Genomic DNA, 72,089 nt, shown 5'->3' on the forward strand with positions numbered 1-72,089 from the left:
ATTTTCTAGAATTTCCTGGATTATCTTTAATCCAGAAAATTATTAACTGCGTCAGCATTGTGCAAGCATGACATCAGCGAGTCAACTAAGGCTGACCAGGTCAAACCTGACCAGTGGGTCCCAATGGTCAGTGACTCAATGGCTAATCTAAATTAAAATTAAGCTAAACTAATTAGTAAGGGGGTTGGCCCCACAGGTCAGTGTCTCAACTGCTTAATAGGGTAATTAGCACTAATATTTTGCCTAACCTAAAATTAAACTGGGGCGGGGCCCACGTGCAATTGGCATAGAGGAGGTCAAACCCGGTGGGTTTGGGTTAAACCCACCGGCGGTTAGCCGCCGGTGACCAAAGGCCAGGGCGGAGGGCTTCGGGAACCGCCGTCCTGCGACGGTTTGGCGCCCGGGAGGCACCGGGGAGGAGCTCATGCTCTCGCGCATCTTACGGACAGGGCAGGACATCTCGAGGTGGCCGGAATCCATGCCGGCGACGAGCTTTAGCGGCGGTCGTGGTTCGACTAGTGCGAGCGCGGGGTTGCAGTGGTCCTCGAAGCTAACTAAGGGTCTCGTAGACCTCCTAGGAGTTCCAGGAGCTCGTCTGCTTGCGCGGTTCGGTCAGGCGGAGGCTGCAGCAACGACGGCTATGCGGTGGGGCCGGCGAGCGCTCGGACATGGTGGCAACGCTGGCTAGGGGGCGCGCTAGAGTGAGGGGCAGGGGATAGACAGAGGAGCTCACGTCGGGGCTGTCAGAGGCGACGGCGAGGCCGGGGAGTCCCTCACAGCGACGAAATCAACGGCGGCATCTGGCGGCTGAAGGTGGGAGATGATGGCGAACCCGGCATTGCAGCGCTTCCCTGTTCATGTCCGCTGATGAGGCGACTCGGAGGAGCTTGGTGGAGTCGTGGGACATGGTAGTTGGGCGAGTGGACGATGGGGAGCACGCTGGCAGCGAACGGCGGCGAGGCGGGGCTCTCAGTTCTCTGGGGGACGGGCACTAGGGAGAGGGAGGCGTCTAGAGGAGAGAGGGGAGAGGGAGAGAGAGCTCTGGGCATCTCCCTAGCGAGGGGAGAGGGATGGGGGCGCACGGGACAGCGTGAAGCAGGAGGTGGCGTCGACGCGCGCGCGTCCAGCACACAACTGCTTCGGTCGGCGAGGGTTGAAGATGACTGCAAGCTACTAGTGGGCTGGGCCAGCCAGCTGGGCCGGCCAGGTAAGTGGTTGGGCTTCTCTCTATCTGTCCTTTTCTATTTTTCTTTCTGTTTTGTTTTTTCTGTCTTTTGCCACTGTTTTCAAATTCAAAACAAAATCCAAACAGTGCCAATAAACCTTTGAATATTTTTATGTTTCTAACTCGATTGTTCCCGATGCACATAAAATATTTCAAAGTTATTTGAATATATATTCTATATATTAAGAATATAGATCCAAATTCAAATACAATATGATTTAAATTCAATGTCCCAAAATATTCCATAAAATTGTTCCAGAATTTTGGATTGATGTATAGCTCTTTCCAAAATTACCAAAACTATTTTTAGGGCATTTTGACTTCACTGAATGCATTTTCAGGTTTCTTGCCCTTTATTTAAAATTTTGAGGCTTCCACTTTCCTCAATTCAAGTTTCATATGAATTTAAACATGATGACATGAAGATCAAGCAAAGACTACAGGGGCTGAGCTAGGGCTATGACACCTGTCAACAGCAGGCAAGCATCGATGGATCTGCTCTTGCTGTGTGGCGCGCCACGCCTCTCGCTCTGCTACGCTCCAACGGTCTCGCTGTGTGGTGAGCCGCAGCCTATCAGTGCGGACACACCTAGCTTGCTCTGCGGTGCGCCATCGATCATGTTGTGCAACGAGCTGCGGCCTCTCGATGCTGACATGCCTATCTCGATCCGCGACGCTAAAGCTTCGTGCACTAAGGGTATGCTCAACCCTGGAGATGACGCGCAGCACAACACCGTCCATCCCATTGTCGGGGAGCGCCTCAGCCTCGACAGGCCATGGCGCCTTCTTGTCTTTCTCGTCGAGGAGGTTGATGGCAGAGGCGGCGCTTCGATGGGTTGGCATGCTTGGAAAAGGTGGATGTGCTATAGGCTGCGCTTGTTGCCTCGGTGCATCACACGCCGCCTATAGGTTTATGTGCAATATCATTGGGTGGCGGCGGGAAACCGATGAGGAAATGGCGGGAAATGGTGGCGTGCTCATGAAACGCCATCAATTAATGGAAACTTAGCATAGAAGGAACAACGAGCTATAGCACGACGCGTGCGAGGACATTCCTCGCCCAAGGCTATGTAATTGGATGTTTAATTTGGTTGTGCAATCATGTCCTTAGTAGTATATATGTTGTTGTTGTGTATGCAATCACATCGCACACGGAACATAATAGGGAAACCGTCGGTGATGAATTCATCAGTCGCTAACAATTATATACCAGGACGCGTTTGCCCACAACAAACACGTATTATTAGCAGCAATCGTTTGTGTTATTATCGGTCTTCGCACACATTTTTGATTACACACATGTTTGCCGTGTACCAGACACATCTTGTTAAGTTGAACCGTTTCTGTTCTCTTGGCTCAATGCAAACAGTTCATCTGAGTGAACTATATGTCGTACATCGCACACATCTTTGATCTGGGTGACCATTTTTGTTGTGTTATCTAATCACAAACAGTTCCTCCGAGTGAATTGTATGTCGTATATCGCACACACCTTCATCTGGTTGACCGTTTCTATTGTTATGCTCATCGCAAACAGTTCATGTGAGTGAACTGTGTGCCACGTATCGCACACGCAGCTATAATCTGAAACGTGTTTGATTTCTCTACCATCGCAAATGTTTTGTATCATTTTTTATGGTTTTCTTACACCACCGTTTGCGGTTAATGCATCGCACACAGTTTGGTCAAAGGGTCTCTGATTGTACCGTCGCATTTGGACCATCCTGCAGTAGTGATGCATCTAGTGTATTAAGTTAACAAAAACAGAGTAATGCCTTAAGCAAGATGACATGATGTAGAGGGATATATCCAATCAATATGAACAAACCCCATCTTTTTATCCTTAATGTCAACAATACAAATACGTGTCATGTCCCCTTCTGTCATTGGAATTGAGCAACGCAAGATTGAATCCATTACAAAGCACCTCTCCCATTGCAAGAAAAATCAATCTAGTTGGCCAAACCAAATCAATAGATCAGAGAGAAATACGAAGCTATATAAACCATGCATAAAAGAGTTCAGAGAAGACTCAAATAATATTCATAGATAATCTGATCATAAACCCACAATTCATCGGATCTCAACAAGCACACCGCAAAAGAAGATTACATCGAATAGATCTCAAAGAACATCGACGAGAACATTGTATTGAAGATCAAAGAGAGAGAAGAAGCCATCTAGCTACTAGATATGGACCCGTAGGTCTGCTGTAAACTACTCACATCATAGGAAGGGTGGCAAGGTTGATGTAGAAGCCCTCCGTGATCGAATCCCCCTTTGGTAGAGTACCGAAAAAGGTCCCCAGATAGAATCTCACGAAGACACAAACTTGCGGCGACGGAAAAGTATTTTTGGTGTGCCCTCTGGTCTAAGGGGAATATTTAGATATTTACAGAAGAAATATTAGGGTTGGAGGTGCCATGGGGGCCACAATCTTGGCGAGCACCCCCCCCCCCTCGGGCGCCCCCTGAGCTTGTGGCCACCTCATGGCTCTTTTGGCCTCCTCCCAAAGCTTCCAGGGTGTCTTGTGGTCCAAGAAAAATCATCAAAAAGTTTTGTTCTAATTGGTCTCTGTTTGGTATTGATTTTTGATACGTCTCCAATGTATCTATAATGTTTGATTGTTCCATGTTATTGCATTATCATTCTTGGATGTTTTACCATCATTTTATAGCAACTTTATATCATTTTTTAGGACTAACCTATTGACATAGTGCCTAGTGCCAGTTGCTATTTTTTTGCTTGTTTTTTACTTTAGTACTTGTTGTCACCACACGTGAATTTCACTTGTGTCTTAGGCTCGCATCTCTAATAAGGTCTAGCCTAGGATCATCACTCGACCACTTTGAGCGAATTTTCAGCTTGCATTAATTAACATGGTTGTAGCATTTTTCTCCACATATATAAAGCCAACCCAGCTCCACATATTTCTACATCGTGCATACATACGTTCACGGTTCACCTGGCAATCTCTTTACCCAATCTTTGGAGTTATTTGACACCGTCGGTTGCCGATCACCACCTGTTGCATGGTAAGAACTTGCAAGACTTTGATTTTTGCTCTATTGTGAGCGTTTTACCACCACATCCCAGTAGTTCATAAGAACATTATTCTTGGATTTTGTTTCTTCTTTCTACTAATCATGTCAGGCTCCAGAGTCTTTGGGCTTCACTGATTGTGGGAGACGTACCATCACCTCAGAAAATACAACCACCATCACAAGAGGGACAAAGACATCATAATGCGCACAAGCAGGTTCTTGTTTCCATGCCACCTTTTAATGGTCGGTTTAAGCCTGATTTATATATTGAATGGGAGTTCGAAATAAATGCTATATTTGCTTCCCATAATTTTTCTGAACATCAAAAAGTTAAGGCCGCGGTTGGTACATTCACTGGTTTTGCTACTGTTTGGTGGAGTGAACATTGTTGGCTATACCCTGATTATGTACCTACTACTTGGGATGATTTAAAACTTGTCATGAGAGATAGATTCGTCAATGTTTATTATACTCGTGGCATGATTAAAAAGCTACAACATTTAAAAGAAAGTAGTGACACTGTAACAAAATATTATGATGATTTACAAACTACCTTGTTGCACTCCTTTTTAGAGGAAACTAAAAATGATTTTATGGATAGATTTTGGGGAGGATTAAACTGTGTATTCAGGCGATACTAATTCATGAAGAGTGTTATCCTATGGATCGTTTGTTTCGTCTTGCTTGCAAAGTAAAACAGGAAATAATATGACATGTTGTCCACAAGGAGAATAAGCGCAAGGTACACATTCCAAGAGATGATGCAGTTGTTCCTTCAACTACTAGGCGTACTATGACAACCACATCCGTTGTTGTGAGGACAACATCACCTCCACCATGTGACACATCACCTCCAAGAGTGCCTACATCATCTGAGTTGATCATAAGAGCTAATGACAAAGGTATTGATCTTCCACCTCCAAGTATGATGAATGCCTTGTCAATTTAAATGCACCGCACGATGAGCTACCTACTACTTTGATCACACCAACTATTTTATAGGACTATGTTGATAATTTGACTTTGTCATGTGATCAAACAATTTTGAGTGAACCCATTGAATTAACTATTGATGTGAAAGAACCATGTGAATCAGGGAATAAATCAAATTTGGATCAAATACATTTAAAAATATTTGTGCCAATGTTTAATCATTTTGATATGACTCTAATATTGGTGATGGTTCCTCAAGGTTGGGATGGTTTAATGATGAGCATTGCCAATCTTTTGTTATGATTAAGAGCTTCACTTATATGTGGAAACGGAGTTGCAATATTGTCATGCCTTTGACTTCCTGGGATAGAAATTTGGCTTTATATTTCACGACATTTAAAGAGTACTCTTGTATAAATGCGTCACATGTGCCACAACTGAGATCAATAAAAATGGATGACATATACATATACAATGTGTACACCTTGTTTCTTTTCTTAACCACATTTCAGTTTATGCAACGCCGAGGATGACTTTGTTTTCAAGAAGGGGAGGATGATGAGGTCATGGCTACCATAGTTACACCAGCCCCTGTTGTTATACCTATTGGGTCAACTACTAGACCTCGCGCACGCCAGTTGAATTATCAGGTACTTTCGTTCCTTGGTCATGTTTCTAATGTCCATAAGAATGTGATCCTGCCTAACTTAGATGCATTTGTGTTGCTTACAATTGAAGCGTCGAGCATGGATAAGAAGAATGAACACTAGAGCATGATCAAGCTTTGTGATGAAGGTGCGCGTGAAGGGAACAAGAACTATGTTTCCGGAGGATATTTCCGTACTTTGAAGCCACCATGATGACATACAAGAAGATAGATGAAATATACAAGATGGTATTTCATAAATTTCGTCCATAGTTTATTATAGGTGTTGCGCCACCTTATTTGTGGGCCAGGCCCATGTAATTTCGAAATACTACTTCATAGGCTATTTTTAGAGTTTGTATTATAGGGGAAATGACTCGGGAGGTGTTTTAGTCCCACCTTGCCAAGGGTGGACAGAATCCCCTCTCTTTTCCCCTATAAATACAGCCCTTAAGGCATCTTTTACACTTGGGTTTTAATTAGTTAAAAGTTAGCCATTGCTATAAATTCGTTTGTGTCCAACGACCAGACCAAAACCGCTTTTAGAACCCCATTTTTATCAACACTTCATATATATTCGCAATATTCAGATTGCTTTATCATATTCTTGCTTGTTCTTCGATTGCTTGCAGGAATAGACCTTTGTGGTCAGGTTTGCTCCGACGTGGTCAATAACCTCTCGAAGTTGGTTTAGCGATTGCTAAGGCGCAACATCGTGCACGTTTGTAGTTAGATCGTCAAAGTCGTCTCCACCAAATTGATAGTTATCATCTCATCGAAAGATCGAGACACCCTCGCCCCTATCACGAGGTTAACATGCAATGGCAAGGGAGTAGACTAATATGTTATCAAATTTACCGTCCTTGCTTATGGCCAGGGTGTCAATGGTGAAGTGGTAGTTGTCGATGTCGAGCCTATGGTGAAGTTGAGTGGCCGTGATGTCAATGTTGAACCATTTCTAATTAGCCAAAACACCTTAGGAAACGAGAAACTACGAACTCAAATTCTCAAATGGCAATTAGGGCGAAACAGGTTGTAACGTGGACTGGGAGGTTGGTGGTATTGCGGAATTTTGGTGGTGTTGTGGAAGTTTGGTGGTGGCATTGCAAAAGTAATGTGTGCAAAGGGGGTCAAAATGGTGAAAAATTGGGCGAAGTGGAGGTTGTGGCTATGTCGAGCCGAATGTTTGGGCGGTGGGCGGGATGTCCGGCGGCTGGATTCCGTGGAAGATTAGATCTCATGGTTTTGAAGATGGAGAAGAAAATTTTGGTGAAAATTGGGTGGATTTCGTGGATGGAAATGGTGGGGAAGGTGTGAGGAGGCTAGATCCACATGCAAAACTTCAAATCCATGGATCAAATTCAACAAAACATCATCAAAACCAACAAATCAGAAGAAGAAAAATTGGTATGGCTATTTTTGTGGGGATTTTTGAAATTGGATAAAACAAACAAAATTAGGCTAGAAAGTGGGGGTGAGGCTCCAAGATGTGAATCAACCTATGCTCTGATCCAAGATGTTGTAGGATGAAACCCTAGGTGGTGATCTTGTTCACACTTGGAGGGGAAAGGGAAAGAACAACAAGAACTCAAGAGGGGAAACACTCAAACAAACCCAAATCACACATCCACTAGAATAGCAGACATGAGATTCACAAGTATAACATGAACAATCAAGGGGAAATAGCACAAAGGTAAAGGTTCTTCTCAAATCCAAAGGAGATAAGGTCTTGATGATCTAGAGAGATCCTTCTCCCTTAGGAGGTCTTGATGATCCAACGATGAGGACCCTTCTTCCTTAGGAGGTCTTAGTCCTCAAGATGGAGGTACAAGGAGCAAAGCTCTCTCAAAATGATCTCATATACTTTGCTAGCCCTAGCTAGAGGTAGGAGATGGTCTATTTATAGTCTTGGACTAAATAAGATAGGTGGAGGGGGTTACATGGGCCTTGGCCCGGTTCTGCACGCTCAGGCGCTGGATGTCGGCCATTCAGGAGGCGCCGGATATCTCGGCCTTGGCCGATTGTCTGGACCTTGGTAGGATGTCTGGCCTAGAGGAGGCCAGGATTTGACACGTATGGGTGCCCTCGAGCCGGATTTCCAGGGAGGGACCAAAGTCCGGCTGGTGCCGGATGTCCGGGCCATGGTCGGATGTTCGGCCACTATAGCCTCGTCCTTCGTTGTTCTGCGGCTATCATCTCCATCTTGAGGGCGTCGGATATTCGGGCAGGGGTCGGATGTTCTTTCGTTGTACCATTTTGGCGACTCCTCTCGTCGTGTTCCTTCGTTCGTATCCATCATGACTTGGTCTTCTTCTCGAGTGTCTCCGAGGCTGCTTTCTTGATACCTAAGCACACATAGCATTCCCGGTTGAGGTATTAGCCATGTCTCACGTGGTTCCAATGGAAGTTCAGTAAGGAGAATGTCACCTCAGTCTCGATAGCACTCGTGTGTTCTCTTGCCATCGGTCCACTTGGTGCTTGGAGTGATGATGGTAGGTCCATGGGGATGACCATGGGATGCTCAATATCATGTTCTATTCCTAAACCCGGATAGTTGTTACTACCTCTTGTTTTTCTCCCCTAACCCTAAGTGGTTAAGGCAAACTCACCCCTCGAGACTTCACGGGCGAGCCCATTGATTCGCATCCCCTTCGCCTGTCGCTATGGCGGCCGCTGGTGGGAAGGAGAATCCCAAGGCCTTCGCTCCTCTTAGTAGTTTAGTATAGAGTTTTTTAGTCCTTTCAGGTGCGACGCTCGGGTGGATGGCAGCACTTCTTCGAGTTTGTCTTCCGGGCTCCGATCCTCCTCAAATTCGTTTGTCTAGACGTAGTTGATGGAGCTCTGGCTTAGATTCCTACAGCCACCCCCCAGGGCAGTGAGGTTGTGGCTTCTCGTCATGTGGCGAGATTTCAATCCGGTCTAGGCCGTCCCGACCGTGCCGGTGAAGATGCGCAAGGTGGGGGTGAAACGCAAGAAGGCGGCCAAAAAAGGTACTGCGAGCACCGCGCCACCACCTCCTTCGATCGCAACCGCAAGAGCTTCCCGAGGACGCCCGCCAACGACGCTGCTGCTGCTGCGGCCGGCGGCGGCTGGCGCCCCCCCCCCCCCGCGCGCGCTCCGTGCTGTTGCTGCTGCTTCTTGCCGCAGCGCCCCCCACGGCGACGATCAGGGGCAGGGGGCAGGGGGCGGCGGCTGGTAGACGGGTGCCGGGGGCGCCTGGAAGTACGACACCGGCGTCGGCGGCGGCTGCGGCGCCGTGGGAGGAGCGGAGCGGGAAGTGCCCGCCACGAGAGCCGTGTGCGAGGCCCGGGACTTCACCATCTTCATCCTCCTCTCCTCCAACCGAAGATAGGCCATGAGCCGAGGAAAGGTCGGGTCTGGGAGGAACATGAGGTTGGAGGCCGCGTTGTCGAACTCCTCGTTCAGACCGGCGGTGAGCGTGCTGAGGAGGAGGTCGTCAGAGACCCGCTCCCCGAGGTCGCGAAGTTCGTCAGCAAGTTTCTTAAGGCGCATGCAATAATCATCGATGGACGAGTCAAGCTGATGGCAGCCAAAAAATTCCTACTGAAGGAACATGCGGCGCTGGAGGGCGTTGTCGAGGAAGAGCCCGTTCAGCTTTGCCCACACCGTCTGCGCGTCATCGGTGTCGCAAACAATGGTGTGGAAGATGTCCTTGAGATGGTTTGGTACAGCCAGCGAGTGATGGTGGCGTCAATGGTCAGCGAGTCATCGTCCGCGAACATGAGGCCGGAGTCGACAGAGCCATCGACGTGATCGATGAGGTGGTACTCGCGGAAGACGAGGGAGAAGTAGGTTTTCCAGGCATAGTAGGTGGAGGAGGCGTAGTTAAGAACGACAGGCACGCGGGCGAAGATATCGAGATCGCGGACGACCTCCACCTGGAGGGGCCGGACCTTCGAAGGGATTGGAGGCGAGGGAGGCAGCGGAGTGGGGAGAAGCCATGGGTGCAGCGGCGACCGAGGGGAGGAGTGGCGGCGCGGCTGGCGTGGAGAGGGCGATTGGGTGGGTGGGGATGCGGCGGCGGTGGGGTGAGGAGGTGGCGGCGGCGCAGAGGGAGGCGGCTTGGGAGAGGGAGAGGGATGGGGTGATGCGCGCATGGCACCGGGGTGAGGATGTGGCGGCGGTGCAAGTAGATGGCGGCGGCGGCAGCGAGGAGCTGCGGCGGCAGCGGCTAGGAGCGGAAGCTAGGGTTGGATCGGAAGGAAAACTGATACCATATTAGAGGCAATGCAACTCTTGATGTATTGATCGGGTGCACGGTGCACGTATATGTAGGTACAAGGGCAGCCCTCAGCCTCATCTATACAAGGAAACTAGAGGCGGGGCCGGTAGGAGATTAACCTAACAGATACATGCACAAATATATTCAACAAGCCGCCTGGTGTGTAGTTCCACCATGGACGGTGGGGAAGCCGAGTCACTGTTCCTCTCTTTCGGCTCGAGTTGTAGTAGCGATGAGCTCCAGCTGTTGGTTTTAAAGCATCTCTAGCAGACCCCTTATATCGCGTCAAACTGAAAAATAACCGTCAGTTTACAGTTTTACGCAAAAAAAGTGGCCCGTATAGATACCGTATGGGACCACGGCCTTTAGAAAATTTTGCAGGGTGTGGCAAATTCTCCCCCTCGACCTTTAGAAACACGGGGCGGGAAGCCGACCCGAGGGTGACCCCTATGGCTAGCAAGATTTGGCGGGAGGGACATTTCCGTGTGGCAGTTCCCGCTCTCCCTTCCCTCCGCCGCCATTGATATTCCTCCGCCCGCTTCGGATCACCTTCCCCGGCTTTGTAGCACCGCCATGGATGCCTCTCAGCCGTCACCGTCGAAGTCATGGATGCGCCAACCCCTCAAGCACATCTCGTCGCCAGCCGTGTCGCTCCCGTAACCACCGCCTGGAAGGCACGCGCGCTTGCCGCCGCCGCCTCTGTGAATCTGGTCTAGGCCATCCCCACCCTGCCGGTGAAGATGTGCAAGGTGGGGGTGAAACGCAAGAAGGCGGCCAAAAAAGGTATTACGAGCACCGCGCCACCACCTCCTTCGATCGCCACCGCAAGAGCTTCCCTGAGCACGCCCGCCGACGACGCTGCTACCGCCACCCCCGAGGTGTTCGATGGAATGGGCGTAAGGTATGGAACTTTGATTTTCTTCTAGTTGTTTTTGCTTTTTGCCATTGCGATTGTTCGTGACTTGTGAAGCAAAATTGTAGCTCCAGTTTGCGTGATGCGGCTGCCGAGTTTGTGCACATGTTGGACGACAATTCCATCGACATTGATCAAGTCCCAGTCGGTGATTACGGCTACAATGAAATGGATGATGGTGTGGACCGTCACGATGTGGAAGAAGATGAGGTAGAGGAGATTGGGGAGGGGGTGTTCGACCATGCGCAAGCAAAAGTGTGCGCGAGATCAAAAAACTACACGCGATTGGAAGATCAAGTCTTGATCAAGACTTGCGAATCTATGTTCAATTTCCGCACAAACTATGTTTGATTGTTCAAATTTGTAGGCATTTATCAGAATTGCGGTCAAATTGTTTAATTTGTTTTTTTTTTAATTTTGAGGGCTGCCGCGCGCTGCGGCCTAACAGACCCTGTAAGGCCGAACGATAAAACAGAATATTCTGTGCACCTTATACTCACTTTAAAGGTTCGTGGTCCGTGCGATAAGAGGGTCTGCCAGAGATGCTCTTAGAACCCTAGTTTGATCTTCACGAGAGCTAACTCACGAGCGAGTGCAAGCTAGCACACAGGCAGGTGGATCTATTGCTCGTAGTAGCTCACGCACGTATAGGAAACTAATCAGCCGCCGGCTGGGTCGATCGATCTGGGGTGGCCCTCTCGGCAAAACAGCACACGCAAACACAGGCAAAATCGATAGCTACAGACCCTGCTGGTCCTTTGGATTATTTCTTGCTTTGGTCTCACGTCACGGTGTTGTTTACAAGGGCGCGGGTGAGCTCGGGAGAAGAGGCAGAGTAGGTGGAGCTCGGGCGTGCGCAAGGGCAGGGAAGGGCCGGAGATCTCTGTGCTGACGCGTGGACCGCACCTTAATTAAACACGGGCAAATAACTTTCAAAATTTTGACCTAGTCCAAACTGTTGTGGCGATGTCTAGTCAGTGGTCAACATAGTCAAAACCGAGCCAGGGTTGATTTGTGAACCAAATGGCAAGTTAAGAGGGTAGGATAACCGTTTTTGGAGTTGAGGGTTGAAACCTAAAGAGGTAATTGTACTGGTGGTGCCTGAACTTGCCGTTGATGTTCACTTTAACGTCTAAACTTGAAAAATATATCAAACTAATTTCAATACTTGACATTCTTGTTCAAATACGATTCAAATCACATTCGGATACATCTGTATGGCTTACTTGGCAGGCCAACGTGCCTGACTTGCAAATATATGTCACCATGCCCATCGGGTCCCACCTGTCAGGGCGCAACACAAAATTTTACATACTACACGAACATTATATTAACACATGAGATTTTGAAAATTGTATGCATATTTTTAATAAAAATATTTTACAAATTTTTATTTTTATGATAAACACTTTTATAATTGAACAAACATTTTAGAATGCATAAATATTAATATAATTACGTGAATATTTATTTTATTTATAATTATTATAATTTACATATTTTTTATTTCTTTTTAAAGGGGATTATTTTGTTATTTCAAAAAATGGACAAAAAACTGACACGTGGAAAATGGGTCGCACTGACTGCAGCCTATTTAACCCCACAAGTGTGATGTATAAGCAACTCAAAAAGAAAGAGTGATGTATAAGATATATGAGATATCTATCTGTGCGCACAACAATAAGGTATATCTATCCTCATCTGATCAGAAGCACGTTGGGTGGGCTGGTTAGCCCGTGTCGAGGTTACACGGAGGTCATCTGTTCTAACCCCAGCCACGACTTAAACTATGGTTTTTTTTTATTTGCGTTGCGTGCTGACAGGTGGGGCCCAATGATCATATGGACATATATTGGCCTCGCGATACATTGGCATGCCTAGTCAGCCATATGGACGTATCTAAACATGATTTGAACCGTATCTAAACAAGAGTGCCAAGTATTGGAACCAGTATTTTTCAAGTTCATGCATCAAGAACAAGAGTGCCAAGTATTGGAACCAATTCAGTGTATTTTTCAAATTCATGCACCAAAATGAACATCGATGGCAAGTTAAGGCACCGCTGGTGCAATTACCTCCAACCTAAACCGAGTGGCAAGTTGAGGGTTGTAACGTGAACCGTTCTTATTTTATTATGTTTGATGCTGTACTTCCAGTGAAATAGATATGATCCTCTTCGTGGAAGAAAAGTATTTCCGAGTATATTTCCGAACGGATAACGTAGTTTTGTAGTAACAGACCAGGAAACTTTATAGGTGACCCGATTTTGACCTGACATCAATTTCACTTCACTCGTCGTAAATTTACATGCATAGTTAACCCAATCCCTTTCTTTTTTACGTAGGTGCCATAATTGGCACGGTTATGACTACATAACTATATTCTCAGCTCAAACATAGAGCACACAGCAATCAAGCAAAGAAACGAACAAAAACAAAACAACTGCATCCACAAGAATCCAGTGCCGCGAGCAAGTAGCGGAGAATGTAAGAGAACCAGGCTGAAGAATGCTTCTAATGTCATGCCCTGGTGGATCTGGGATATAAGATCACCCCCTTCGAGCTGACAACAATCATGACTATGTGACTGAATACAAGTTAAGCATTGTCCACTGTCGGTGCCTGTCAAGGAAGGGCAAAATTTAAGGACTACAATAGTAAACTTCATCATGCTTTAGCCGGTTAGGAATTAAGTACACAAAAAAGGAAAACACTGGCCCCATTCTTGTCATATGCAAGTAGCCCCGTTCTTGTCATATGTTACACCCAATGCATGCAAACAAGCACTACCTCTGTCCCATAATATAATAAGTTTAGGAGTACGTAGTAATTTCAGACCTTTTTAGGCATCTACAATGCTGGCTCTTAGCCCAGGCACTAGGATGTTATTCCTGGCCATTTTGGCTCCATCCTGTTCGATCCTGGGATTTAGGCAGGCGTCCCTGCCAAGCCAATCGTCCGACTCTTGGTCCCCTATTTTTTGCCATAAGACTTTTTAACAAACGCTGCATCTTCGCCAAGCGACTTCAAGGTATCTTTGCCTACGGACATACAACATTTTCGCTAACAAGCACCCTAAGACTACGCTCAAAAGAAACTCCTCAAGCTCAAGTCCGCAACTTCCACGAGCTACTACGACCTCGACATCGACCATATGATTCCTTTCTATGGAACTCTAGAACCGAGGAGTATCTCAAGTGGGAGCGCTTGATGGACGACTACCTCAAGCTACATCAAGTTCCTCCCGAAGATCAAGTGAAATGCGTCACAAGAAACTTCCACGACTACGCATCAACATGGTGGCTTCACACACCTATGGAGAGTTACGACATGAGTTGGTCCAAGACAAAGAGAGCTATGCGGCGAGAGTTCGTGCCTCCAACCTACACGGAATAACTTCTACGCCAATTGGAGAACACCGCTCAAGGATCCAAGTCCATCGACACATACTTCAAGGAGATGAAGAATGTCTTGCAACGAGCCGGCGTGGACGACCCCATTTCAATGAAGTTCCACTTCATGATGGGATTGCGCAACGACATCTCCAAGACTATCTTCCTCGAGAACTACAAGTCCCTCGACGACTACTATATTGGTGCTCTCAAGGCGGAACAAGAACTCATGAAGGCCAAGACTTCTCCACCCAAGCACACTTCTCGAAGACCAAGCTCCAAGACGGCGAGCATGAGGATAGTACCACCACGATGTCCAAACCCGACAAGCTCCAAGACGACGCTCCCAAGTTTGACTTCACCGCCATCCCACTTTGTGGCATTGATGATGCCGAGTCTACTTCGACTCTTTCAAGATGGTGCGGCGACGACTACGACTACGGAGCCATTTAAGGACCAAGCTTTGGAGGCGAACGACATGGTGACGAGCAAGGATGATACTTTCATCTTTGGAGGCGAGTGATGATGTGCCATCTTCGGCCTTTATCCATGGCGACGGCGACGAGATGGTGGAGCATGGGATTTTCCCTTCGACCACGGCGACGTATGATGACTTGAGTGACTTTTGCCATCATATTGAGAGTGAGAGTGACTTCACCACTAGCCTCATATATGATGTGTTGCCCCAATTCCCATGTGAGAGCCATAACCCCCACCACTTGAGTAAGATGAGTGACTCCTCCATACGTGAGATTGAGTGCACCTATTTTGAGGAAGTGAGTGAACCACCACATAGAGAGTGAGATAGTTGATAGGGCATGTGAGGCCATTTCGATTTCTAATGACTTAACCTCTACCACTATTGTGTCTTTCATTTGGTGCTAGGTCCCATATATGATGACGCGCCGATTCGCGATGACTGCGACATGGTTCCATAAAGATGATGACATTGACCACCATTTGATCGTTCCCACCTCACCTACACCACTTGAGTGGAATGAGTAAGGTAACATAGGTGAAGGTGATGCTCTGGTCTCACTAGTGGACATTCTTGACATTGATTGCTTGCATGATGTTGATCCACCTATTACCATGCTTCATGCTAGTATGACTTCCCCATGCGATGATTTACCCATTTATGATGAATTTGATGATTGCCATGTGGAGTCTATTAGTTGCGATGTCACGTTGCATAGGATTTCTTGGCATAATTCTTTAGGTCGCATCGTGTTTGACAATCCACTTGACCTGTCATATGCTATGCATGAGATCAACCATATGTCATATTTGCAATTTCGTCATAGTGACTATGCATATGCCATTAAAAATAACTCAATTTGCACTTATAGCATACATGACAAGGCTATGGTTATTGCCATTTGTTTTTCTTCTAATGATATTGATATGCTCCCTTTGCATCATTTATCTCATATGCCATGCCATGACCACCTAGCTTCGGATATGTATTGTTTTGAATGTTGTCCATTTTCTTCATATGATGTTTTCGATATTGCTTATGAGGAGACCCCCATAGTTTCCTCATACATGTTAGGAGATTTTGATCACTCCCATCCATTGTATGATCCCAATACTTGTGTGCACAATATGCTCCATATGAATGATGTGCCATATATTTGCATTCTCAATTTGTGTCCCCATCGTGTCATACATAATAACTATTTTTTCATGATGCATGACATGTTCTTATACCATGCATCAAATTTCTTTAAGCGATGCTTATCTTATGCTAACTCACACATGCACATACACATCATGATGGATGATGTGTACATTTATCACGCACACAATTTCTTTGGTTTGTGTCTCTTTTGTGTAGGTACCCATGAATACTTGTCAATCTCGCAATCCAAGGAGTTGACAAAACAAGCTTTAGAAAACAATGATGACTTGAGATCCCATTGATTGTCTTTCCCACCACTCTCTTCGCGCAAAGACTTCGCGCATTTCTTCTATATGGTCCTATACCTTTGCCATACATTTGTGACCCATGCTTTACATTACACATGATGATTGATTCTAGTACTTGTATGTGTATTTGCAAGCTTGGAGGAGATATCACTTGTTATTGCCATGTTTGCTTTGTACCCATGCCTATGATGATACTATGATCTTACTTTGTGTTCGTGCTTGCGATATGTCATGTGCATTGCCTATGCCTATTATTTGCTCACCTAACATGATTGTCATGATTTCCTCTAGTATGTTGCATCGTCGCACTATTAGCTTGCACGACTTGATTATTATGATTGATTGCTTGTTGCATCACCAATGATTCATACTTGCTCCTTTCATGCGGTTGATGACAACCATTACCATGCTTTGCACATGATTCATATTGCTTCTTGTCATATATCTCCATATGTTGCCTCTCTCATGCTAGATGATTTGCCATGTATTGAGTGCAACTATGTCTTTAGTCTTGATGTTGAGTTTGTCCCCATAGCATTCTCACATATATTTGGAGATTTTGACATATTTCTTGTGAAGCATACTTGCCTTCCCTCTTTGCACCATATTCCTAGTGCCATGAATATAGCCATTGTTGCATCATATTATTCATGCACTTGTGCTTCTAATGGTTGCGTGCAAAAGATGAGAACCATCATGATGGATGATGTGTTTATCTACCATGTGCATACGTTCTTTGCTTTGTTTTGTGCATGTGTAGGATACTTGGACTTCGTGTCGACTTCCACTTCACATGAGTTAACCATTCAAGCTCTTGAGAGTGAACCACCTTCTACCACGAAGATTATACATCGCACTTGCTTGTGTTTTGGCATTGTGAAGGACGCACAAGGACATGCTTTCCAGGTGATAGCATTCTCTTTTGAGAACCCCCAAACCATGAGCTTGGATATTATGGATCATACTACTTGTGTTGCTTGCTTCATTAGACTTTTTGGTCATTGTGGACCACTTGATTGCGCACATGTTAGAGATCTTGCTTGGATTTGTCGTTTCCACATTGACATGCCTCATGACATATATATCTTGTGTGTTGCATCCAATTCTTCGACTACTTACTTCTATCATATGCTTGGTTGCAACAATGTCATTTTTTCACATATGACATGTCCCATTGCTTGCCACATGATTAACTTGATTGCCTCACACATGTTGAACAATTGTTTTTTCCATTGTGTTGAGTGCCACACTATATTCGCTGCACCCTATGCACGTTATGCTTGGCTTGGCTTGCATTTGACTCATGTGTTTAGACATATCATCTTATTTGGTGTTGTGAATGATTCTTATGCCTACCATAGACCTTTCATTGAGCAATTTGTCAATGCTTGCTTTGAGCTTCAGGTAGATGCTTATACTCTTGTCACGCATATTTGCATCACTACCTCACATTTACATGCTTGTCCCAATGATACCTTTGCTTGTGCTCGATTGATATACTTACATGCCATGTCACAATCCTTTGTCAAACCATATGCTATGCTCGATGACGACACTTGTTTGGTGAATAACCTCTTGAATGCTGGGTTTTGCACTAACGCTAACCACATTTGTTTTTTCAAGTGTTTGTTGTCCTTACTCCTTTTGAAGGAATCACAAGATGGTGCGACATTGGAGAGTGCCCATTGCGAGCTTCAAGAAGACGAGTACTTGGTGAACATCCACTTCTACACAGCGACGCCATCTTCTTCCCATGGTGATTTGGTTTTCGATCCGAGGTCAGATCTTTCCCAAGGGGAAGGGGATGATGCAGAGCATCCTACGGACATCACCATGTCAAGAGTCCGTTTGGCAAGTGACACGTGCGACATCTACTTCACATATACAAAGGTGAATCATCTCCTTTACGCGTGTTCACTTAACCCCTTCAAGGATGGTATACCACTTGACACTCCACTCATGTGCATACATAGGTACTGTCGAAACACCGCGGATGACGAGGAGTGCGAGCGCAAGCGTACAACTACACCATCCACCAGGGAAGCATGGAAGAGAAGGAAGAAGAAGATCTGCCCAGTCCGGAACGGGCGGTACTACCACCCACCCCAAGCGGTACTACCGCTAAGCCCATCCAAGCGGTACTACCGCCCAACATCCGCCCTACTTCCGCTTAACCCGACAAGCTCCTGTGATCGAGCGGTACAAGTCCGGTACTACCGCTAAGCCGCTCAAGCGGTACTACCGCCCTGTGTGCGCACAATGTATCGGGCCTCCGGCCCATTGTATCCTCTCCCACTTACCCCTTCGTGGCTAAGACTATATATAGACCCCCTCTCCCTCCTAGTTAGGGTTAGCAAATATGATAGCTCATTTGTATGTGAGCTTTGCTCCTACCTATCTCTACTCTTGAGAGAGGGAGAGAGCACCACTCCCATGGAGTTCAAGACCTCCATGTGAGAAGATCCTGCAGGATATATTGTCAAGACCCCTCACGGGAAGATCCGTCTAGGATATCACCAAGACCTCCTCATGGAGATGAACTTTACCTTGTATCTTTCCTTTTGTTGTTCATGTACCTTGTGGATCTTGTGTGTTTGATTGTCTAGTGGATGTGCGATTGGAATTGTTCTTGAGTGTTTCCCCTTGTGATTTCTCTCCGTTCTTTCCCGTGTTCTTCATGTTCTTCAAGGGAATCCACTCAAATCGTGAAAGATCGGCCTACACCGGGTTAGCCCCGTATCACCACCCCAACTTGTTTGGGACTAAAGGCTTTGTTGTTGTTGTTGTTGTTCGTTGTTGTTATGGTTTAATGGTTGCTTTTGTTCTTCAACGGTCAGAGTGCTGTTGGGTCTGTGGTAGGTTCGGTTTATGTGTGTGTTTTTATTGTCATGCACTCCTTTTACAGAAAAAAAGATTTGTCTGTGGTTTATTTAGGTTGTTGTTTCTGTGTTTAGGTAGATTATTCAGCAAATGCTTGGGGGTGGGTCCTGTGATGTTGCTGTGAAGTGTCTGTTTTATGGTGGTGGTGTTTTTAGAGGGCTTTTATTACGTCTGGTTGAAGATTCTATGGCATTATCATTTTGTCTTGCTGCAACTGCAGTCCACGTTGTAGCTATGCTAGCTCTTAGGTAAAAATCATGGTTCGTGTTGCTTGGTAGGAGGTTCAAATGGTTATTTGAAGTCGTTTTGGTTGATGTCTTGCTGAAGCATGCATATGTTTGGTATATCCAATTATGTATATGTATAGTTGTTTTATGTCTGGCTCTGAGCGAGCCTTGCTGTTAGCTTCGGTGCTGCCAGCATTGCTAAACATGTACTTTACTTGTGCTGTCTCATTGGTTATCTTCGATCAAGAAGAAAAGATTGTATGGCCTGGTAGTGAAATTGATGGGTCTAAGTTAACATAGATTTATAGATTTGTTTTTCTTATGCATTACTGTCATTTGTAGCCAAACTGCTATATGTCATTTTCATGCGACTCTTTTCCTAATTAGTCCAGTTTTATTGGTATGTGTATTGAGATTCATTTATTTTATCCCCTTTGTGTTTTGTTTCTCTGTGCTTTAACATGGTCATCCAGGAAGGGCAATTGTTCAGTTATGCCGCCGGAGATCATGGCTCTGATGGGAAGGAAATATGTCGTCGAAGTGACCGTGCCACGATATTCATTTAGGAGAGATAAGGATGCCTTGACTTTCTAGGTTCGCAAGTTCTTCCCACTGGGTGGATCTATGTATCACGATTTCGTTGCAGGCAGCAGTTCTTCCTGTACCGGTGCTGCAGCGGAATTGCCTGCTCATCTTGGTAGGTAGCTCTAGGCGATTCCTTTTGAATTTGGTCCATTTTGTGGTTCTAAAATTGTTTGTTTTATGATGATTGTGTGTAGATGGAGTGGCTGCTGAAGCTTCTGGCGCTGCTAGCCAGCGCCATGAGCTCCCTGAAGGTGTATTTACGCCAGCAAAGGATGTGTTGGTGACTTTCCCTTCATTACCTTTTGAACTGTGTCCATGCCAGATTTCCAGTTCGTCTGAAGCTCATCTGCTCTTATACATATGTTGTTATTACAGGAAACCTAGACGCAGAATGAACATGTTGATGAAGGAGGATGATCCACCAAAGAATAATAAAAGGTCTAGCTTAGATAATTTAGCATTTCTTAATCTGTGAGTGGCCTTATTATAATGCTCTGGAGATGTACTGCGCTATATCCAGGGCCGGTGTAGCTCCTGTAAAATCCACAGTTGAAAAGAAGTTGGCTGGAGAGTGTGAGACTGAGGCTGGGAGTGAGAGCTCCCAATAATTGAGACGGTCTTAGAGGATGGCTTCCCCGAGCTCGGGCGACTCGCTGGGCGATCCGCCGCTGGCTCTGCCCCCCTCCCCGCCCTCGGCCCCCGTCCGCCCGCCGACGCCCTCCCCGGTCGCTCCGCCGCCACCCCCCCGGCCACCTCGCCGCGCCTGGTCTGGGCCGATCTCGCCGAGGCCGACGGCATCGCCGCGGGGCGTCCGGTTGTCTGCCGCGACCGTGTTCCCCCCAAGGCTCCGGCTCGGGCTGTTCCTGCCGGTGGCTCGACTCCCAGGGGTGGGAGTTCGGCTGCCCGCGGGGACGGCCGGCGCCGACGCCGGCCGGAGGGCTCGGCTCGGGCGGCCTTGGCGAAAGGCGCGACCTTGGGCTCAGGGGCGCGCCCTCGGGGTCGTCGACATGGTGGGTGGGGCGTCGCCGGTCGGGCTGACCGCGGCGTCGCGCGCACGTCCTGGAGATCATCCGGTCCCTCGCCGCCCTCCGCTGCTCTCTCCCCTGCTCCGGCCGAAGCCCCGGCGACGTCATCGATGGCGCTCTCGTCGGTGGTCTACAGGCGGTCTCCATTCCGCCCATTCATCGCGGCCTTCGGCGCTCCCGTTCTCCCTCATCCCGGCATCCTGCCCTCTCCGGCCTGGCCCCGCCGCCCCCGCCATGCCCGGCCGGCGCCCTCCTCCGCGGCGGCGCTGGGGGAAACCCTCGTCCCTCGATTGGTTTCCCCTGGCTGGTCCTACCGGGCCGCGCTTGTGGTGGGCCGCCCCGTGGGCCGCTTGCCCAGCGCTCCTGGGCCGCCGCCGGCTCCGCAGATTGCAGGCCGCGCTCTGGCGGGCCCTCTGGGCCTCCCCCCCTCGCGGCCCAGCCCCGCCCCCGGGTGGGCCTCGGCCCAACGAGGCGGTCCATTTGGCCGCCTCTAGGGTTCCCCCGCCAGCCAATCCAGCCCGCATCGCCCTCCTCTCCCCTCGTCGCTGTGCCGCCCGCCGCCACCACCAGCCCCGTCGCCCTTGCTGGTTCCCGCTCGCCCCCTCCTCCTACCTCGCCGGCCATGACCCGCGAGTGGGATGACGGGGCCGGCCGCCCCAAGCGCCGGGCTGATGATCGCCGGGCCCCTCCGCGCCCGTCGCCGGACGCACTTCGACGGGAGGAGGACCTCCGGCAGGAGCTTGACTCCCGCCCCGCCCGCCGCTCTCCGGCTCGAGCCACCCGCCGCTCCCCGCCCCGTTCTGGCCGCCGGTCCCCTGCTCGCGACGATCGCCGCTCCCGGTCCCCGGCGCGCCGCTCGCCACACCGGGCTGATTCGCTAGAACGTGGCCGTTCCCCGGCCGGGGGGTCCCGTCAATCCTCCCGGCGGCGGTCTCCCTCCCCGTCTCGCCGTTGGGACCGGTCCCCTTCGCCCCGGCCGCAGCCCCTGTCCTCCGTCACCGCCAACCCGACCTCCAACCGCTTCCAGCCCCCCCCGCTCCCAAGCTTCGTTCCCGCCGACCAATGGGGGAAACGGGAACCGGGGACACCAGGGCGCAAAGAAGAAGAAGAAGAAGGGACCTCCTCGCCCCCCGGTTGCCACTCCCGCTGCCGGCGCGGCCGCCCCCCATCCGGGCTCCGCTTCCGCCTCGGACGGTCCGCCGTGTTTCAACTGCGGACTGACCGGGCACTTCCAGGTGGCTTGCCCCAACCCTCCGACGTGCTACCTCTGCAAGGACGCCGGCCACCCCGCGATTCTCTGCCCGGACCGCCCGGTGACGGAGGAGCTTATGATGTACGGCCACGGCATTGAGGACATGGGCTTCTTCCACATCGAGGTCCCGAAGCTGCCCCCTCCCTCCCCCTCGCTCCTGGCTCTCGTGACTATCGTTGGCGAGGCCATCGCCACCCACGAGCTCATTGAGGCCGAGCTCAACCACTTGTGCAGATGCAAGTGGGATTGGCAGGTGACCTCCACTGCGGCCAACTCCTTCACGGTGATCTTCCCCGACGCTCTGAGCATGGGCTTCTGTACCCGCAGCGACAACATCACTTTGGCCCTCAACGGGATTGTGGTGAACATCTCTGAGCCGAGGTGGGATCCCAAGGCCGTGGTGGTCCTCGATATGGCCTGGATCCTCATCGCCGGCCTGCCGGATGTGGCCCGGTCTGAGCGCGTCATTCGCGGCATGTCCAAGCTCCTAGGCAAGGTGGTGGTGGTCAACGAGCTCTCTCTCCGCAAGGAGGAGGTCCGGGTCAAGGTGAAATGCCTGGACTCCTCCAAGCTCCAAGCCACGATTCGGGTCTTCTTCAACGACGACGGCTACGACCTCAAGATCTGCCCCGAGCCTCCGAACCACATCGGTCGCCCCCGCTTCTCCGACGACAGCCACTTGAGGGGCGGCCCAGCTGACGACGACGGCTCCCGCCGCCGCCGGTCCCGCCACTCACGCCTCGAGGATCCTGAGGATGACGAGGACTTGTCTGGGCACTCCCGCTCCCCATCCCCCGAGCCCGCCAACCCACCTCCAGGCCGTGGCGGCTCCGAGGCGGGACGCACCCGGGTGTCGGCCTCTGACCTCGCGGTGGCACTGCGCCTGGCCTCTACGCCGGTCGCGCCCCCTTCGCCTCCGTCTGAGTTGACCAGTGACATCTCCAGTGTGGGCCTGCTCGTCATGCCGCCTTCGTCGCCGCGCTCCCATTCCGCCGTCTCCGCCCTGCACTCCTCGCCGTCGGCCCCGGACCCCCCGGCCACCCCTGGCTCGACCTCCCCGGTCCCCATGGGTGGCGATGGGGGCCTCCCCGTCGGCGCGCCAGCTCCGGCCCCCCCACCCGCGGGCGTGGCGGTTGGCGACACCCTGGAGCCCGTCGCCCCGCTCCCCTCGCCGGTGGCCCCCGACGCCCACCTCGCTCCGCCCACCTCCCCGGCTGCGACGGTGGCTATGATCGTGACCACTCCGACCGCCGCTCACCCTCCTCCGACGATGGCGTACGTCAGGCGGCCCCGCTCCACTTCGACACCGGTGACGCCGTCCGCCGTAGCGCCCGCCTCGATGCGACCCGTCCGGCGGACTCCCCGGCGTCGTCCGTCGCTGAGCGTGCGGAGCTTCGGGTCGCGGTCCGGAACCTCGAGTCAGGTGTGGATACCGTCCCCCCCAGTTCTTCCAGTTGTTCCTTTTCCGCGCTTGAGGCCGTCCCTCTTGGCCACCTCGCCAAGGTGGCTACTGACTCGGCCATAGTTTTTAGGGGGGAGGTTGGTCCCCCCTTAGAGCAGATCGCGGCCATTAGGGCTCGCGAGGTCTTAGATGGCAAGCTGGCTAAGACTCGGGCGCGCTTGCTCTGGCCCACCGTGGATTCGACCGCAACCCCCGCGGGTCTGGGCCCTACGGTGGCCGACGGTGTGATCCGTGGCCGCACCCGCTCTCGCACTGCCGCTCTCCGTGCACAAAGCGCCTCCCGTGTCTTGGGGTCAAGCAGCCCCCCCATGGGGGTTTAGACGCGGGCCCTTTTTTGGAACATTCGCGGCTTCGGCCATGAGGGCCGCCGTCGCCAACTCATCGAGTACATACGAGACGAACACATCGACATCATTGCCATCCAGGAAACCATGCGCACTGAGTTCTCCCTCCAGGAGCTCGAGTGTCTTAGCTCTCACCTCTTCGCTTGGCGTTGGCTCCCTTCTAGTGGGACCATTGGCCACTCTGGCGGCATCCTGTTAGGGGTGAAGGATGCCACCTTTGAGGTTGGGGGCATGGATCGGGGGGGATTCTTCGTGAGTATGGAGATCTTCGAGCGGGCCCTCAACTTCAAATGGCAGGTCGTGATTGTCTATGGTCCGGCGGACCATCGCCGCTCCCCGACCTTCTTGGAGGAGCTTCATCTGAAGATCTCCAACTCTCTCCTCCCAGTAGTTGTGGGCGGAGACTTTAACCTCATCTGATCCCCGGATGAGAAGAATAATGACCGGATTAACCTCCCCCGGATGCAGTTATTCAATGACTGGATCGCGGAGCTGGGTCTCCGTGAGCTGGACCGGACGAGTGCCCGTTTCACTTGGACTAACCGTCAGGCTGACCCGACGCGATCCGTCTTGGATCACGTCCTAGTTTCTCCGGAATGGGAATTATGCTGCCCCCTGGCCTCGCTTCGTGCGATTACCCGGATCGGGTCTAACCATGTCCCCCTCCTCTCCACGGCCGACGAGCGCCCCCCCTCCCCGCCGCGTTTCCGGTTTGAGCTCTTCTGGCTCAACCAGGCCGACTTCCGGGAGGCGGTTGCCGCTCGCTGGATCTCTGCCCGCTCTTCCCCTCATCGCGCCATGTCTGCTGTTGACTCGTGGCACTTCTGTGCCAAGCTTGCCCGCCAATTCATGAAAGGGTGGGGTGCAAACCTTGGCCGGGATCTCAGAGAATGAAAAAAGGCCCTCCTGCTGGCTATTCAAGCTCTGGATGCCCGTGCTGACACGTCTGGAATCTCCCCAGATGAGTGGATGGTGCGATATGACCTTGAAGACCAGCTCTCAACCATCTACACGGATGAAGAGGCCTACTGGCGTATGCGTGGTACCCAGCGGTGGGTACTTCGGGGAGATGCCAACACCGCCTATTTCCAGGCGGTGGCGAACGGCCGCCGGCGCCGAAACTCCATCCATTGCCTCTGGGATGGACATACCCCTCTCGTTCGCCCCTCGGCCATTCGTACCCATGTAGATGGCTTTTACAAGGCCCTATTTACCCCCACCCCTCGGGGTGGGGCTAGTCTCGCCCCCGACATTTGGTCGGGTGCCCACTTGGTTTCTGATGCGGCCAATGCTGCTTTGGTGGCCCCCTTCGCCGAGGATGAGGTTCTCGCGGCTATCAAAGGGATGAACCCCTCCTCGGCCCCGGGTCCGGATGGCCTACCAGTTACATTTTTTAAGACGTTCTGGCCGACCATCAAGCCGGAGGTCATGGCCCTGTTCGAAGAATTCTTCTCTGGCACCATGGATCTTGGGCGCCTCAACTATGGCATCGTGACCCTTATCCCCAAGGTCCCGGGCGCCTTCGACATCCGCCAATTTCGGCCAATCACCGTGATCAATGTGATATTCCGGATCCTGGCCAAAGGGTACGCCAATAGGGTGACCCTGCTCGCGGATGCGATTACCCACCCGAACCAATCCGCCTTCATTAAAGGCCGATTTATTCTGGATGGGGTTCTGGTACTCCACGAAGTCCTCCATGAGGTCCGGTTGAGACACCATCGGGCGGTGTTTCTGAAGCTCGACTTCCACAAGGCCTATGACATGGTCCACTGGCCCTTCTTGCGAGAAGTCTTGCTTCGCAAGGGCTTCGACGCCCGGTGGGTGACTAGGGTTATGCAACTTGTCTCCTGTGGACGGACCGCTGTGAACATCAACGGAGACATTGGGCCCTACTTCCCCACCCTCTGTGGGGTTCGTCAGGGCGACCCTTTCTCGCCGTTTCTGTTCAACATGGTGGTTGATGCCCTGGCATCCATCCTTGATAAGGCCAAGGATGCTAGCCATATTCGCGGCGTCGTCCCTCACCTAGTCGGAGGGGGAGGGGTCTCCCTCCTCCAATATGCGAACGATACCATAATTATGGTGGAGGGCACCGTCCAGGACATCGCTAACCTAAAGTTCCTCCTCCTGTGCTTCCAACAGATGTCGGGCCTAACCATTAACTTCGATAAGAGCGAAGTGATGGTGCTCGGGTTCCCCCCCCCCCCGAGGAAGCACAGTCCATAGCGGACCGACTTAATTGTCGGTTGGGTTCTTTCCCCACGACTTACTTGGGGATCCCCATTAGTGACTCGCGCCTCACCATGGCGGACCTCCGCCCCACGGTGACCCGTATGCAACATCGGGTTGAACCCTGGAAAGGGCGTTGGTTGTCGAAGGCTGCTCGGGTGATCCTTATTAACTCCTCGCTTGCTAGCCTCCTGTGGTTCCTCATGAGCTTCTATAGCCTCCATGAGACCCTCCATCAGGAGATCGCCAAGTACCAATCTAGATTCTTCTGGGCAGGGGAGGGGGATAAGCAGAAGTACCATATGGTTAGCTGGCCCGATATCTGCAAACCCAAGGACCAGGGAGGTCTTGGGATCCTGTCCTCCCGCCGCATGAACATAGCCCTCCTGACTCGTTGGCTCTGGCGCATTGCCAATGGTGACGGAGGTCTATGGCTCACCATCATCCAGAACAAGTATCTCTGTGGACAGCCCCTTGCTTTCTGTCAGCGCTCGGGCGGCTCCCAGTTCTGGCAGGCCTTCGTCCAGCTGCTCCCGGTTCTCCGTATTGGCACTTCCATAGCGGTTGGTACCGGATCATCGACCCTGTTCTGGTTTGATCGATGGCTTGGTGACTCCCCCTTGGCCGCGCGATTTCCTGCGCTCTTCACTATTGCAGTTGACCCCCGTATATCTGTTGAGGCGGCCCTTATTGACTTAGGGCGCCTCGCCTTCCGCCGCCCCTTCGGCCCTCCAGAGGTTGCTGCCTAGGACGCCCTTATGCTGGACATCGCCCTCCTCCCTATGGACGGCGTTGGCTCCCCGGATGTCACATCTTGGCGGCTTGAGCCCTCCGGCTGCTTCTCCACCAAATCCCTCTACGCGGCCATTGCACCCTCGACGGCCCCCGAACCCTTTAGTTTGATTTGGGATATTCGCCTGCCCCTGAAGATCAGGATCTTCATGTGGCAATGGATTCGCGGTCGCCTCCCGACTGGCGTGGAGGTCCGTAAGCGGAATGGACCTGGGAACGGGATGTGCCCCTTGTGCGACACGATGGAGGATGCTAACCACATCTTCTTCTCGTGCTCTACGGCTCAGTTCCTTTGGTCCTGCTTCCGCGAGACGGTTGGGGGCCAGTGGTGTAACACCAACTTCCCTGACCTGCTTGCGGAAATCCATGCCTCCCCCCCTCGCTACCGCCATATCAGATGGCTCTGCATTGGGGTCCTCGCCTGGACGCTCTGGACCGTTCGCAATAAGCTTGTCATTCAGAAGGTCCCACTTCGACGTGCTACTGTCGCCATCTTTAAAATGTGTGGATACTTGCAGCTCTGGCGGCCGCTTAGCCGCCCCCAGGATCGGGCCATCATCAACAACCTCATCGCCGACCTTCGCTCGATGGCCTTCAGCTTGGCGCCCCCGCTCCCCCCGCCACCACCGGAGCCAGACTTGATGCCGTGCCGCCCCCTCAGTGTGCGCGCCTTTTTTCATTTTTCAGGGCTTGTTGAGCTGTGCCCTCAGCATTAACCTATTTGACTACTTGCGGTGTTAGACCTTTGTGTGTGTGTGTTTGTTGGTGAACCTTGTTGGTGTTGGGCTTTATCTATAAAGCGGGGCGAAAGCCTTTTTCGGTAAAAGTTGGCTGTAAGTGGGTCGGAGAAGGGTGGTCGTGTGTACGTGTGGAATTCATCGGAATTTGTTGTTCTTATTTGTAATAGGAAGAAAGGATTTACAATGTTCATGCTTAACTGTTTTGTAGAGCGAATAATAACTGAAGAAACCCACGAAGAACCAACCAGCCATAGGAGCCTGGAAAAAAATTCACGCCCAAAAGAAAACTCGCGCGGCAGGGCGCGTGTATCTCTCTAGTTTATACTAACTAGTAAATGCGTACGTGCAATGCCCGTTAATATTAGGACGAAAATTAATTGCACATTTATATTAGGTAGGATATCAAATGTGCGTTAATTATGTGATTAGCACAAACATGTATGATATTAATTGCACGCTAAACATGTTGAGCACTCACCATTGGAGCAATCTAGGTCGTTGGATTGACATGGTTCATTAATTGGATCTTTTTATATTTGTAGATAGGGGTAGATAAAGGTATAGATAGATATAGATAAAATGTCTTTTTTATGAATTGTAGTTCAAACAAGAATAACTCACTGATGATCTATCTGTCACTTGTCCAATATATTGGGTCATGAAAGGGAAACCAACTGAAGCCTGATTATTTACCTTGTTTGAAATTGGTTTTCTTGAATGTGGTGCTCCTGTTTCTTTTGGCTTCAAGATCTGGAAAGAACACATTAAGCTTTCATCTATGCTTAACAAAGCACCCGCATTATCAAATTCTCCACAGTAGTTTGGAGCTGAAAAGATGGTGACTAATCTCCTTTCTGCAAAGAACTCATAGCCATCCTCTACCACCTGAGGACATTCATGCTTCAGTTATATAAATGCCATGATGGATAAGATAAAAGTAAGGTAGAGCAATTTCCGCCTACCTGGTGAGCTCGGCAAATGAGGTCAAGATCATTCTTCTCCAAAAATTCTACAAGCTTATCCGCACCGAAAGTACAAGCAACACCTCTGTCACTCTCCCCCCACCCTTGTGTGTCAGAACTAGGATCAGACCAAAGCAAATCACATAGAAGACCATAGTCAGGAATTTCAACAGGCCTCTCAATATCCTTAATTTGATCTAAGCTATTCAATTCAGGTGAGAGGCCACCATGCATACAGAATATCTTATCATCAATAAGCGCTGCCATAGGCAAGCAGTTGAAGCAATCACAGAATATCTTCCACAGACGAACATTGAATCTCCTCTTGCATTCATCATAGAAACCATAAACTCTGTTAATTTTTGCATCTTCATGGTTTCCTCTCAACAGGAAAACCTTATCAGGGTACTTCACTTTATACGCCAGAAGCAGACATATGGTTTCCAAGCTTTGTTTGCCTCTATCCACGTAGTCTCCAAGGAAAAGATAAGTCGAAGTTGGAGGATAGCCACCCAAATCGAACAGCCTCAGAAGATCAACAAACTGACCATGGATATCACCTACAAGGCAAAAGGGGAGAATGTTCTATAATGACAGATTCCGAAACGTAACAAAAGGATGAGATATGATCCCAGGTGACAAGTCCAAATATGGAGAGATGGCCAAGGACAACAAAAATATGTATAAGAGATTTCATAACGAATTCAACCAAATGTGTGAGTCTACTTGTACTTCCTAAAGATGGAAAAGGGGTTTTGTACAACAAGTGGTGCACAGTTTTACGACGGTCCTTATTCTGAGAATATTAAATAACCGACCTGATTTTCATAAAGGTATTAAAAGAATAGGCTTCTGTTGGGCATCACTGCCTTTCAGAATGAAAACAACAGAATAAAGATATGAATAACCTATTATTATGGTATTAAAAAACCATTTTGATACCAAGTAAGCACTTGAGTCTTACAGAAAAAACTTACAAAGAAAAATTATTACTAACTACATTGAAACAAAATGATCATCGTATCAGTAACTTTAAGAATGCAAATTCTTGAAATAGTTGTGTTACACATAACAAACACAGTCGTCAAACAGCAAAGTCATAATTGTCATGACATAGGGTAGCACACGCAGATGAAGTGTCAAGAGGTTTATGCATTTGCCACGTAGCTGAGGGACGCCCATTTGTACTATTCTACCCTTCTATCAATGAAAAGATACGCAACCTGTGTATTCACGAAAAAACTTTGTTAGGAAAGAGTCCAATCAGTTTAGCAGTTGGATTAGACTTGTGATAGACTTACCGGCCTCTCGGTCAAGTCTTGTGTACTATGTAAAGGGGCTGACCCTCTCAATAAAGGGTAGAAGAATATTGTTGTCTACCTTTACCTACCTTTTAGTAATTATTAGGGTTATGTCAGTAGTAGATCCTTCCAATTGGACATTTCAAATTTAAACCACTTATCATCCTAAAATGTATAAAAGGATAACACAAGTGTACCCATAGAGCAAAGACTACCAACTCTGGCCATTGACCACGCTGCAAGAACACCGGCCAAGATTCTTAAATTGGACATTTCAGATTCCTAAATTTCAGACATCATACCTATGTCAATATTTCAACAGAGTATACTTGTTCTTACAGAAAACGTTACCGGGTCCTCAACAGTCAATACCCCGAATCAACCTTATGCGCCAGACATCGGGAAAAATCGAACATAAATAATCCATCTCTGGGAATCAGGCATATACGGCCCAAATGCGCAAACGCGCCACAAAGAGGAGGGCGCGCGTATGGTATGCCCGAATCAGAGGGTAGTGGAGGGGCCTTGAGGCCGGTGCTCACCGCAGATCTTGACGGGCGCGGGAATGCGCAGGAGGTTGGGCTGCGAGAGGAGCACCCTTTTGGCCTCGACACAGAGCTGGCGGATCTCCGCCTCCGACAGCTGGACCTGGCGCCCGCCGCGGCCCCCTTCGACGAGCCGCCGAACCACCTCATCCAACGCGGCCCCATCCATGGCGCCCATCGATGCCCGCGTCATCATCATCTCCACCGCTCTCCACCGGCTCGATCCCTAGACGACGACGGAGGTGCGAGGAGGATTAGAAATGGAGGAGGGTACTCTCGGAAAAAAAAATGGACGACGAGGTGGTCGGGATTGGATAATGGCGTGGTAAATATGGTTTTTTTTTAACGAACGTGGTAAATATGGTTTTTTTGTGTGGTCATTAGGTTGTTTATCTACTAGTAGTATTTTTTTATGTGGTAATTAGGTTGTTTATCTACTAGTAGTATTTTTTTGTATTTATCCCCTGATGGAACAATCATCAAAATAAACACCGATGTAGCAATTCATCTGGATGGCGGCAATGGTGGAGCAGGGGGTGGCGTGTTCAGCTGGTCGCCTCTTGGGAGCATGGAGCAAACCTCTTGTGGTGTCACGGACCCCCTTATTGCTGAAGCAATGGCTGTACGAGAAGACGTGCGCTTTGCGAATCTCAGAGGATTTCAAGAGGTGATCATCGAAACAGATTGCCTGGAGGTTGTGGAACTCTGGAAGAATCGTCACAATTCCTTCGCGGTTGTGGCACCATTGTTTTATGAGATAGGAGAGCTAGCTACTACCTTTTCTTTATTTGATATTATTCATGTAACCCGGTCAGCAAACTATCCAGCTCATCTCTGTGCCAAGCGTGCTTGCACACTGAGTATGACTGAAAGTTGGCTGGAAGAGACCCCTAGCTTCCTGGTGAGCAGTCTGTTGGCTGACGATCCAGCGAATGCTTTTGTTTGAATAAAGCTCTCACTATTGCCCGCAAAAAAAACAGCACGTATCCAAATAATCTATAAAAAGACATTAACTTTGTATTTCCATTGTTATTTCTCTTTTAGTCAGCCTTTTCAATCATTTAAATGTGTGTTATATCGAACGAGTGCGCATGTAACACACGATTGATACACATGTCTTCACATAAAATTTACGATCACATAAATGTATTGTAATTATTACTTCCAAAAATACTTAAAATAACATGTAAGCAAGATTATCTAGTACTCCATAAAATTTAACATCCAAAGACCACAAGATGATATGCACGATTACGAATTTTTGATATATTCAATAATAAATATCATTAGAAATCTTACTAATAGTTTTAGAAAATTTTCCAATGATGATGATAGAATCACACAACCAAACTGGTCATGCTGGAGGAAAATAAAATTGGACAACGTTCAACTTTAATATAAATCAAATGATTAAAAGAGTTATCAACAAAATAACTGAATTGGACAACACCTTTTTTAGAGGAACGCATTTGCTTATTATTACTTGATTAAATGGGCTATTGATTGTCGATCAAGAAAGAAGAACAATAGAGACACGCATGACGCTCAATTTGGTATATGAATATATGTTATGGATGACTTAATTAGGCCACATAAAGCACGGTCATTTGTTATAACGAAACTACTCCATATACGATGGACAGTGTCCAATTTTTATACGACCAGTAAATTCGACAAGGACTGCCCTCTCAATCTCAATCTCATGCATGAGCGGCCAGATTATACACATCGTACAGAAAACGCAAAAGATCTGTTGTACGTAGCACGGTTAAACAGCAATCCCTCTAAAAAGAACATTTGCTATAAAAAAGAAAACTAAAAAAGATAGCGACGGCTGCCCTTTCAATCTCACTGAGAATTGATTCTCAGCTTCTCACCGCACAGACACTTCGCTTTCCCCACCGCCTGCCATCCCCGCCGCACGCCGCCTCCTTCCAGCCACGACGTCGCCCGGCGCCTCCTCCCCCCCCCCACCCCCCGCCTCTTCTTCCCGTCACGGCGTCGCCCCGCCGCATCCTCTCCCCACCACGGCCTCGCCTCGCCGCCAACTCTGCCGGTTTTCCCTAGATCAACTCTGTCGCCGCCGTGTCCCAACGCAGATCAATGTGCGAGCTGCTGGACACGATGAGGGAGCGAACCGAGATCCACTACGCGAGCACCTCAGGCTCAGGCGGCGCCAGATGGAGTGGATTCATGCTGTCGTAAGGGCCATGGAGCTCGGGACGCCGCGCTCTCCCCTGCTCCTACGCCATCAAGCATCACCAACTCATTAGGGAGGATGCTTCTTCTTCTACCGTGCCGCCATGGAAGGTCTCCCTCCCTGTTGGAAATATGCCCTAGAGGCTATAATAAAATGGTTATTATTATATTTCTTTGTTCATGATAATTGTCTATTGTTCATGCTATAATTGTGTTATCCGGAAATCGTAATACATGTGTGAATACATAGACCACAGCACGTCCCTAGTGAGCCTCTAGTTGACTAGCTCGTTGATCAAAGATAGTCATGGTTTCCTGACTATGGACATTGGATGTCATTGATAACGGGATCACATCATTAGGAGAATGATGTGATGGACAAGACCCAATCCTAAGCATAGCTCAAAGATCGTGTAGTTCGTTTGCTGTAGCTTTTCCGAATGTCAAGTATCATTTCCTTAGACCATGAGATTGTGCAACTCCCGGATACCGTAGGAGTGCCTTGGGTGTGCCAAACGTCACAACGTAACTGGGTGACTATAAAGGTACACTACAGGTATCTCCGAAAGTGTCTGTTGGGTTGGCACGAATCGAGGCCGGGATTTGTCACTCCGTATGACAGAGAGGTATCTCTGGGCCCACTCGGTAATGCATTATCATAATGAGCTCAATGTGACCAAGTGGTTGATCACGGGATCATGCATTACGGTACGAGTAAAGTGACTTGCCGGTAATGAGATTGAACAAGGTATTGGGATACCGATGATCGAGTCTCGGGCAAGTAACGTACCGATTGACGAAGGGAATTGTATACGGATTGATTGAATCCTTGACATCGTGGTTCATCCGATGAGATCATCGAGGAACATGTGGGAACCAACATGGGTATCCAGATCCCGTTGTTGGTTATTGACCGGAGAGTCGTCTCGGTCATGTCTGCGTGTCTCCCGAACCCGTAGGGTCTACACACTTAAGGTTCGGTGACGCTAGGGTTGTTGAGATATTAGTATAAGGTAACCTGAAAGTTGTTCGGAGTCTCGGATGAGATCTCGGACGTCACGAGGAGTTCCGGAATGGTCCGGAGGTGAATATTTATATATAGGAAGTCAAGTTTCGGTCATCGGGAAAGTTTCGAGGGTAATCGGTATTGTACCGGGACCACCGGAAGGGTCCCGGTGGTCCACCGGGTGGGGCCACCTATCCCGGAGGGCCCCATGGGATAAAGTAGGAGGGGAACCAGCCCCTAGTGGGCTGGTGCGCCCCCCCATGGGCCTCCCCCTGCGCCTAGGGTTGGAAACCCTAGGGGTGGGGGGCGCCCCACTTGCCTTGGGGGCAAGCCACCCCTTGGCCGCCGCCCCCCCTTGGAGATGGCATCTCCTAGGGCCGACGCCCCCCCTAGGGGTCCTATAAATAGTGGGGGGAGGGAGGGCAGCCGCACCCTAGCCCCTGGTCTCTCCCTCTCCCTCCCGTGACACTCCTCCATCTTCCTGTGCTTGGCGAAGCCCTGCCGAGATCGTCGTAGTTTCCACCATCACGTCGTCGTGCTGCTGGATCTCCATCAACCTCTCCTCCCCCCTTGCTGGATCAAGTTGGAGGAGACGTCTTCCCAACCGTACGTGTGTTGAACGCGGAGGTGTCGTCCGTTCGGCGCTAGGTCATCGGTGATTTGGATCACGTCGAGTACGACTCCATCAACCCCGTTCTCTTGAACGCTTCCGCGCGCGATCTACAAGGGTATGTAGATGCACTCCACTCTCCCTCGTTGCTAGATGACTCCATAGAATGATCTTGGTGATGCGCAGAAAATTTTAAAATTCTGCTACGTTCCCCAATAGTGGCATCATGAGCTAGGTCTATGCGTAGTTTCTATGCACGAGTAGAACACAAAGCAGTTGTGGGCGTGGATATTGTCAATTTGCTTGCCGTTACTAGTCTTATCTTGATTCGGCGGCATCGTGGGATGAAGCGGCCCGGACCGACCTTACACGTACGCTTACGTGAGACTGGTTCCACCGATTGACATGCGCTAGTTGCATAAGGTGGCTGGCGGGTGTCTGTCTCTCCCACTTTAGTCGGATCGGATTCGATGAAAAGGGTCCTTATGAAGGGTAAATAGAAATTGGCATATCACATTGTGGTTTTGGCGTAGGTAAGAAACGTTCCTGCCAGAAACCTATAGCAGCCACGTAAAAACTTGCAACAACAATTAGAGGACGTCTAACTTGTTTTTGCAGCATGTGCCGTGTGATGTGATATGGCTAAAAGGATGTGATGAATGATATATGTGATGTATGAGATTGATCGTGTTCTTGTAATAGGAATCACGACTTGCATGTCGATGAGTATGACAACCGGCAGGAGCCATAGGAGTTGTCTTTATTTATTTATGACCTGCGTGTCAACATAAACGTCATGTAATTACTTTACTTTATTGCTAAAGCGTTAGCCATAGTAGTAGAAGTAATGGATGACGAGACAACTTTAAGAAGACACGATGATGGAGATCATGATGATGGAGATCATGGTGTCATGCCGGTGACAACGATGATCATGGAGCCCCGAAGATGGAGATCAAAAGGAGCAAATGATATTGGCCATATCATGTCACTATTTGATTGCATCTGATGTTTATCATGTTTTACATCTTATTTGCTTAGAATGACAGTAGCTTAAATAAGATGATCCCTCGTAATAATTTCAAGAAAGTGTTGCCCCTAACTGTGCACCGTTGCGAAGGTTCGTTGTTTCGAAGCACCACGTGATGATCGGGTGTGATAGATTCTAACGTTCGAATACAACGAGTGTAAGCCAGATTTACACACGCAATACACTTAGGTTGACTTGACGAGCCTAGCATGTACAGACATGGCCTCGAAACACAGAAGACCGAAAGGTCGAGCATGAGTCGTATAGAAGATACGATCAACATGAAGATGTTCACCGATGTTGGCTAGTTCGTCTCACGTGATGATCGGACACGGCCTAGTTAACTCGGATCATGTTTCACTTAGATAACTAGAGTCTATCTGAGTGGGAGTTCATTGAGTAATTTGATTAGATGAACTTAATTATCATGAACTCAGTCTAAAATCTTTACAATTTGTCTTGTAGATCAAATGGCCCACGTTGTCCTCAACTTCAACGCGTTCCTAGAGAAAACCAAGCTGAAAGATGATGGCAGGAACTATACGGACTGGGTCCGGAACCTGAGGATCATCCTCATAGCTGCCAAGAAAGATTATGTCCTAGAAGCACCGCTAGGTGACGCACCCATCCCAGAGAACCAAGACGTTATGAACGTTTGGCAGTCACGTGCTGATGATTACTCCCTCGTTCAGTGCGGCATGCTTTACAGCTTAGAACCAGGGCTCCAAAAGCGTTTTGAGAGACACGGAGCATATGAGATGTTCGAAGAGCTGAAAATGGTTTTCCAAGCTCATTCCCGGGTCGAGAGATATGAAGTCTCCGACAAGTTCTTCAGTTGTAAGATGGAGGAAAATAGTTCTGTCAGTGAGCATATACTCAAAATGTCTGGGTTGCATAACCGCTTGACTCGGCTGGGAGTTAATCTCCCGGATGATGCGGTCATTGACAGAATCCTTCAGTCGCTTCCACCGAGCTACAAGAGCTTTGTGATGAACTTCAATATGCAGGGGATGGAAAAGATCATTCCTGAGGGATATTCAATGCTGAAATCAGCAGAGGTGGAAATCAAAAAGGAACATCAAGTGTTGATGGTGAATAAAACCACTAAGTTCAAGAAAGACAAGGGTAAGAAGAACTTCAATAAGGACGGCAAGGGAGTTGCCGCGCCCGGTAAGCAAGCTGCCGGGAAGAAGCCAAAGAATGGACCCAAGCCCGAGACTGAGTGTTTTTATTGCAAGGGAAGTGGTCACTACAAGCGGAACTACCCCAAATACTTAGCGGACAAGAAGGCCGGCAACAATAAAGGTATATGCAATATACATGTGATTGATGTGTACCTTACCAGTACTTGTAGTAGCTCCTGGGTATTTGATACCGGTGCGGTTGCTCACATTTGTAACTCAAAGCAGGAGCTGCGGAATAAGCGGAGACTGGCGAAGGACGAGGTGACGATGCGCGTCGGGAATGGTTCCAAGGTCGATGTGATCGTCGTCGGCACGCTGCCTCTACATTTACCTACGGGATTAGTTTTAAACCTTAATAATTGTTATTTAGTGCCAGCTTTGAGCATGAACATTGTATCAGGATCTCGTTTAATTCGAGATGGCTACTCATTTAAATCCGAGAATAATGGTTGTTCTATTTATATGAGAGATATGTTTTATGGTCATGCTCCGTTGGTGAATGGTTTATTCTTAATGAATCTCAAGCGTAATGTTACACATATTCATAGTGTGAATACCAAAAGATGTAAGGTTGATAATGATAGTCCCACATACTTGTGGCACTGCCGCCTTGGTCACATAGGTGTCAAACGCATGAAGAAGCTCATGCAGATGGACTTTTGGAGTCTCTTGATTACGAATCATTTGACATGTGCGAACCATGCCTCATGGGTAAAATGACCAAGACTCCATTCTCAGGAACAATGGAGCGAGCAACCAACTTATTGGAAATCATACATACTGATGTGTGCGGTCCAATGAGTGTTGAGGCTCGCAGTGGCTATCGTTATGTTCTCACCCTCACTGATGACTTGAGTAGATATGGGTATGTCTACTTAATGAAACACAAGTCTGAGACCTTTGAAAAGTTCAAGGAATTTCAGAGTGAGGTTGAGAATCAACGTGATAGAAAAATCAAGTTCTTGCGATCAGATCGTGGGGGAGAATACTTGAGTCGCGAATTTGGCACACACTTAAGAAAATGTGGAATAGTTTCACAACTCGCGCCGCCTGGAACACCTCAGCGTAATGGTGTGTCCAAACATCGTAATCGCACTCTATTGGATATGGTGTGATCTATGATGTCTCTTACCGATCTACCGCTGTCATTTTGGGGCTATACTTTAGAGACTGCCGCATTCACTTTAAATAGGGCTCCGTCGAAATCCGTTGAGACGACACCGTATGAATTATGGTTTGGGAAGAAACCTAAGTTGTCGTTTCTAAAAGTTTGGGGATGCGATGCTTATGTCAAGAAACTTCAACCTGAAAAGCTCGAACCCAAATTGGAAAAATGCGTCTTCATAGGATACCCTAAAGAAACTATCGGGTATACCTTCTACCTCAGATCCGAAGGCAAGATCTTTGTTGCCAAGAATGGGTCCTTTCTAGAGAAAGAGTTTCTCTCGAAAGAAATAAGTGAGAGGAAAGTAGAACTTGATGAAGTATTACCTCTTGAACCGGTAAGTGGCGCAGCTCAAGAAAATGTTCCTGAGGTGCCTGCACCGACTAGAGAGGAAGTTAATGATGATGATCATGAAACTTCAGATCAAGTTGCTACTGAACTTCGTAGGTCCACAAGGACACGTTCCGCACCAGAGTGGTACGGCAACCCTGTCTTGGAAATCATGTTGTTAGACAACGGTGAACCTTCGAACTATGAAGAAGCGATGGCGGGCCCGAATTCCAACAAATGGCTGGAAGCCATGAAATCCGAGATAGGATCCATGTATGAAAACGAAGTATGGACTTTGACTGACTTGCCCGATGATCGGTGAGCCATATAAAATAAATGGATCTTTAAGAAGAAGACAGACGCGGATGGTAACGTAACCATCTATAAAACTCGGCTTGTCGCTAAGGGTTATCGACAAGTTCAAGGGGTTGACTACGATGAGACTTTCTCACCCGTAGCGAAGCTGAAGTCCGTCCGAATCATTTTAGCAATTGCCGCATTCTATGATTATGAGATATGGCAAATGGACGTCAAAACGGCATTCCTTAATGGTTTCCTTAAGGAAGAATTGTATATGATGCAGCCGGAAGGTTTTGTCGATCCTAAGAATGCTGACAAGGCGTGCAAGCTTCAACACTTGATTTATGGGCTGGTGCAAGCATCTCGGAGTTGGAACATTCGTTTTGATGAGATGATCAAAGCGTTTGGGTTTACGCAGACTTATGAAGAAGCCTGCATTTACAAGAAAGTGAGTGGGAGCTCTGTAGCATTTCTCATATTGTATGTGGATGACATACTGTTGATGGGAAATGATATAGAATTCTTGGAAAGCATAAAGGCCTACTTGAACAAGTATTTTTCAATGAAGGATCTTGGAGAAGCTGCTTATATATTAGGCATCAAGATCTATAAAGATAGATCGAGACGCCTCATTGGTCTTTCACAGAGTACGTACCTTGACAAGATATTGAAGAAGTTCAAAATGGATCAGTCAAAGAAGGGGTTCTTGCCTGTATTGCAAGGTACGAGATTGAGCACGGCTAAATGCCCGACCACGGCAGAAGATAGAGAAAAGATGAGTGTCGTCCCCTATGCCTCGGCCATAGGGTCTATCATGTATGCTATGCTGTGTACCAGACCTGATGTAAACCTTGCCGTAAGTTTGGTAGGAAGGTACCAAAGTAATCCTGGCATGGAACACTAGACAGCGGCCGTAAGTTTGGTAACTACGGTAGAGTTGCGTTATATTTTTAATCACTGTTGCTTGTCTGTGTTGTCAGAGCGTTAACAATTACGACATCATGATTAATGCGCACAACAACGCTTCAAGAGGCGCCACCAGGTGGCGCCCCAGTCACTAGTCTACTACCAATCCCTTCATCCACATCATAATGCTCTTGCCAAGAATGCGATGCACCTTGCCTTTGCCAAGTCGCCGTCAGCCGCTCCTACCAGGAGAGGCAGAGGGTCGCTGCCCGCCGCTCCTACCAGATGAGGCAGAGGGTCGCCGCCCGCCGCTCCTACCAGGCGAGGCAGAGGGTCGCCGCTCCACCGATATGTCGCTTCCCCATGCCACTCACGCCATCGCTCCTCCACTCGGCTAATGCCCCACTAACGCGGTCGCCACCGGCCTCTTCTGGAGCGCGGGTCACCGTGACCGTTCGCCGCTCCTTCGCACAGATTGTGCTGCCCTGAATGGAGTTTGCTGTAGGATGCGGTCGTGCGGACGAGGAGCGTCGGATCCGGGCGCACCTCCACGCCGGAGAAGAGGGGAGCGATTTATGTGCTCCTTCCGAGGAAGATGTACGGTGCCGCAAGCGCGAAAGAGCATGCACAGCAGCGCCACGGGTGAAGCGGGGGAACACATTGAGCACCTCGGCATGCCGGCAAGGAGGAAGGTGTCAAACATGAGGCAGAGAGGCCCGCGGTGGGAGCGACACGTCTGTACACGGTGTAGGCAGCCGCCGTTTGGGGGTCGCTCCTGTAGCGACGCTGATGGTCCTCAAGTCTGCAATCCATCCATTTTTACAGAGCTGTCACCCTGGTGCGTTGGGAGACAGGAGCTCGAGGTATGCGTTTGTATTGGTTCCAGATGGTGAGCTTCACACCCACTTGATTAGTTTTTTTTTCAAGTGATCGCCATCGATCTCTTATTGAAATAGACAAATCTCTTATCAGCACTACAACACTATAGGGCATAGCCAAACATTCATCTAATAGGCACATGTACAAGTAAAAAAGACAGTACATGCATCTCCTAGGCACATTTATCTATTTCATATTGTTCCAGATTTAAGAGTCGGCATTTAAATTGCCCTGCATTAAAATTATGTGCACTGATATTTATTGGTTGTAGATTTTTTGAAATCGTAATTTGCAAAACCCATTATCGATTCCATGCTCTAGCTTTTTTACTATTGCCTTTGTCTTTCCAAATAGATGAGTGCATGAAAGGATTGTACATATGCTTACTTGTTCTTGAGACGTAGCATTCTGAACTAGGAGTCAAGTAGAAGGCCTTGATCCATTTCACAATCTTTGTGGATCTATATTTGCTTGTTCTTGCCCATGTTTTGTGTGTTTATGAAGGGGGTGGAGGACGCATACTGATCAATTTCGACAGAGAAGGCCGAGCAATTAATAAGTGAGAAATCTCATGTAGGCTTCCACAAATAACTTCAGGATTCCACAACACTAAATGCCCTGCAAATGAGAAAGTTATTCCATACTAAACTTTAGAAAGATCTTCAAGCCTTACTTTTCTTTCACTAAGCATGAAGTTTCAAGAAACAAATCATGACGCGTTAAGCTAACTTCCTAAGTGAGCACTTTCTCGCTAATTGAGTGATCAGTTTTCCCATGAGACTCGATTGCTGCTGGGATTATATGTTCTGCAATAAAATTTTACAAGCTTCTTGTAGGGACGCAGTATGTGCTGATATACCAGGTTTCTATTTTTTTTGAGAAATGCTGATATACCAGGTAGGGATACATATGAAGCTCCTTCTGGAGAGGAGGATAAGTTATCATATGAAGCAAATGGATTATGGAGTGTACTAAGCTCTTTGTGGAGAGGAGGATAAGCTATCATACGGAGCAAATGAAATATGGAGTGTACTCACGCATTAAGATTTGGATATAGAGTGTAGTCACGCACCAATTTTTTTAAGACGCGCACATTGATAGGTGATTTTTTTGGTAGTAGCACATTGTGCCAAAGTTCAAATATATGTTTTGTAACTTTTTTGCACTGCATGTGCACGATTACTAGAAATAAGAAGGCTACTAAAGATCTAAAATAATAGTGCAATGGTTTTTTGGGTGGAAATGAACCTTAACTACACAAACAGTACATTTGAAATATTTTTTACTACTACAATCAGATTATCCTCTTACATACATAGGTGACGGTTGTAAATATTAGTCGAGACATGCGTTGCACGTGCAGACTTACTAGTATATATTAGTACAAATGCCCGTGCGTTGCAACGGGCAAAAAATATTGTAAAGCCTACTCTGTGTGATAATACGCGCCATTTCTTATATACAGTTCTGATAAACATCATTAATAAGTCCATATTGTTATCGCTTTTCGAAGCATGAAGTGTAGACGTAAAGAAGTCATCCTAGCATCCTTCATTTGATGGAAGAGTAGTGGTGCATGGAATAGTCTAGTAATCAGTTTTATATTTTATTTTTCGAAAAAACACAAAATTTTATTTATTATAAAATAGTTGTTTTTTATGAAATTTTTAATATTTTATGAGAATTGAAACATGTTTTGAAAATGAACATTTTTTAACCATGCTTTTTAAAATAGAATTTTTTAAAAAATTGTGATTGAGTTTAAAAAAGTTCAAACCATTTTTTTGGGGAATTTTGAGCATTTTTTAAAATCATGAACATATTTAAAAGCATTAGTTTTTTAAAGCAAGAAGAATTTGAAACTCTGTATCTTAAAAAAACATGCTCGGTGTCTGCAATTAAAAAAATATTGTTGGTGTCCATACCAGGTGGTATGAAGTTGAGAAAATCATAGGGATATCCTTTGATGGCGTCTCCTCCAACTTAGCACTATCATGGAGTGAAAGAGAAATGGTGTGATTGGTTTTTAGCATGATATACAAATGGTGGAATTGTTGTATACTATTCGAGAGTTCAAGGAAGAAGAATATCATAGGCCCATATCTAATAAACATTCCTCAAGACTCTTGTTCACATGGTCACAACATGTTCTAATATAACCAATGCCAAGAATATTGCACCTACAAAAAACAAGCTTTTCCTCCTAATCATGACAAAATTTCAAGTTGATGCACCGTTGTCACATTCTCTCTACTCTTCATCCCTCCCTCTTTCCATCCCATCTCACCAACAATGTCGGTGACATTCAGAGTTGAGGAATATCTTAATTGTCAGCAAGTCCGGATGAGCTCCAAATACCTTCCCCTTAAGAAATATTTATTTCCAATATTTCACTCATTTTTAACTATTGTATCTGATGATGCATTAATAAGATGTGGTAGGCATGAACATTAAACTACGACAGTAACAACAAACAACGACAACTAATTAGGGCAACTCGAACGCGTCGACACAAATTGTCTGTCTGTATCTGTTTCGGTCGAAATAGAAATAAATCACGGCCCAACACGCCTGTTGCAAATGGACGAGCGTTCGTTTTTTGTTCTTTCGCGATCTTTTTCAGAGTCAAATTTGGGCCTGGTTTGCGTCGGCGTGGACATGAAGCAGATGCGTGCGACACCCTCCCTTATCCCCCTGACATGTCAATCGGTGGCACATTGGCCATTCCCCTTCTCTTCCACTGATAGCCACCACACATGGCCGCCCCTCCGTCGTCGTTGCCGCCCAGTTTCGGTGCCCAGGCCTCCCCTCGCACCCACATACCTTCCCCAACAGCACGTCGTACCCGACGGCTGTTCCTGCTGGCGTTGGTGGACTGTTTTCGCCACCGCCGCAGCAACCCAACGCCCAGGCCACCCCTCGCCTCCGCCGCCAGCAGCAATGCTCCAAGCGCAGCTACTATGAGATTTAAATTTTATCTTTCAATGTATTTGTGCTAATTTAAATTTTATTTGATTTGTAAACCATGGGATTTTATCTGGTTGTGAAACTATAAAATATTTGTTTTTCGTTGAATTATGTGAACTTTGGGTATTTTTTTTATATATACACAAAAAGAGTAAAAGCTGACTAGATACTGATCGCGCGGATGAAAATGCTCAGTGCGTTGGGCACACTATCAATCGAAATATGAACAGGGTGAACAAAGCCGAATACACCGATCCAAAAGACAATACATTCGCGTTTGTATGCGTCGATACGTTGGAGTTGCCCTTATATCGGTGCTCATTTACAAAAAAAATTGCAATCGGTGCTAGTGCTAGCACCTTCTGGTGGATGCAGCCATTAAAAAAAAAACAAATCCACACCAACAAATCCCCACCGAGAAGCTCTCCACTGCGTGTACTTTTATTCTACATCTCCATTCCTCTGGAGCAGCGGTGCTCTTCTCCTCTTCTATCTATCCATCCATCTAGCGAGCCCACGAAACCCATCATTCCATCAGCGCCGCTCTTCTCTATATCCGTGCTCCAGCCACACCACACCCACGCGCCCGTCTCTTCCACAGCCCACGCTGTGGCGTTCCCCTCTATCTTCTTGCCCGTGGCGCCCGGATCGAGCATGGATGCGCACGGTAAGCTCTCCCCTCCCCGCCCCCGATCCACTCTTTTGGTGTTTGTTCTGTTTAGCCCATCTCTCTCTTTTGATTTCCCAGGCCCGTTAACCCCATCTCTCCGATTTCCCAGGCTGTATCTCCCGCAACCGATGGCTGCTTCGTGTTCGTTGGCCGGTTGCAGCGCGACTTTGGCTGGGTCTGCGCGCACGGGGCTGGCTGGGCCTATGGCAGAGGCGCGGCAGTGGTGGCCTGCTCAGGGTCGACCTCGGTGGCTGCTTGACGGGGCTGCGTGGATCTGTGCCGGCGCTCCGGATCACCGTGGATCCGCAACGGCATCCTCCTCATCCTGATTCTCTCCATCGTCACCAGCACGGCATCGAGGTCCGCACTGGTGGGTGACAGGTGCACGGTGGGCTCGCAGTCCCCGTGCGGCGCCGGGATGTGATGCGCCTCCTGCTCCCTGCTCCGCCACCTCGTCCACCCCATTCGCCGCGGCAGCCTCCAACACTGTCGGTCTGCATGCGAAGAAACAGAGGACACGCGAAAGGGATTTTTCGTTTTACCGAATCGTTTTTCCCAAAGCAGCCACTTACGTAGGGAGTGCAGGTTCAATTTCTGAAAAAGCGAAGGGCCTTTTCATAAAAACACCATGACCGGTGAACCTGACAGAGTCAATCTGTGCTTTATTATTATTAGAAAAAGATTTTTTTGTCTACGCCACATGTAGATGTGCTATAGTTATTACATGTCTAAGTGACTTAATCATGCAAAAAAGAAAAAGAAACATAGAAAAGAAAATACCAACACAAATCTCCACATAAGATCGATAATGTAGAACTTAGATGTGTAAACTTATGGCACATTTAGATGTGCTTTAGCAAAACTATATTTTTAAGTGAATTATGGTTGTTTATGAGTGTGTGAAGCATGATCGTCCGTTGGATCATGGGCGGACGCCTACCTACGGGTCAAGATCTTCAAATCACTAATTAAGGTGCATTCTTTGCAAAGGTCGTCATTTGTCGCAACTTGAGAGTTTTTTCATAGATCTCTTTATTCAAAAGATTTTATGTCTTAAATCGTGTGTACAAATCTCGAACCATTTTCACTGTTGAATTCTTCGCATCTAGATCTTCAAAACTAGATCCCATGTTGATAGATTTTGACGATCTTTTTTTTCACGAACAAAAAAACCAAACCAGAGGCATGTTTTTTCTTTTTCGAAAGAGGCACGCGGAAGTAATTCGTGCCTGCATGAGAAGTAAACACATCCCTCTCGCGGAAGGGAAAAAAGAAAATGCATTTTTTTCATTTTCGACAGGTCGAGGAAGCAAATCCGTACCTCCACGAGAAGTAAATCCGTGCCTTTCACGGAAGGGGAAAAAGCACGTTCTTTTTCACTTCCGAGAGGTACTGATGTAGGGTGGAACCCTAGGGGGCGATCTTTCACTATTTGGAGAGGGATTCCCTAAGAACGCGATGAACACAAGGGGAAAACAAGAGGAAACACTCAAATTGACTTGATTCAATCACACATGTGCTAGATCCGTGAACACAAAGAGAGACACATGATTCAAATCCAACAAAGGGGATACAAGTAACTAGTTCTTCTCCAAGAGGAGGTCTTGAATCCACTAAGGGGGTCTTCTCCGTGAAGAGGTCTTGAATCCACTTGGGGGATCTTCTCCTAGATGGAGGGCTTGGCCTCCAATGGAGTAGTTATCAAGTGGATGGGCAAAGCTCTATCTCTTATACGAGCTAAACCAATGCTAACCCTAGAAAAGTGGAGGTGGAGTCGTTTATATAGGCTAGAGGGGCGAAAGGATACACGGGCTTCAACCCAAAATGCACACGCAGGTGGTGGTCTGGATGATCCGGATGGTGGCCCGGATGATCCGGGTGTCAGGGGTCCGGATGATCCGGGCGGTCGTCCGGATCGTCCGGATGTGTCGCAGCCGTCGAGGGAGGTCCGGATGGCCGGGAGATGGTCCGGACGTCCGGGTGGTTCCGGATGATTCGGGAGTCGGTCCGGACCGTTCGGCTTCGCAGGGAGGCTTGCTGGTCTCGGGTGCCATTTATCCATAGATCATCTGGACGACGGTCCGAATCGTCCAGGCAAGTGCAGGCTTGGCCATTTTCTTCTCCGTCTTCGCGTATGCCTTCCTCCCTCATTCTTCCTTGCTCCTTAGCTTCTCCATGGCTAACTCCTTGGTACTTGAGTATGCAAAGTGTCTCTGTTTGAGGTAGTAGCCATGTCTCATGTGTTTCGAAGAGGAATTAGGAGAGGAGAGATGTCATCTCGGTTTCAAGAGCTCTTGTACGTGCACGAGTCACAGGTCCACTTGGCACTTGGTGAAACGATGATAGGTCCATGGGGATGACCTTGGGATGCTCCGCATCATCTCCTCCCCCCCTTGGGAAAGATCCGACCTCGGATTGAATTCTTCATCACCATGGTAGGGCGAGAGATCTTTGACATTGAAGATATAGCTCACGTTGTACTTGTCGCGTGGTATGTCGAGCACCTTGAAGGTTCCATCGGCTCGAGGTAGAAGCTTGGACTTGCGTTCGTTGGGGAAGCGGTCCTTGCGAAGGTGTAGCCACACAAGATCTCCAATGTGGAATGTCATGGGTTGCTTATTGATGTTGAGCTTGGCCGCGAGTTGTTGCACTTAGCGCTCGATTGTGTGCCTGGTATCTTCATGCACCTTCTTGAGATAGCTTGCTCGTGCACTCATGTCCATGTTGATGCATTCTTGTAGTGGTAGAGGTAGAATGTCCAATGGGGACAAAGGATTGAAGCCGTAGATGACCTCGAAGGGGGACTTGCCGGTAGTAGAATGTCTTGCGCGGTTGTAGGCATACTCGACGATGGGTAAGCACTCTTCCCACTCCTAGATGTTCTTCTTGATCAACACGCGTAGGAGAGTCGATAGCGTCCAGTTTGTGACCTTCGTTTGGCTGTTTGTTTGAGGATGGTATGCCGAAGAGAATAAGAGCTTGATTCCGAGCTTGGCGCATAGCATCTTTCAAAAGTAGCTTAGGAACTTGACGTCGCGGTCCGACACGATAGTCTTGGGCACTCCATGTAGACGCAACATTTCCCCACAAAAGAGATTGGCAACATGTGAGGCATCGTCTATCTTGTTGCATGGAATAAAATGTGCCATCTTAGAGAAACGGTCCACACCAACAAACACAGAGTCCTTTCCATTTTGAGTTCTAGGCAAACCAAGCACAAAGTCCATACCAATATCTTCCCATGGGTGATATGAAATAGGAAGTGGCATATAGAGACCGTGGGATTGAGCTTTAGACTTAGCTTTGCGACATGTAGAGCATCGGTTGGTGTAGCGAGAAACGTCGCGGAACATCTTGATCCAAAAGTAGTTCTTGGAGAGCATAGCAAATGTCTTGTCGTGTCCAAAGTGACCCATAAGTCCTCCTCCATGAGCCTCTTACAGAAGTAACAAACAAAAAGAAGACTCGGGGATGCATAGTTTGTTAGCTCTCATAAGATAATCATCCTTGATGTAATATCGTTCCCAAGATGTATGCATCAAGCATTTGACATATGGAATAGCAAAAGTAGGATCATGCACATGTAAGTCTTTTATGTGCTCAAAGCCAATGATATTCAATTCAAGTTGAGTAACAACCATGCATTTGCGGGAAAGAGCATCCACCACAACATTCTCTTTACCTTTAATGCACTTGATGACATAAGGAAAATACTCAATAAACTCACTCCATTTGGCATGTCGCTTATTCAATTTAGTTTGACCCTTAAGGTACTTTAGCGTTTCATGGTCCGTATGGATGACAAATTTATGAGGGCGAAGATAATGTTTCCACACATGCAAAACTCGCACTAAGGCATATAACTCTTTGTCATAGATGGGGTAATTTAGTTGCATGCTAGAAAGTTTCTCACTAAAGTAAGCTATGGGGCACTTCTCTTGCATTAACACACCTCCTATACTGTTGCCACTAGCATCACAATGAACTTTAAAAGTTCTATCAAAATTGGGCAAGGCAAGCAAAGGAGCATGTGTAAGAAAATTCTTAAGGTCATGAAATGCGGTATCTTGGGATGGTCCCCAAACAAGTGATGCATTCTTCTTACTCAAGGCATGCAAAGGAGATGCAATAGTGCTAAAGTCCTTAACGAATCTACGATAGAAACCGGCTAAGCCAAGGAAACTTCGCACTTGTTGCAAGTTAGTGGGTTGTGGCCAATTTTTAATAGCATCAATTTTAGCTTCATCGACATGAACACCCTTAGATGACATAACAAAACCCAAGGAAACAAGCTTATCAACACCAAAAAGGCATTTGTCCATATTAGCATAAAGGCGCTCTTTTCTTAGAGTTTGCAAAACGGTTCTAAGATGGGTGACATGATCTTCTAGGGACATGCTAAACACAAGAATATCATCAAAGTAGACCACAACGAATATGCCAATGTATGGGCGAAGAACATAATGCATCACACGCATAAAAGTGTCGGGTGCTTCGGATAAGCCCATAGGCATGACCAACCACTCATACAAGCCAAATTTGGTTTTAAAAGCGGTTTTCCATTCATCACCCTTTTGAATGTGGATTTGGTAGTAGCCACTTTTAAGATCAATCTTAGAGAAAATGGTGGCTCCGCTAAGCTCATCTAGAATATCATCAAGGTGAGGAATATGATATCGATAATGAATGGTGATAGCATTGATGGCACAGCAATCGGAACACATGCAAAAACTACCATCTTTCTTAGGTACTAGTATAACTGGTACGTCACAAAGACTTAAGCTTTCACGTACATGCTGTCGGATTTCGGGCTCCGCAGACCCGTGATAGATTCGAACTCTGGCGTGCGTGCGAAGAACTCAACCTCCCCAGTCTGCCTACTCGCCAATACACGACCTAGCTCGCTGAACATGAAGGAAATGGGACACAAAAGTTTACTCAGGTTTAGGCCACCTTGCGGTGTAAAACCCTACTCCTGCTTTGTGGTGGATTGGCCTCGAGGGGCTGAGGATGAACTAGTATAGTGGAAGAATAACCTCAGGAGGTGTGCTCTTGAGCTGGTGAGCTGGTTGGGATGGAATGGATCCCCTCCTTCTCTACGATGGTGGCTAGGCCCTATTTATAGTGGCCTTGGTCCTCTTCCCAAATGAAGGCGGGAAGGGATCCCACAAAGGCCAAATTCGAAGGGAGACAACTAGTACATCTTATCCTGACTAAAGTAGTCTTCGCCTGCAAAGCTTCTGGTCGTGACGCCGTGGTGGGCTCGGTGATGACCTCTGTCCTGCCATCCTGGCGGTCTTGGTCATGTTGCACGAGAATGGAAACCTTTGGCTGATTCCTCGGGACTCCGCGCCTGCACTTGCCTCCTTAGCACCGAAGAGGAAACTGCTGTCCTGCGCCCATTGGCGCCCGCCTAGTCTTGGTCGTCATGGCTCACGTCATCCGAACCTCACGAGGTGTGACTTGCATAGAGATCTCCACTCATCAGGAGCCAGCCTGAGGAGGCCACTCCTTCTGGAGGCCTTGGTGTCATCCGCCTCGCGAGGCTTGGCCCCTCACGAGGGTTTTGAGTCATTGATGCTGAAGGTGGGACGTACCAGGCCGTCGATGAAGCCACGCCGTGGACCGCAGGCAGGCAAGTCTGGATACCCCTATTGCCAGAACGTCGACAGTAGCCCCCGGGCCTAGGCGCACTCGAACTTGGCTTCGAGGCAAAGCCAAAGGGCAAGCCCAAATCGCCTGCGGCCTTGGTCGACACGTGGCGCTTGATTGGACGTGGGCGCCTCCGTTTCCCCATGCTACCTCTACAACTGTCGCGGGCTGACAAAAAGGCTGGCGGCTGTCACTGAGCCTTCATCGCCTTCCCTTTGTCTTGCTCCAGATCCCCTTCTCCCTCTGCTTAGGGAGCCTCCAGATCTGCCGAATCTTTTCTCCGAGCTCGCCACCGATGGCCACCGACAAGGCGAAGCCTGCCGCTCCTTCTGCGTGCCAGCCTCCCTCGTTCGAGCCGGCCCTTAGTGCGTCCTCCATCACTAAGGAGAAGCATCTTGCTGCTGCGCTCCCGCTGACGGCGGCAACTTCAACGAGGAAGGGGAGACGATGCTCGAGGTCGGCGCTGCCGATCCGGAAACTTTGGGGGAGAACTTCTTCCCCTTCTTCCTGCACAGCGTCTTGACGGGCTTGTTCCCCCCTTCTCCAGTTTCTTCTATGGAATCCTCAATCATTACGGGCTCCACCCCCCCATCTTCATCCCAACTCCACCCTCTGTCAATCTTTGCCTTCTATTGTGAAGCATTTGTGGGGGTGATGCCCTCCATCGCGCTCTTCCGCCACTTCTTCTACCTCTGGCTAGGCGTCTCCCAGTGCTTCGGGTGCGCCAGCTTCATCACAGCCCACAGTGATGTCTACTACGCAACTTTATTCTTGTAGACATGTGTTGGGCCTCCAAGCACAGAGTTTTGTAGGACAGTAGCAATTTTCTCTCAAGTGGATGACCTAAGGTTTATCAATCCGTGAGAGGTGTAGGATGAAGATGGTCTCTCTCAAACGACCCTGCAACCAAATACAAGAAATCTCTTGTGTCCCCAACACACCCAATACAATGGCAAATTGTATAGGTGCACTAGTTCGGCAAAGAGATGGTGATAAAAGTGTAATATGGAGGGTAGAAATATATTTTATAATCTGAATAAATAAAAACAGTAAGGTAGCAAATAGTAAACGGGCACAAAAACAGTATTGCAATGCTTAAAAACAAGGCCTAGGGTCCGTACTTTCGCTAGTGCAATCTCTCAACAGTGCTAACATAGTTGGATCATATGATTATCCCTCAAAGTACAACAAAGAATCACTCCCGAGTTCCTATTGGCGGAGAACAAAATGTAGGAATTGTTTGTAGGGTGCGAAGCCACCTCAAAGCTATTCTTTTCGATCGATCTATTCAAGAGTTCGTACTAAAATAACACAAAGCTATTGTTTCTGTTCGATCTATCCCAGAGTTCGTAATAGAGTAACACCAAAGCATATTCATATTCATAATACTCAATCCACACAAAGAACTATAAAGAGACCCTGAAGTTTCCGTCGAAGAAAAGCGTGCATCAACCCTTATGCATAGATTACCCCAATATCACCGCGGGAATCCGCGAGTTGAATGCCATAACATATATCAAGTGAATCAATAAGATACCCCAATTGTCACCTGCTACCTCTTGAGCATGCGTTGGTTTTTCCTTGAAGAGGAAAGGGTGATGCAGCAAAGTAGAGTAAGTATTTCCCTCAGTTTTTGAGAAGTAAGGTATCAATCCAGTAGGAGACAACGCACAAGTCACCTAGTACTTGCACAAACAATCAAGAACCTCGCAACCAATGCGATAAAGGGGTTGTCAATCCCTTCACAGTCACTCGCAAAAGTGAGATCTGATAGAGATAGTAAAATAATTTTTTTGGTATTTTTGTTGTATAGATTGGAAAGTAAAGATTGCAAAATAGTAAACGAGATGCGACATAAATAAAACATATGCAATATAATAAGAAGGAGACTATCGACGTTCTAGGAACGGGGGTCCCCAGACTTGCCTGCCTGCGGCCCACGACGTGGCTGGGCTAGCAGGTTCGTACGACCCATCTTCATCAACAAGACATTGAAGACCCTTGCGAGGGGCCAAGCCTCGCGGGGCGGATGACGCAAGACCTCCTCAAGAGCGGCCTCGCCAGGCAGGCTCACGAGGGGCGGAGAGATCAAGGCAAGGCAAACCTCCCGAGGCCTCTCGTGACATGAGCCATGACGATCGAGGCCAGGCGGGCGCTAGCGCGCACAACGTCCTTGTTTCCTCTTTGGTGCTAAGGGGGCAAGCGCAGGCGCGGAGTACCGAGGCATCAATTAAAGGTTTCCATATTGGTGCAACGAGACCAGGACCAGAAGGACGGCAAGACGGATGTCACCATGGAGCTCAAGACGGCATCATCACCAGAGCCTTTTGCAGGCGAAGACCACCTTTTCTTAGGATAGCTTGTACTAGCTGCCCCCTTTCGAATTGGCCGTTGTTGGCTCCCTTCCCGCTCAATATTTGGGGAGAGGACCAGGGCCTATATAAGTAGAACTAGCCACCACCATGAGGGACATCGGATCGACACCATCACAAGTCGACAGCTGATTCCGATCCTCACGCACACAAGCTCACCAAACACAACACCTCGACCTCAGGAGGCTGTTCTTCTTCTTGTACTGTTCATCATTAGCCCAAGAGGCAATCCACCACCACCACACTGGAGTAGGGTATCACACCACAACGGTGGCCCGAACCAGTATAAATCTTGTGTCTTTCTGTGTTGAGAGTTCGTCGTGTTTGTCTGCGAGATCTTAGAGAGCTAGGGAATGGATCGATAGGGAGAAAACCTTCGCGTGCACCCCAGTGTTCGAACCTCAAGGGTCTGCCGGAACCCTAGATCCGACATTTGGCGCGCCAGGTAGGGGTGCACCGGAGTCTCTTTCCCACCAATCGACCCATCGACGCTTTGTGGCCCCGATGTCCGGCGACCCAAGGGCAGACTCCGACCGATGGGCAGCCTGGCCAGCCCAGGCGGTGCCACCTGCCCACGAAGATCTCAACCCCGCGCTCCAGGCGGCGCGAGCGCCGCCTAATGTTACGGGACGCGGGCGGCGCGGGCAGGCGTCATCCACCCCCACTCCACAACAAGCGCGATCCACTACAAGGGCCGCAAGCCACGCCGCAGCAACGACTCCACACACCCGGCGGGAGCAGGCGAACATGCGGGCCACGCTCACGGTGGCGCGGGAGTTGCTGCGGTGCCGGCTAATGGAGAGCGGACGCGATGCACTGCTGGAACGTGTCGCTGAGCTGCTGGATGCGGCGGCATCAGGAGCATCGCCTTTCTGCTACCTGGTCCCGTCCCGAGCCGCTACTAGACCTCACGACGGGCCAGGCCGCGGCCGCGCGCTCTCGGGAGCGCCCGGGGGCTTCGCCATCACCAGGGCGGCCGGCAGCGCCGGGGGCCCCGTTGCCCCCACGCCGCCTCTAATGAGCATGGGCACGAGCGTTGCCCCCCACGGCCCCAGCGAGGCGTCACGCTATCACCCTCAGGATGCCGCGCTGGGTCGGGCGACGTGGAGCATGGGGCACTACGACGAGGTGTTTGGGGTGACAGCCCCAGAAGCCTATGTGCCCCGCATGAAGAACCAGGAGTACACGTCGGAGGGCGACCCCGGCTCGTGGGAGGAGGAGGCATTAGGAGCTGAAGCCTCCCAAGAGCCGCTGGAGAGCCCCGCCAACCATGTCGTCGATGACAGATACATGGTACCACTAATCCCTCAGGAGCAAGCTTATGCTAATCATGAGTCATAGATGAACCAGGCTACGGCGCCAAACAGTGGCTCCGGCAGGAGCAAGGCCCCTCACTGAGTCGCGGGGAGTAAGGCAACACCCGTAGGTAGGCCCTCTGCCGGGGTGGCGACCGCGACCTTTCCCCCGGTAGAGGACCCGTAGTCGCCGAGGGCGCCGCTGGCGTCCCCTTTGCCCTCGCTAGGCCGTCCAAGCTTCCGGTCATCCCAGAGGTGGTAGAGGGTGGCGCAAGGCGGGCCCCTCACCTGGCGATATGAAGCAAGGCCAGTTCCTGTGAAGCAAGGCCCAGTGCCTGTGAATATTGCCGCCCGTGACACTCTCACGTAACAATGAGTGGGGCTGTACACGCCCCGGAGTCTCCGGAGAGCCGCCCTCGGGCCTCGGGGGCTCCCTCTCACGCCTAGTGGCAGCACTTAGCTCCACGCTGGTGAGAAGACGTCGAAGACTAGACTAGGCTCTAGACGCGGCCATTTGCTTTGGATCTCTTTTCTGTAGCCTTGCCTTCTGGATTTGGATTTAAGTTGAAGTCAAGTTTTCATTTGATGCGCGCGGGGGGATGCCTTTTCTCGTTCGAGTTATTTCTCGCAGTCTTGTTCTTGCCTTATTTTGGAGTTCGCGCCAGTCGCTCCCCCCTCGCGGGCCGGGCTGAGAATGAAGCACACGAACCACACGCGTGTCGAGCCATGGCGGCCGCTCGCTTGTCACATGGCCCTCTCGGGCGCGGCGACAAATGCATCAGGGGCTCCTCAAGAACCTGCAATCCCTCGGGCCAGTTTGGGCTTGCCAAAGCCAAGGTAAAATCGTAACGACACCCATGTCCCGGCGTGCTAAAGTTCACGAAAACGCGAACTCAATTTAGCGCGAAAGGATAAAAACTGCTATTGTTTACATGAGGGGCTCCCCCTCTCAAAATGCTCTTACAGTCTTCTAGGGCCATGCCCAAGTTTTTACAGGATAAATAACAGGGAAACAGGGAATCAACCGGATACATCGCTCGCTGCATCCCCCATGTCATCTTCAGACGTGCCGCTGGCATCGCTATCACCATCGCTGGCGTTGCCTCCGCCTTCGCCGGCGTCGATGACGCCGTCATCAACCACGTCGCCTGCACCCGCCGCAACCACAACCCCGTCATTGTCAGAAGCGAAGGCCACGACCAGCGCATCCACGTGGTCTTCAACCCACTGCGCCAAGTCACCCCGGATGGCTTCCGGCACGGGAGCGATAGCTGTGTCAAAATCGAAGTCGAGGTCAACGTTCCGGAGGTGGCTGAAGACGCGGGAGAACGCACGCCCAAGCAGACTGCAACTTCTCTCCTCCACGAGCTGGCGAGCCCTGTTAGACCAGGCTTCCAGGCGTGACACCACGTTGGTGAAGAAGGTCAGGTGACTGGCGTAGTCATCCGAGTGGGGAGGCGGTGCATTCTCGTCACAGATGAAGCCCAGGCTAGCATTAGCCCTGCTCCGGAGACCCTAAAGCATGGGGGCATGCTCGCGCTCCAGCGTCCGCCGTTGAAGCACTTCCTCCCTGTTTTTCCGCGCGGCGGCCTTGGCATCGTCAACCCGCCTCTGAAGAGAAAGCAGCTCGGCGCGGGCGGAGGCCAAGTCCGCCTGCACCGTGATCAGGGCGGCGGCCGTGGCCTCCTCGCGCCTCTCCACCTCATCTGACCTAGGCCGGAGAGCGGCGGTCCTGCCCGCTGCCACAGTTCCCGCAAGCTTCAGCTTCAAGGCATGCTGACCTTCAAGATCCGCGCGAACCTCGGCCACCCGGCGGTCGACTTCCTCCTTGACTCGGGCCTCGCGAGCCCTGACGGCATCCTCCGCTTGGGCAACTTGACGCTCCCTCGTCTCCACTTGCTCAAGCTCGAGGCTGCGCTCCACGGCTTCCAGAGCCAGCCCCTCTTCGCGCTTCCGGACCTCATCTTCCTTGGCAGGCGTCCCCCTTAGTGCCGCGAGGGCGGCCTTGCGCGCCTCCAGTTGCTGCTCGAGGGACGCACTCCAGGCGTGGAGCTCCCACGCGCGCTTCTCCGCTGCCTCACGACGGCGGTCAGCTTCACGAGCCTCCTCCAGAGCTTGGGAGCAGGCTTCACGGGAGGCCGCAAGGGAGGCCTCAGCCTTCGCGTTGTCCCGCTCATGCTGGTGGCGCCCGAGGTTGGTGGCCACCTTCAGCTTGTGCCGCTCCTCCGCCAACCGAAGACCCTTGGCCTCAAGGCGCGTGTCGACACCCTCAAGTTCTTCGCCAAGTCGGTCCATTGTGCCCATCGCCTCCTGGAAGAGCTCATGGCGAATGATGCTCCGCCCGCGCTCGAACTCAAGTGCATAGCCCATCTCGCCCTCTGCTATAGGGGCTGCGGGCGACGCCCAGCGCGGAGCGCCTCCTCTCGGCAGGGGGCTACGGGCTGGCGCGGCCCCTGGCGCCGACCGGCCCTCACGAGGGGCCCAAACCGAGCAGGTCCCGTTGCTTGAAGGAGACCCCGGGAACGGGGATAGCTAGCTGCCGACCATGACCAGGGGAGGAGCCCTTGGCACGCCTGCTGCGCTCCGAGCAAGGCCGCGAAGAAAGGACAACAAAGGCCCGAGCTCGGGGCGCCTTGATGACGGACCGACTCCCACGACTGACCCCACACCATGTGCGGTGCCCGAACCTGCGGCACTGGAGCATGGTGGGTGCGACGGGATGAGAGGCAGCTGCTTCTAAGGGGACAATCGTGAGGGAAGGAAGGCGGCACACAGAAGATCACCAAGATAAGATACTTACTCGTCAACGGCAATGTACTTTCGTTGCTTCAACGGCCCTAAGGTACCGCTGCCGCTCGGAGATCCTTTCCTCTTGCGGAGCTCCTCGAAGTCCACGCAAAGCCGGCCGAAGCGCTGAACGTGGCGGCCAGTGCGGGGAGTAGTCGGGGAAGTGCTCAAGAGGACAGCTTCAGGGGTGCCTGGCTGCGCAGAACAGCCGGGCATCGTCTCACCACGACCTCCCAAGGCCTCCGGAGCTTCGGCCTCAGGAGCCGCGTGCTGCATCGCCTCAGCTACCGGTGACCCAGGATCACGGGATCCTGAGGACGACACCTCAGGAGCCCCAGGTGGCGTCTGCACATCAGCGCTCGAGCCATCAGCCTCTGGTGGCGCTCGTCCCCCCGCGCCCACATTCGGGACGAGCTCGGCAACAACAACCAAGAGGGGGACCGCGCTGGCAGGGTTCTCATGGGATCCCACCAGGCCATTCGGACGTAGCCCCCACTTGTCAAACGAAGGCATGCCAGCAGCGAATTCGGCTTTGTTCCTGCATCGGCACAACAGACAGTTCTTCCCAGGCAAGTCGTCTGGCAAAGAGACACCTGCCAGGACCTTGAGCACCTTCTGCCGTGCCCCAAGGGGGAGCCCGGACTCCTGAAGCCTCATGTGGTCTTGACTGTTGTAACGCCCCAGATATACTTTCCATATTTGTACTCCAACTCTTGCCGTTTCCGGCGTTAAGTTATATTGATTTCTCGGGTTCGGGTCTTTGTCTCCGTGTGTTGTTTTTCTTTTCCGTGCATCTCTTATCATGTCATCACGTGCATTGCATTCGCATACATGTTCATCTCATGCATTCGAGCATTTTCCCCGTTGTCCGTTTTGCATTCCGGCGCTTCGTTCTCCTCCGGTGGCCATTTCGAGCTTTCTTTCATGTGTGGGGATTAAACATTTTCGGATTGGACCGAGACTTGCCATGCGGCCTTGGTTTACTACCGGTAGACCGCCTGTCAAGTTTCGTGTCATTTGTACTTCGTTTGATACCCCAACGGTTAACCGAGGGACCGAAAAGGCCTCGTGTGTGTTGCAGCCCAACACCCCCAAATTTGGCCCAAAACCCACCAAACTCAGCTCCATGTCCTAGAGCGTTCGATCACGATCTCGTGGGCGAAAACCGCACCTCATTTGGACTCTCCTAGCTCCCTCTATGCCTATATATACCCCTTCCACTCGGATCTCTTCTTCCCCCGTCCAAAACCCTAAAAAAAGAGATCGACCCCGCCACCGACGGACGTGTCCGGGCGAGCTGGACAACGTCCGCCGCCGCGCCCAGCCATCCGCCAACCGCCACGTGGCCCTCCTGCCACCGCGCCCGCGCCCACATCGCCGGCCCGCGAGGGCCCGGGGCCGGCCCTCCCCGCCGACCGCTCGGGCCAGAGGCGCCCGCACGCCGCCGCCCTTCTTCTCCTCCTCCGGCCGCTGCCCCGCCGCCGCTCATCGCCTCGCCAGGCCGCCGCAAGCCGGCCGCCGCCGCCCGCCACCGGCCGGCGCCGCCCCGGACGCCGCCGCCCGCGCTCGCCGCCTCCTCCTCCGGCGCCGCCCGGCCTCCTCTCCCTCACCCCGGCCTCCTCTTCTCCCACTCCGGCCGGCACCGACGAGCTCCGGCGCTGGTCATCCTCGGGAAACGCGCCGGTGAACAGTACCCCGGATCCAGATCTGGATTTCGGGTTGACTTTTTACCTCTAACCCTAGATTTTTGTGCCTACTTTGACTGCTCGTATCTCCGCAACCGCAGCTTCGTTTTGGGCGTATAATATATCAAAATCTTCGTCTCGACATGTACATCATTTCATTACGTTGCATCATTTGCATTTGAGCTCATCTTGATGCCCTAAATGCTGTTAGAAGGAGGCTTCGTGAGTTAAATTGCAGATCCGTTAGTTCATCATGCACTTTTGTCATTTTTGCCATGTTTAATCCGTGCATGATATGCCTGTGCCCCTTTGGGATGAATTGTTAAGCATTTTGTCTTCTTTCCAGAGGTGCCACCCATGCATTTTTAGGATGTGTGTGTTGTCTTGTGCAAGTTTGCGAAGAGAGGTACCTGAGATTGCTGATTTCAGGGACTTAGTGATTTTCACTAAGTCTGGGATATTTTAGTTCATGATGCCATATGTCCAGCTTGTTTCCTAGTGATCCGTGCCTCTTTTGAGGATGATCAGTAAGGGAGTTTTGATATTTATGTTATGCTCTATCCATCCATGTCTTTGTTTGCATATGTGGAGTGCTCTGGGCTGACTCAATCGAGCTCAACTTTTGCTTCGTTGTTAATCTGGGCAGATCGTCAACTTGTTTGCGATTTTGCCGATGCTACCGTTAGTGTTCCATGCATGCTATGCCTTTGTTCTTGCCATGTGTAGCTAGAATATTGTGCCTTCTTGCTGGTTATATGCTTGCCTTGCTATGACTTGCACCGTAGTGAGTGCATCGAGCTCGTTTACATGCCTTCGTGAGTTATAATTTCAGCATGTCTCAGTTTTCACAAAGTCTGAAAACTGATTGTGTTCGAGCTATGTTCGTGAGCTCGGTAGAGTATTTTGTGAACCCTTTTGTCCCCAGGTCACTTTGGGTGTTTTGTTAAGCTTGTTGAGTAGCTCCATGACATGTTCTTACTTGTCATGTTCAGGTTATCTATCATATTGTTTTGCTGCTCCGAAGAGGGCTTCGTGATCTGAAATTTCAGGCTAGTGTTAATTTCACTAAGTCTGGAATCTGTTTTGCATATTCATTTTTGCCATGCTTGTTTGGACCTCTTAATGGATGAATTTGCCTATGGCTCAGTGCTAGTGTTTTGTTAAACATCTTGTGTAAATCACTGCCATGTATTTTGTTTTCATGTTTGGTGGCTGTAGCATGTTCATTTCGTTGCATTTAGATGCCTACTTGCTGTAAATCGCAGACCGGTGTCATATCTTAAAACGCTTGCCATTTCCAAACCGTAGCTCCGATTCCAATGATCTTTATATCGTTTTCAAGCGATTTCATCCCCTCTATCCAGTGGCACCCTTGGAATTCTAAGTTGAGGCCAGGTTCATGCATTTCCTGTCATATCTTGCATTTTGCATCCCGCATCGCATCCCGCATAGCATATCATCATTTCATCATATTGCTTGGTCTTGCACGTGGTTGATTGTATCCTTGTTGCTTGTTTGTCTTGTTTGGGTAGAGCCGGGAGACGAGTTCGCTACCGAGGAGCCCGTTGAGTTTGCTTGTGAGGATCCAGTCAGCTTTGACAACTGTGCATGCAAGATGATCATACCCTCGAAATCACTACTATCTTTGCTATGCTAGTTTGCTCGCTCTTTTGCTTTGCCACTGCTACGATGCCTACCACTTGCTTGTCAGCCTCCCAATTGCATGATTGAACCTCTAACCTACCATTGTCCTAGCAAACCGTTGATTGGCTATGTTACCGCTTTGCTCAGCCCCTCTTATAGCGTTGCTAGTTGCAGGTGAAGATTGGAGCCGTTCCTATTGGAACATCTTTTATTTGCTTGTTGGGATATCATTATATTGCTATGTTATCTTAATGCATCTATATACTTGGTAAAGGGTGGAAGGCTCGGCCTCTCGCCTAGTGTTTTGTTCCACTCTTGCCGCCCTAGTTTCCGTCATATCGGTGTTATGTTCCCAGATTTTGCGTTCCTTACGCGGTTGGGTTATAATGGGAACCCCTTGATATTTTGCCTTGATTAAAGATTTTCCAGCAATGCCCAACCTTGGTTTTACCATTTGCCGCCTACCCCTTTTCTTTCCCTTGGGTTCTGCAGACTCAAGGGTCATCTTATTTTAACCCCCCCGGGCCAGTGCTCCTCTGAGTGTTGGTCCACCTGTCAGCTACCGGTGGCCACCAGGGGCAACTCTGGGCTGGCCTACCCGTACCTAAGACAATCTGAGTGTGCCCTGAGAAAGAGATATGTGCAGCTCTTATCGGGATTTGTCGGCACATTCGGGCGGTGTTGCTGGTCTTGTTTTAACCTGCCGAAGTGTCTTGAGTTACCGAGATACCGAGTCTGATCGGAACGTCTTGGGAGGAGGTCTATTCCTTCGTTGACCGTGAGAGCTTGTCATGGGCTAAGTTGGGACTCCCCTGCAGGGATTGAACTTTCGAAAGCCGTGCCCACGGTTATGGGCAGATGGGAATTTGTTAATGTCCGGTTGTAGATAACTTGAATCTTAATTAATTAAAATGAATCAACTGAGTGTGTTGCCGTGATGGCCTCTTCTCGGCGGAGTCCGGGAAGTGGACACGGTGTTGGAGTAATGCTTGCGCAGGTTGTTCCTCTAGATTCTCGCTCGCGCCTTGCCTCCTCTTCTCGCTCTCTTTTGCGTATAAGTTAGCCACCACATATGCTAGTCGCTTGCTGCAGCTCCACATACTTGCCTTATCCTTCCTATAAGCTTAAATAGTCTTGATCGCGAGGGTGCGAGATTGCTGAGTCCCTGTGGCTCACAGATACTATAATTCCAGATGCAGGTCCAGGTGATTCCGCTCCAGGTGACGAGTACGAGCTCAAGTGGGAGTTCGACGAGGACTCTCAGCGTTATTATGTTTCCTTTCCCGATGATCAGTAGTGGTGCCTAGTTGGGGTTATCGATTCAGGGCCTTGTCGCATGTTGGGGGTCTTTTCTATTTTGGCACCGTAGTCGGGCCATGAGTGATTTGTATGATGGATGTTATTTATGTACTTTGATGTGACGTGGCGAGTGTAAGCCAACTATGTACCTCCCCTTTATATTATTTATGTACATGGGATGTGTGATGATTTCCTGACTTGCGACATTGCTTTCAATGCGGTTATGCCTCTAAGTCGTGCCTCGACACGTGAGAGATATAGCCGCATCGAGGGCGTTACAACTGTTGAGCAAGGTCCACATCGGGCGAGAATGGCGTTGAAGTGGAGCAACCTGGCGTTTGATGAACTCCTTCACCACCATCGGCACGGTCACGCCGCGGTCCTTCAACATCCTTAGCCTGAACCAGACAGGGGCAAGACGGGGGCTCGCGAGCCTCTCGTGGCCCCAGCTAGAGTGGGGAACGGCGGGCGCTGACGGGGCCTGGAGCAGAGGGCTGAGCACACCGGCGGCGACGAATACCCACCGTGTCCGAAACTCGCGCGTGGATGGAGGAAGCTCGAAGTCGATCCCCGCGCCAGCCATCGCGGCCACGTCCTGGAAGCTCACGCACCCCAAGTTTGTCGGGGATCAGTCAGATGTAGCGAGAAGAAGTGGCGGAGAAGGGCCATGGAGGGAGCAATGCCCACCATGGCTTCACACACGAAGGCGAAGACAGCGAGGAGAGTCACGGATTGGGGGTTGAGATGCAGCACATGGATCTGGTAATGTTTGAGCACCGCGTTGAAGAAGGCAGAGAAGGGGGGGGGATCAGGCCTGCCCAGAGGACATCAATGAAGATTGGGACCTCGGTGACCGCCCGACCAATATGAGCGCGAGACGCAGGCCAAGCCACCATCTCCCCCCACTCGTTGACACTGGTGGCGAGCATGGGGCGCACCTTGTCCATGGCCTCGTTGTTGAGCACTAAGGACCGGCCGACTGCAGGCTCGGCGGCTGGAGGCGAACCAGGCGGGGACAAAGGCTTCTTCCCCTTGTCTGCTTGTTTCGGCGCCATGGCAGCGAAGCATGCGGAGTGCAGGTCAGATTAGAGAGGAGGAGCAGAGTCTCGAGGAAGCAAAAGGACCGAGGTAGCAAGGCGTGCGCAATGGGAGAATAACTGTGTAGGTTGCAAGGGCCACATAGCCAGGCGGGTTCAAAGGCAGCATGGGGAAGCGGAGACGCCCACGTCCAGTCAACCGCCATGCGTCAACCGAGGACGCAGGCATTTGGGGCCCACGGCTACGCGCTTGACCCTTTGGCTTCGCCTCGAAGCCAAGCCCGAGCGCGCCTTGGGCCCGGGGGCTACTGTCGGCATTCTGGGAATAGGGGTCCCCAGACTTGCCTTCCTGCGGCCCACGGCGTGGCTGGGCTGGCAGGTTCGTACGGCCCATCTTAATCAACAAGACATTCAAGACCCTCACGAGGGGCCAAGCCTCACGGGGCGAACGACGCAAGACCTCCTCAAGAGCGGCCTCGCCAGGCAGGCTCACGAGGAGCGGAGAGATCAAGGCAAGGCAAACCTCGCGAGGCCCCTCGTGACGTGAGCCATGAAGATCGAGGCCAGGCGGGCGCCAGGCGGGCGCCAGCGCGCGCATCGTCCTTGTTTCCTCTTTGGTGCTAAGGGGGCAAGCGCAGGCGTGGAGTACAGAGGCATGAAGCAAAGGTTTCCATATTGGTGCAATGAGACCAGGACCAGAAGGATGGCAAGACGGAGGTCACCATGGAGCCCAAGACGGAGTCATCACCAGAGCCTTCTGCAGGCGAAGACTGCCTTTTATCAGGATAGCTTGTACTAGCCGTCCCCTTTCGAATTGGTCGTTGTTGGCTCTCTTCCCGCTCATTATTTGGGGAGAGGATGAGGGCCTATATAAGTAGAACTAGCCACCACCATGAGGGACATCAAATCGACACCATCACAAGTCGGCAGCTGATTCCGATCCTCACACACACAAGCTCACCAAACACAAGAACACCTTGACCTCAGGAGGCTATTCTTCTTCTTGTACTGTTCATCATTAGCCCAAGAGGCAATCCACCACCACCACACGGGAGTAGGGTATTACACCACAACGGTGGCCCGAACCAGTATAAATCTTGTGTCTTTCTGTGTTGAGAGTTCGTGATGTTCGTCTGCGAGATCTTAGAGAGCTATGGCATGGATCGATAGGGAGAAAACCTTCACGCGCACCCCAGTGTTCGAACCTCAAGGGTCTGCCGGAACCCCAGATCCGACAGAGACCCAGGGGCCATAGGTTTCACTAGTGGCTTCTCTCAAGATAGCATGTATTACGGTGGGTGAACAAATTACTGCCGAGCAATTGATAGAAAAGCGCATAGTTATGAAGATATCTAAGACAATGATCATGAATATAGGCATCACGTCCGTGTCAAGTAGATTGAAGCGATTTTGCATCTACTACTATTACTCCACACATCGACCGCTATCTAGCATGCATCTAGAGTATTAAGTTCATAAGAACAGAGTAATGCTTTAAGCAAGATGACATGATGTAGAGGGATAAACTCAAGCAATATGATATAAACCCCATCTTTTTATCCTCGATGGCAACAATACAATATGTGCCTTGCTGCCCCTACCGTCATTGGGAAAGGACACCATAAGATTGAACCCAAAGCTAAGCACCTCTACCATTGCAGGAACGATCAATCTAGTAGGCCAAACTAAACCGATAATTCGAAGAGACTTGCAAAGATATCAAATCATGCATATAAGAATTCAGAAAAGAACCAAATAATATTCATAGATAATCTTGTTCATAAACCCACAATTCATCGGATCTCGGCAAACACACCACAAAAGAGTATTACATCGAATAGATCTCCAAGAACATCGAGGAGAACTTTGCATTGAGAATCAAAGAGAGAGAAGAAGCCATCTAGCTAATAACTATGGACCCGAAGGTTTGTGGTAAACTACTATCGCTTCAACGGAGAGGCTATGGTGTTGATGTAGAAGCCCTCCGTGATCGATTCCCCCTCCGGCAGATTGCCGAAAAAGGCCCCAAGATGGGATTTCACGGGTACAGAAGGTTGCGGCGGTGGAAAAGTGGTTTTGTGGCTCTCTGCGATGTTTCTAGGGTATAAGAGTATATATAGGCGGAAGAAGTATGTCGGTGGAGCTACGAGGGGCCCACGAGGGTGGGGGGCGTGCCTACCCCTTGAGCGCGCCCTCCTACCTCGTGGCCGCCTCGTGGCGTTCCAGACATCAACTCCAAGTCGTCTGGTTTGCTTTCGGTCCAAGAAAGATCATCGTGAAGGTTTCATTTCGTTTGGACTCCGTTTGGTATTCCTTTTCTGCGAAACTCTAAAATAGGAAAAAAACAAAAACTGGCACTAGGCCTCCGGTTAATAGGTTAGTCCCAAAAATAATATAAAAGAGCATATTAAAGCCCATTAAACATCCAAAACAGATAATATAACAACATGGAACAATAAAAAATTATAGATACGTTGGAGACATATCATGATACGTCCATTTTGCATCATACTTTATATTGATATTTATTGCATTATGGCATGTTATTACACATTATGTCACAATACTTATGTCTTTTCTCTCTTATTTTATAAGGTTCGCACGAAGAGGGAGAATGATGGTGATAACCAACAAGTATAGGGGATCGCAACAGTTTTCGAGGGTAGAATATTCAACCCAAATTTATTGATTTGACACAACGGGAGCCAAAGAATATTGTCAAGTATTAGAAGTTGAGTTGTCAATTCAACCGCACCTGAAAGACTTAATATCTGCAGCAAAGTATTTAGTAGCAAAGTAATATGGAAGTAACGGTAACAGTGGCAAAAGTAACAACAGTAGTTTTGTAGTGATTGTAATAGTGGCCACGGAAAAGTAACTAAGCAGAGATCAATATGTGAAAAGCTCATAGGTAATGGATCAATGATGGATAATTATGCCGGATGTGATTCCTCATGCAACAGTTATAACATAGGGTGACACAGAACTAGCTCCAGTTCATCAATATAATGTAGGCATGTATTCCGAATATAGTCATACGTGCTTATGGAAAGAACTTGCATGACATCTTTTGTCCTACCCTCCCGTGGCAGCGGGGTCCTATTGGAAACTAAGGGATATTAAGGCCTCCTTTTAATAGAGTACCGGAACACTTAGTAAATACATGAACTCCTCAAACTACGGTCATCACCGGGAGTTGTCCCGATTATTGTCACTTCGGGGTTACCGGATCATAACACATAGTAGGTGACTATTGACTTGCAAGATAGGATCAAGAACTCACATATATTCATGAAAACATAATAGGTTCAGATCTGAAATCATGGCACTCGGGCCCTAGTGACAAGCATCAAGCATAGCAAAGTCATAGCAACATCAATCTCAGAACATAATGGATACTAGGGATCAAACCCTAACAAAACTAACTCGATTACATGATAAATCTCATCCAACCCATCAACGTCCAGCAAGCCTACGATGGAATTACTCACGCATGGCGGTGAGCATCATGAAATTGGTGATGGAGGAAGGTTGATGATGACGATGGCGACGGATTCCCCTCTCCAGAGCCCCGAACAGACTCCAGATCAGCCCTCCCGAGAGAGATTAGGGCTTGGCGGCGGCTCCGTATCGTAAAACCCGATGAATCCTTCTCTCTGTTTTTTTCTCCCCAAACATGAATATATAGAGTTGGAGTTGACGTCGGTGGAGCCTCAGGGGGGCCACGAGATAGGGGGCGCGCACCAGGGGGTGGGCACGCCCCCACCCTCGTGGACAGGGTGTGAGCCCCCTAGTGTTGATTCTTTCGCCAATATTTTTTATAAATTCCTAAAATATTCTCTGTGAAGTTTCAGGCCATTCCGAGAACTTTTATTTCTGCACAAAAATAACACCATGGCAGTTCTGCTGAAAACAGCGTCAGTTCGGGTTAGTTCCATTCAGATCATGCAAGTTAGAGTCCAAAACAAGGGCAAAAGTGTTTGGAAAAGTAGATACGACGGAGACGTATCGGCTCCCCCAAGCTTAAACCTTTGCTTGTCCTCAAGTAATTCAGCTGATAAACTGAAAGTGATAAAGAAAAACTTTTACAAACTCTGTTTGCTCTTGTTGCTGTAAATATGTAAAGCCAGCATTCAAGTTTTTAGCAAAGATTATGAACTAACCATATTCACAATAACATTTAGGTCTCATGTTTACTCATATCAATGGCATAATCAACTAGTGAGCAATAATAATAAATCTCGGGTGACAACACTTTCTCAAAACAATCATAATATGATATAATAAGATGGTATCTCGCTAGCCCTTTCTGAGACCGCAAAACATAAATGCAGAGCACCTTTAAAGATCAAGGATTGACTAGACATTGTAATTCATGGTAATAGAGATCCAGTCAACTCATACTCAATGTAAACTAATAGTAATGGATGCAAATGACAGCGGTGCTCTCCAACTAGTGCTTTTTAATAAGAGGATGATGACTCAACATAAAAGTAAATAGATAGGACCTTCGCAGAGGGAAGCAGGGATTTGTAGAGGTGCCAGAGATCGATTTTGAAATAGATATGAATAATATTTTGAGCGGTATACTTTCATTGTCAACATAACAACCGAGAGATCTCAATATCTTCCATGCTACACACATTATAGGCGGTTCCCAAGTAGAATGGTAAAGTTTATATTCCCCAACCACCAACAAGCATCAATCCATGGCTTGCCTGAAACAATGGGTGCCTCCAACTAACAACAATTCTGGGGGAGTTTTGTTTGCAATTATTTTGATATGATATGAGCATGGGACTGGGCATCCCGGTGACCAACCATTTTCTCGTGAATGAGGGGGGGGGGAGTCCACTCTTCTTGAGAATGACCCACCTAGCATGGAAGATACAGACAACCCTAGTTGATACATGAGCTATTCGAGCATGCAAAACAGAATGTTATGTGAAGGTTTAGAGTTTGGCACATACAAATTTACTTGGAATGACAGGTAGACACCCTATATAGGTAGGTGTGGTGGAATCATATGGAATAACTTTGGGGTTTATGGAATTGGATGCACAAGCAGTATTCCCGCTTAGTACAAGTGAAGGATAGAAAAAGACTAGGAAGCGACCAGCTAGAGAGCGACAACAATCATGAACATGCATTAAAATTAATCAACACCGAATGCAAGCATGAGTAGGATATAATTCACCATGAACATAAATATCATAGGGGCTATGCTGATTTTGTTTCAACTAAATGCGTGAACATGTGCCAAGTCAAGCCACTCGAATCGTTCAAAGGAGGATACCACCCCATCATACCACATCACAACCATTTTAATAACATGTTGGCACGCAAGGTAAACCATTATAAACTCCTAGCTAATTAAGCATGGCATAAGCAACTATAATCTCTAATTGTCATTGCACACATGTTTCTTTCATAATAGGCTGAATCAGGAACGATGAACTAATCATATTTACAAAAACAAGAGAGGTCGAGTTCATACCAGCTTTTCTCATCTCAATAAGTTCATCATATATCGTCATTATTTCCTTTCACTCGCACAACCAAACGGTGTGGATAATAATAATAGTGCACGTGCATTGGACTAAGCTAGAATCTGGAAGCATTCAATTCAAGAGAGAAGACAAGGTAATACGGGCTCTTTGTTAGATCAACAATAATGCATATAATAGCCACTCAACATTTTCATCATGGTCTTCTCCTCTCGACCCCAAAGGAAAGAAAAGAAACAAAATTATTTACACGGGAAAGCTCCCAACAAGCAAAAGAAGAACGAGAAATCTTTTTGGTTTTTCTTTTTAATTACTACTGCTACAGGCATGGAAAGTAAACTAACTAAAAGCTACAACTATTTTTTTTGGTTTTTCTTAAGGTTTTTCAAACACACAAGAAGAAAGCGAGAAAATGAAAATAAACTAGCATGGATGTTACAATGAAAAAGTATGAGCACCGACAACTGGCATGAGTGTGTGAACATGAATGTAATGTAGGTGAGAGATACGTACTCCCCCAAGCTTAGGCTTTTGGCCTAAGTTGGTCTATGCCCAGGGATCAAAACTGTAGTTGGGGTCGCACTAAGAAGGGTCCTCAGATTGCCACTGGCTGGCAATCTCCTCCGGATTCCACTAGTAAACAGACTGACGGTGAGGGTCAGATGGTGGTTCTGGCTCTGCAGCTGTCATCTGGTTCCGGTAGGCAAGAATGTCCTCCGGCGGAACAAGGTATATGCCTGAAAATATGTTAAACAAAGAGGGCGCAGGCAAGGTAATAAACTCACAATATTTTTTGTTAAATATCAATTTATATTTGAGTGTCTTATTTCTATCCTTAACAATAAAATCATGTGCTATCATGCTCCTATAATCTAGAAAAATATTAGGCAGCAACTTTTCCTCTTTCTCATAATGCCTAATAGGTATGTTGAAGTGTGCAGCAAGGCGTGAGGCGAAGATGCCTCCTAAGACGGGGCCCTTAGTATGGTTCAGATTTAACCGCTTAGCAACAATAGCGCCTAAACTGAAAGTAGTGTCCTGAAACAAGGCATGGCGCAAAATAAAAATATCCAGGGCACTAAGGTTCCCACAGTTCCCGCGACCAATTAAGCATCTACTAGCAAATATTGCGAAGTAACGTAGAACAGGAAAATGTGTAACGTCCTCGATGCGGCTATATCTCCCATGTGTCGAAGCACGACTTAGAGGCATAACCGCATTGAAAGCAATGTCGCAAGTGAGGTAATCTTCACACAACCCATGTAATACATAAGGGAAAGAGTTACATAGTTGGCTTACACTCGCCACTTCACACAATACATGAGTATAACATTACAACATCCAGATACACACAAGGTCCGACTACGGAACCCAAAATAAAAGAAGACTACCCCAAATGCTACACAGATCCCCGATCGTCCCAACTGGGCTCCACTACTGATCAACTGAAACGAAACAACACTACGAACAAGATCTTCATCAAGCTCCTCCTTGAGTTCGGTTGCGTCACCTGCACGATATCATCGGCACCTACAAACTGGTTTTGGAAGTATCTGTGAGTCACGAGGACTCAGCAATCTCACACCCTCGCTATCAACACTATTTAAGCTTATAGGTAGGGTAAAAGGTATGAGGTGGATCTGCAGCAAGCGACTAGCATATATGGTGGCTAACTTACGCAAAAGAGAGCGAGAAGAGAAGGCAAAGCACGATCGATGAACTATGATCAAGAAGTGATCCTAGAACAACCTACGTCAAGCATTACCCCAACACCGTGTTCACTTCCCGGACTCCGCCGAGAAGAGACCATCACGGTTACACACGCGGTTGATGCGTTTTAATTAAGGTAAACTTCAGGTTTTCTACAGCCGGACATTAACAAATTCCCCCCTGCCCATAACCGCGGGCACGGCTTTCGAAAGTTCAAATCCCTGCAGGGGTGTCCCAACTTAGCCCATCACAAGCTCTCATGGTCAACGAAGGATATTCCTTCTCCCAGGAAGACCCGATCAGGCTCAGAATCCCGGTTACAAGACTTTTCGACAATGGTAAAACAAGACCAGCAAAGCCACCCAAATGTGCCGACAAATCCCGATAGGAGCTGCACATATCTCATTCTCAGGGCACACCGGATGAGCCAGACATCGGGTGGGCCAGCCTAGAGTTGCCCCTGGTAGCTCCGGACATCGCTCGGTTTGGACCAACACTTAGACAAGCACTGGCCCGGAGGGGGGGTTAAAATAAAGATGACCCTTGGGCTGGCCTAACCCAAGGGAAAAAGAGGCTAGGTGGCGAATGGTAAAACCAATGTTGGGCCTTGCTGGAGGAGTTTTATTCAAGGCGAACTGTCAAGGGGTTCCCATTATAACCCAACCGTGTAAGGAACGCAAAATCCAAGAACATAACACCGATATGACGGAAACTAGGGCGGCAAGAGTGGAACAAAACACCAGGCATAAGGCCGAGCCTTCCACCCTTTACCAAATATATAGATGCATTAATTAAATAAGAGATATTGTGATATCCCAACAAATATCCATGTTCCAACAAGGAACAAACTCCAATCTTCACCTGCAACTAACAACGCTATAAGAGGGGCTGAGCAAAGCGGTAACATAGCCAAACAACAATTTGCTAGGACAAGGTGGGTTAGAGGCTTGGCTTAACAATATGGGAGGCAAGATAAGCAAGTGGTAGGTATCACATCATAGGCATAGCAAAAGAGCGGGCATCTAGCAAGCAAAGATAGAAGTGATTTCGAGGGTATGGTCATCTTGCATGAAATCCCGCAAGGAAGAAGAACGAGTCCATGAAGAAGACAAACAGACGTAGTCGAACGGGTCCTCACAAACGCGACGTTATCGGAACCAACCCGAAGAAGCAACACCGGAAAGAAGCACACAACATAGTAAACAACCAACACATAAACAAGGCATGATATGCGAGATGTGATATGCAATGCATATGCATGATTCGGAAAGGAAATGATTGAACCTGGCCTCAACTTGGAAAACCAAGAGTGCCACTGGAAAGAGGAGTTGATTTCGGTCGAAATCGATATAAAGATCACCGGAATCGGATGCACGGTTTGGAAATGATAAGCAAAACAAATATGGCACCGGTCTGCGATAAACAGCAAGTGGCCATCTAAATGCATAAAAAACAATATGCTACAGCACTCCAATATGACAACAAAATACATGGCAGGGATCCACTCAAAATGCTTGACAAAAGATGAACACTGAGCTACGGCTAATTCACTCAATAGCAGGTTCAAACAAGCATGGCAGAAGTGCAAAAGATAACAGGTTTCAGACTTAGTGAAATTAACAGCATACCAGGAATTTAACATCAGGAAGCAAAGTTCGGAGCACGATAAATACATACTACAAGAACATATCATGGAAAAGCAAGGCTTGGCATGAAGATACTCAAAGCATATAACAAAAGTCCCTTAGTGACCATGAGCCAAAAGGGATCAGAAAATACAATTGCAAGCATGTGAACATAGCAAAAACATAAACAGATTCAGACTTAGTGAAAAACTGGAGCATGGCAAAACAGTTAACAAGTAGGCATGTTTACGAGCTCGATGCACTCACTACGAGGCCTTTCATGATAATCAAGCATACACCCAGCAAATAGACATGGCATAGAAACTAGACATGGCAAGAACAACAACATAGCATGCACGGATCAACAACAACAAGCTCGGCAAAATTGCTAAACATGTTAACAATCTGCCAGGAACATTTTATAGCAAAAGTAGAGCTCGATTGACTCAAGCTAGGGTGCTCCATAATTGCAAACAAAGACATGGATGGATATAGCACCACAATATATACAAAGCATCCTTAGTGATCATCCCCAAAAGAGGCACGGATCACTAGGAAACAACATGAACATATGGCATAAAAAATAATGGCAGGGCAAGGACTTAGTGAAATTCTAAGTCCCTGAAATCAGCATCATTGAGTAAGCTACTTTGCATGCTTGTGCTAGTCACCACAAAGATCACAAAAATACATGGCATACACCCCTGTAAAGATGGCATGGCATACATCAAAATACATGTAGAGCTCAGGATCATAGCATGCACACATTAATCATGGAAAAAATGACAAAGTCCATTTGCTGAAACAGATCTGAAACAATCATCACATAGCCCTCTTCCAACAACATTTCGGGCATCAAGATGAGCTCAAATGAAAATGATGCAATGAGATGAAATGATGTACTCGTCGAGACGAACATTTTGATATGCTACACACACGAATCGGAGCCACGATGAGGAAGTTATGATGCAATGAAGATGGGCACATGAATCTGGAAACCTCGGGGACTTAGTGGAATTTTACCTCCGTGAAAGTCAACGTGGGACGGAGAGAAGAGGGACGAAGAGATCCGGGACGAGGGAGGCCGTTTGGTTCATCTCCTGGTGGATCTGGTCCACTCCGGCCGGATCTCGCCGGAGTAGTTCGCCAGAGACGCGGAAGAGCTCGTCGGAGAGGGAGTAAGAGGGCACCGGAGTTGTCAAGGTCATCGGATCCGGCCGGATCAAGGCCGAAGCGAGGTGGAGGCGTCATGGCCGACGATGGAGGGAGAAAATCCAGGGGGAGCTCCATGGCGGGGCGGCGGCGGCCGGTGATGGTCGGCGGCGGCGGAGGAGTAGCAAGGCGCGACGGCGAGCAGAGGAGCGGGGCGGCTCGGGTATGCGCGGAGGAGGCGCGCTGTGCTCCGGTGATGCGCGGGCGGCGATGGAGGCGGCGGTGGCGCTGGTGGCAGAGCTCCGACGAGGTGCGGTCGTCGGCGGGCGGCTTGGGGCCGGCGGATAGAGGCGGCGGCGCGAGGTGCCCTCGAGGCGCGCGGCGAGACGGGCCCGGCGCGGCCCGGT

General features: G+C 49.0%; 1 protein-coding gene across 1 annotated transcript; it reads right to left on the reverse strand.

Moving 5' to 3' along the window:
* Positions 1–13,268: 13,268 nt before the first annotated feature.
* Positions 13,269–30,980, reverse strand: LOC125543982 (serine/threonine-protein phosphatase PP1-like). Its single transcript, XM_048707494.1, has 4 exons — positions 30,669–30,980; positions 28,826–29,385; positions 28,557–28,748; positions 13,269–13,625 (listed from the first exon to the last, which is right to left on the reverse strand). The coding sequence occupies exons 1-4, from the start codon at positions 30,868–30,870 to the stop codon at positions 13,602–13,604; spliced, it is 978 nt and encodes a 325-aa protein (XP_048563451.1). The 5' UTR covers positions 30,871–30,980; the 3' UTR covers positions 13,269–13,601.
* Positions 30,981–72,089: the final 41,109 nt, after the last annotated feature.

The sequence above is a fragment of the Triticum urartu genome, chromosome 3 (genome assembly GCF_003073215.2).
Source record: "Triticum urartu cultivar G1812 chromosome 3, Tu2.1, whole genome shotgun sequence".
Classification (NCBI taxonomy): Eukaryota; Viridiplantae; Streptophyta; class Magnoliopsida; order Poales; family Poaceae; genus Triticum; species Triticum urartu.

What these genes read in the sequence shown, in the direction of transcription:
- LOC125543982 (XM_048707494.1), bottom strand. Translation starts at nt 30,870, where the DNA reads ATGATGATGACGCGGGCATCGATGGGCGCCATGGATGGGGCCGCGTTG. An exon ending in CGCGCCCGTCAAGATCTGCG is followed by an intron (nt 29,386 to 30,668) that starts GTGAGCACCGGC and finishes TTTGCCTTGTAG; the next exon opens with GTGATATCCATGGTCAGTTT. An exon ending in GAAAACCAATTTCAAACAAG is followed by an intron (nt 13,626 to 28,556) that starts GTAAATAATCAG and finishes CTTCCTTGACAG; the next exon opens with GCACCGACAGTGGACAATGC.